Genomic DNA, 72,089 nt, shown 5'->3' with positions numbered 1-72,089 from the left:
AGGCGTGCACCCAGAGTCCTGCCGCAGCCATCCCTTTTTCGTTATCATTAGCATTGCTACACAGCGGATTAGGGCCTCGCCACGGCACATTCCAAATCCACTCACTTACATGCTCACTCACCCTCATGCAGAACAAGGGGAGTACATTCCAACTCCACTCACTCACACGCTCACTCACCCTCATGCAGAACAAGGGGAGTACATTCCAACTCCACTCACTGACACGCTCACTCACCCTTATGCAGAACAAGGGGAGTACATTCATACTCCACTCACTCATACGCTCACTCACCCTCATGCAGAACAAGGGGAGTACATTCCAACTCCACTCACTGACACGCTCACTCACCCTTATGCAGAACAAGGGGAGTACATTCATACTCCACTCACTCATACGCTCACTCACCCTCATGCAGAACAAGGGGAGTACATTCCAACTCCACTCACTCACACGCTCACTCACCCTCATGCAGAACAAGGGGAGTACATTCCAACTCCACTCACTCACATGCTCACTCACCCTCATGCAGAACAAGGGGAGTACATTCCAACTCCACTCACACACTCACTCACCCTCATGCAGAACAAGGGGAGTACATTCATACTCCACTCACTCATAAGCTCACTCACCCTCATGCAGAACAAGGGGAGTACATTCCAACTCCACTCACTCACACGCTCACTCACCCTCATGCAGAACAAGGGGAGTACATTCCAACTCCACTCACACGCTCACTCACCCTCATGCAGAACAAGGGGAGTACATGCCAACCCCACCCAAAAAAGCACACGAGTCTGGAATCGATCCCAGACCCATTCTGGTGCACCACTGCCCCCCAATAGAGCGTGATTCAATTATTTCTGTCAATATGTAGCGTTGACTTCGGATGCACCTCATGTAACTCCTGAACCCCGTTAAATCGGTTGCATTGGATTGTTGCAGCCAACTCTCTGGGAACCAGTTCCTTCAACAAAGTGCGGGCTTGCATGTGGCGGTCTGAGTGTCTGGAGACAACTGGAATTGGACTCTGCGATGCCTGTAATGTGAAGGTTTCTGGTCTTTTTCACAAATGTCCAGCAGGGGCGGATCAAGTTACAACAAGCAATACAATTTTGTTAGGAGTACAAAATAGAAAAAAGTAATGCAAGTCACTAAAAATGTACGAATATAAATATAGAATCTAAGTACAAATTAAATGAGTACATACATGCCTGCCGATGTATCAATACCGAACGCAAGCTAGGGCAAGGTATTAAAGCACCAACAAAACAGTCCCAGACCACACCAAGGCAACACGCAGTCATTTAATTAAATGTTCTGATCTGTGTTCTCACTTTACTGCTTCCTAACTTGTATTCTCCTGCAAGAGATGATGACATTCTAACCTGCAACTTTCATCAGCTAGCTGAGACCAGGCCACTGTGGCTTTGAATGGTGTCCTAGATGGACACCCACTACCGGAGTGGAAAATGTTACAAATGTCAAGCATATGGTCAGCGGGCAGATCACCTCAACGGTAGGTCCTGGTGTCAAGGACATGGGCTCGCATTCGGTGTTCTGTTACTATATAGTCCAGCAGATGTTCCTGCTTGGACCCAGTGTGCATCCATGATGCTGTGTGGATGCGCCGATGCCGGAACAGCGTGTTGGTAAGCCCAATGTGCTGCATAGAAGTTTAGCAGCCTCCTACCGTTGTTATTGAGCTGTTCTGACCGATGCCTTCCAATCACTCTGGCCCAGGTGCCAGTGTCATGACCTACTCAGGCATTAAAGTCACCCGACAGGATGACTCCATCCCAAGGGGCGACTTTAGCTAGTACTTGTGACAGGTCATAGAAGGCATCTGACTCACCGGCCTTGCCACCATCCCTCCACTGGTGTTAATACCATTACCATTCCTCGCATTTTGTTTATGGGAAGGCCAGACCATAGAAGCCTGGGTCTTACAGTTTCCTAAACCTCAGCGCCATGCTCCCACACCTGTTGTATATATGCCTCTTCCAAAAAAATGTTATTGTGTAATTTTGTCTATTTTTTACATCATGGCTCCTTGGAGACAAATATGCGTTCCCTGCATGCTGAAGCTTGGGAAAACCAGATGACGAAGCCAAAATAGCACTAAAATGAGAAACGGGTAAACAATACAAGAGACATTGATCAGATGGGCATGATGAGAATAACCAGAGCTGAGGAGGGCCTTAAAGTCGTCAAATATTTCGCTTCTCAGGAATACACCTAACTCATGTAGCAAAAGGTGAAACGTTAATGAAAGGCCATAAAGGAATAACTCTTCCATGGGCAAGGAGTGACTCAGGGAATTTCTGAGAGAGCAAGGGAGGACCCATGGCAAAACACCATAAACTCATTGCACCCGAGGGCAAACACAGGACAAAGAGACGAGAATGTCCCTTGCTGTTTCACTCTCTGAATTAACAAACCCGAGTGCCTGGAAAGTTGAAACGTAAAATTGCCAACTGCTGCAAATGCATATTGTTAAACGTCATGATTTTAAATGTTAACTTTTGTGAAAGGATATATTGTTACATGACAATACAGAAGGTTTTGAATACGACTAGTTGCATGTTTTATTAACATCCACTTATCAATATGTAATCAGCGTCTCCGACATGGGTTAAAACTTCAGTTGTATTTATTCTCAAGTTGCAGTACAGCAGGTGTCTCCCTTCGCGGCTGGCTTCTCTCTTGCTCTCGGGACGGCGGCGCACGCTTTGCCTCCCGCCGCCATGGCACTCGCTCTTTCTCCGCCTCGCCGCTGGCTGACGGCGTGTCGGAGAGAGGGGAGGCTCAGCTGGTGGAGCCCGCCACGTGGCCGATGGGTGGTAGCGCAGGTGGTGACGACGTTCAGACCCGGGCTCTTCACACCGACGACCCAGAGTCCTCTGCTGCTTCTGCTTATATCCCTCTCGGCGGTGCTAAGCTCCGCCTCTAGCCACGCCCCTCTCGGAACATTTTAGAGGGCTCTCGAGGCTTCCCGCTAGCTCTACCCATTTACCTTTCACCCAGATGGGATCCCCCTTACTGATTGGATGTGAGACAACATAGCACGTGTCTGCAATAACCCCCCGGTCGTCCTGTAGGTGGCGCACTCTCATTACAAATACATAAGTGCCATGATATCTGGGTTAAGCATATAAACTTGTTAACGACGTATGGAAGTTTTGTATTGAAGTATTCTACCAAAGGATCATCCCTAAGATAAACACGTACAAATTACATATATTCTCCACTCTCACTCACTCTTCTCCTCACCATCCTCCTGTCACTCACCCTTCTCCTCACGCTCACTCACCCTTCTCCTGTCACTCTTCTCCTGTCACTCACCCTTCTCCTCACTCTCACTCACCCTTCTCCTCACTCTCACCATTCTCAATCACCTTTCTCCTCACTCACTCTCACCCTTCTCCTCACTCTCACTCACCCTTCTCCTGTCACCTGTCTCCTCACCCATCTCCCTCAGGGCAGTAGCGGCCCGAGCACGGCTCTGCCTCAGGGCAGCATCGGGGGGCGTACATGTTTGGGAGGGGCTCATCTCTGCTTGGATGGTTGCTCGCGGTCACGTGACACACTTAAACCAATCCGGGGGCGTACATGTTTGGGGGGGCGCACCTCTGGTTGGCTGCTTGCTCGGGGTCACGTGACGCACTTAAACCAATCCGAGGGCGTTAATCACAGTCACAGAATGACAGGACAGATCTGTGATATTATATATGTAGATAAAGAATAGTAATAGCATTTTGCTGTATATGTTTAAAACTGGTTTGCAAGATTGATAATACGTGATAATGATGATTTCTGCTGAATAATCCATCGTGAAACTATCTAATGCAACAATTCAGCAATGTAAACTCCATGTATTGTTTAGGAATACATTAACATGGCTTTATAATTAAAAATGAGTTGTATGTATCAACAGCTGGTGTTGTTACATATTCAAATACACAACTATATACATTTGGATGTATAAATATATTCCTACTGAATCTATTATAATGTTTAATATGAGTCTTTACTAGCTCATTTGGCCCAAAACACACCTGTCATTCAAATTATCACTCAAATTAAAAGTTTAATATCGTATGTACATTTTTTTTATCACCACAGGATTTACTTTTTAAAATCCTGCCACCATCCTCTGGGATTTGACTATCCTCCGTGGACACGAGTCATGAAAACAATAAGCTCATTAGAGACTGGTAGAACATGCACACTGAACATTTATTTAAATCAATTTGTGCCACATTTTAAATGTTTTAACCTGAAAACATTTCGAGTGGTACTCCCAAAAGCAATAGAAATAATTAGGATTGGTTTAAAATAAACCAATGTTAACTTTCCTAGCTTCCATAAGACATACCAATACAACCCCTATTGTGCCCTGTTGGATTAAAATGCAGAAAAAAATGAAGATAACAAATTTTAACTGTAAACGCAATCATAAGATTAGCAAATAAATATGTCCCATACGTTGACCACATTCGCAAATGGAAAACTCACAAACACCGGTGTTTAACTTAAATTGCAAGACCGCAAAAAACGCATGACGACAATCAACGCCGCCGCCGCCACCGCCGCCCGTTGTGCCTACTCATTCCAGAAGACCCTGTTGAGGACCTTGTTGACATTTCTGATCAGAGTGGCATTGTATCTCCACAGCGTGAGGTCCACGACCAGCGAGTCGAGCGGCAGGTCGGGCTGCTTGGGCGATCGGTAGTGGTGCGTGATCGCGGTGTCTCCGGGCACCGTCTGCGAGATGCCCAGCGCGTTGAGCGTACTGTGCACCGACGTCTGCAGCACCGCGCGTGGGTTCAGGATCATCTTGGTCGGGTTGAAGACCTCCGGCAGGTTTGGCTCCCGTCTAATGTGGCGCATGATGTTGACGCCCGGGATGGCGTTCCACGCCTGGATCTTCGACCCAAACTCTTCCGATACCGTGTAGGGAAACACGTGGTTTTCGAATGTGTAAATGTCGGCGCCGTACTTGTCGTTCAAGTACCGCATGAGGTCCTTCCAGTTTGTGTGCTTCAAAGGGATGATGACTTCGTCGATGTCCGTGAGGACCAGGTAGCGCGTGCTGTACATGTGCCGATACATGCAGTCGTTCAGCGCCGCTATCTGGCCATAGTAGTGCAGCTCGCCTGGGTGCTCGGGGTAGTGCCACCCTCTGGACACCCACACGTAGTCCGTGATGGGCCACTGAACGACCTCGACGAGGCCGGTCTTGATGTAGTAGAGGAGCACTTTGTTCAGCTCAGAGCTGCAGCTTGTGTTGCATACCGTCACGCGGCCCGCACCCAAGATGCGGTACATTTCGATCGCCTGCACGAACTGCAGGACGTTGCCGTAGTTCCCGAAGAGCGTGGAGATGCAGACGCTGAATTCCTGTGTGATGGTGGGGGGCATGTAGAGCCGATTTCGCACGGGCATGAAGACCCACTCGGCCTCTTCCTCGTCCGGTATTGTGCGCATGCGCTGGACGGACACGTGTCCCGGCTCGCAGTCCAGCGGCTCCGTGCACAGGAAGTCGGCCGTGCCGTACGGGAAGTCAAAGTGATCCGAGTGGACGTAGGCGCTGGCGGTGACCGTCAGGATCTCCGAGTGCCCTCGGCAGCAGAAGTGGCAGGAGAGCACGTCCGGCTCATACCGGTTGGCGATGCCGATGATGCGTGTGCTCTGACCGGCCTCGCGCTGGTCGTGGTACGCCGACACCAAGAATATCTTGGTGTCGCGCACGCGCATCATCGACGTGTTCTGCAGCGCTCCCCGTTGCCCGCACAGCGTCACGTGGTTGATCTTATCGGAAGCAGACCCCGGCTTTGGCCTGAAGACGGACGAGTTGCCGAGTGCGTCGAGGTCGCGAACGAGGAAGCCCTTCCAGCTGTACATGTACCAGACGCTCAGCAGCAATGAGACGCTGAGCAGCAGCAGCGAGAGGAACAGGACCGGGAGGCGTAGCTTCATCATCCTTCGAGGCGTGCAAGGAGACAAGACGTCTGGATCAAATCTCTAGACCGCCGTCTCGGGACGAAAAGTCTGATATCGCTCGGCCTGTGATTACATTTACGTAAAAACACACACACAGAGAGCTTCGCGTTAAAAATGCACAACACTTTACACAATTCCATTTCAGGTAAACTTCACAGAAAAACAAAAGCTCTCCAAAAATCAAAAGACTGTATTGGCTTCAGGGCGAATATGTACAGGTACAACTCTCTGCAAGTGAATGCAATATTTGACGCTTGTGTTGCGCCCGAAACGTCATGATTTAATTTAGTTGTTTTTATTTTTGTTTTATTTTATTTTTACATACGTGACTTTACCGAAAGAACCAAAGAGTAACCATACGATAACCTGGATATAAGCATGCGTTAAATGTATTACTAAACAATACGCTCCCAGCAGCACTGAGCCTGCAGCTGTCAGAACGGTGAAATTGTTTTTTATTTCTCTCAATTTCAACAGATGATCTAAATAGTCGTGGCCAATAATAATTCGTTTTACGCAAACGTCAACATATTTCTTTGGTGTTATTTTAGTCTTAATACTGGCCAATACTAATTATAAAATCTATTGAAATTGAGAGAAATACAAAATATTGTCAACCAATTACACAGCCACCACCACAACCAGAGCCGCAACCACCACCACAGCCACCACCACCACAACCACCACAACCAGAGCCACCACCACCACAGCCACCACAACCACCACCACCACAGCCACCACAGCCACCACCACAACCACCACCACCACCACCACAGCCACCACCACAGCCACCACAGCCACCACCACAGACACCACAGCCACCACCACAACCACCACCACAGCCACCACCACAGCCACCACCACAACCACCACCACCGCCATAGCCACCACCACAGCCACCACAACCACAGCCACCACCACAACAACCACCACAGCCACCACCACAGCCACCACAACCACCACCACCACAGCCACCACCACAGCCACCACAACCACTACCACAGCCACCACCACAACCAGAGCCACAACCACCACCACAGCCACCACAACCACCACCACAACCACCACCACAACCACCACCACAGCCACCACAACCAGAGCCACAACCACCACCACCACAGCCACCACCACTACAACCACCACCACAACCACCACCATAGCCACCACAACCACCACCACAACCACCACCACAACCACCACCATAGCCACCACCACAGCCACCACAACCACCACCACCACCACAACCAGAGCCACAACCACCACCACCACCACAACCACCACCACCACCACCACAACCACCACCATAGCCACCACAACCACCACCATAGCCACCACAACCACTACAACCACCACTACCACTACCACCACCACAACCACCACAGCCACCACCACAACCACCACCATAGCAACCACAACTACCACCACCATAGCCAGCACTAACACGACCCCAGGCCGCCACCACCGCACCTGCCAGTCGAGGGCGCTGTGCTCCTCCTGCTGCTGTTCCTCTCCGTAGAAGCGCCGCTTCGCGTCGCCCTTCGGCTCGCACGCGAAGCTCAATGCAGCCCGCGGGCACCGGCGGCAGCAGCAGCACAGAGGGCAGCAGCAGCAGAGGGCAGCAGTAGCAGAGGGCAGCAGCAGCACAGAGGGCAGCAGCAGCAGAGGGCAGCAGTAGCAGAGGGCAGCAGTAGCAACAGAGGGCAGCAGCACAGAGGGCAGCAGCAGAGGGCAGCAGTAGCAGCAGCAGAGGGCAGCAGCAGCAGAGGGCAGCAGCAGTAGCAGCAGAGGGCAGCAGCAGCAGAGGGCGGCAGCAGCAGCAGAGGGCAGCAGCAGAGGGAAGGGCCGCACCCGATTCAAGAGCTGAATGGCTCACAGGGTTATACCAAATACATGGAACTGAACTGGGCCGCGTTGCCGCCAGCACCACGTGCTTCCTGCTAACCTCTGCCCCCGCCGCGCGCTTCCTGCTGACCTCTGACCCCGCCGCGCGCTTCCTGCCGACCTCTGACCCCGCGCTTGAACCACGACCCCGCCGATCTATGGCTGATTGTGTTACGTTATATAAAACATAAATATACCATATACACTTCGTATTCACAATGTACAGCTAAAGTTCACAGTGTAAATGTATTACAATATTCTTGGTTCTTTGCGGTAAAGTCAGGAAGATAGAAAATAAAAATAATAAAATAACATTTTCAAATAAAAATAATAAATTGAACATTAAAAATAATAAAATCATAAAAGCGATGGTTTCTGCCTGTACATTTTGCGTGCAAACAGTTGCTGAGTAGAGGCCCAACGCGCGAGGCGGCCAGGCACAAACAGCACTCTGATGGGAGCTGTGGTTGATGGGAGTGGAACGCGCTTCTTGATCTGAGCCAGAGTCATTTGTTGTACGTGCACGTGTGACATTCAAGGCAGGGGTAAGCCTGTGGTCACAATCCTGCCTTGTGCTCAAAATGTCAATGAGCCAGCAACAAACAGTGCACTAGAAGATTAAAAAGAGAAGCGTCAACACACTTCCTGCAATAAGCAAGGTAATAAGAACTTAAGAAAAGTGACGAGGGGTATTTTATGTTTATATTTGGTGTTTGCAGTTTCTCCCCGTGGTCCGGTTTTCCCTCCGCATTTTTGAAACATGCATTTGGAATATTTGGCTGCTATAAATGTCCACCACACACAACATAAGCACACTTCGCTGAGCTATAATGTGTGGCCAGGTTGCTCGCTTCTGACAAAAAAATATCTGCCTGTGTGTAGCTCAGTGGGGCCTTTCCTGGTGAAATGAAAAATAGTTCAGAGTTTCGTTTTTAGTTTATTTCAAAGTCGAGCAGTGGGAGGAAAGAAGGAGAGAAAGAGAGGACTGCAAAAATTGGCTGACTGTGATGACTTGTGGGGCTCAACATAAAAAATCGTGTTCTTGGTGACAGAATGCCTCGAGGGCGTGTGACCAATTTTCTCGGAATGCACCAGGTCATCAAAACACTCAGAAGCTAAGCAGGTTTGAGCCCGGCTAGTGCATGGATGAGTAACCACCGTGTACAAGAGGGCTGTGGTAGGAGAAGGCAGTACAGGAAAGTTAATTGTTGTAGCGTTCTTCTACGCTCCCAACTTCATACGCACCCCCATTCTCACCAACCCGCACTGACCGGCACGATGAAATGTGTTCAAATAACGCACACGGACCGCTCGGCATGGGGAGGCATTCATCCCGCAGTTGATCGACGTAAAAGAACAGCGGATTAACATGATGGGGGCAGAGAGAGAGGGAGAGAAGTTGGTGTTGGAAAAAAATTTTCAGAGTAAAGCCAGAAGTGAGCACCACAGTGTGTTGAGGAGCACACCACCTGCCACTGCTGACGTAAACATTCCATTTCTAACCACAGCGGGACCGCCAAGTCCATTGGAGAGCTTGCTGAGATTTGCTTTCATAGACGTTCTTCAGCTCCTCAAACGTGACTAAAACAACGGTCTCTTAGAGATGATGCACTGATTCATGTTGAATTATTAACCTCACGATGCATCATCGTGTGTACGTGCACATGTAAGAATAATATTTGTTCTGGTGAAATCGTATACGTATGTTGCATGTCATGGGATCGTGTAACCCTCGCAGCAGCCACTAGTGGCCGATACATTCACCGCAATTTTATATATAAAAGAAGAATGGATTATTTAATCAATTCGCGACCCTGAATTGTGACAATTCATTGAAATTGCCTGGTGAGTTGGGATGGGGGCAGAGGGGGGGGGGTTAATGTTTGCTTTCTAACCTTAGGCCTTCACCCAGCAGTGGATCGATCATAGCTGCTGATGACGGTGTAGTAAATGTGGCTTTGGGAAGTACGACAAGGACTCAACAGTACTGTAGTGCTTGTGCTGTGTAAGACATTACATTCCTAATCATTGTAAACATCCTGCATGTGTGTTCCGTGTATACATGGTACTGTGTTTGCGCACACACATCGCGCACGTGGCGACATGGACACCGTGGAATATTGAGGAGAGTTGTAAATAAAGCGGTGTTCGAACAAAGACAAAAGTTGTCCGAGTGAAATCGAACGCTACATATCTACCCGATCCAAATTCACATTGGTCCGGTGGTTCTTTGCACCGCTTACCATATATAAAGCTTTCGTGACAGCAATGATTCATCTTCTTTGGTTCTTTCGGTAAAGTCACAATCTCGTCCCTTCACCTGATGAAGGCCGCTTGTGTTGTGGCCGAAACGTCGTGAGAATATTATTGTGTTATTTTATTTTATCAATTTATTATTTTATTCTCATTCTACGTGGTAACTTTACCGAAAGAACCAAAGAAGATATACAAAGCATTTACGAAAAAATATTCAAGGTGCAATTCACGCATGCGTAAATATGCACGTGGAAATAAAACGGTCCGCACCTAGAGAATGAAATGTTTCTTGCCAAAAGAATCCCGCGGACCCACCCGAAGTGAGACCTGGGCTGGAGGGCCCACCGTGGGCTCCCTGGATGCGCCGAATGGAGCTCTCCTGCGCGTCTCACTTCCAATTGGATCAATTCTCGCTCCAAAGGTTTCATTGACTTGCGACGGACGCCTTTTAAGGGACGTACGAAAGGCGTGCCCGTTGTGTAGATCAGGAAGCCGATTCACTGGGGGAGCGGCGCTTGCCGTCACCTTGTGGGTGCCCCTTTCTCTGACGCGGGGCCACGCGGGGCCACGCGTTGCCGTGACGTCGATAACACAAACGGGGTGAAATAAGGGAAAGGAACAGCAAAGGTGGCAAACAAAATAAACGTTCTGATATTATTTTAACGTGACCATCACTTAGGGATTTGTGTACGACGGTGTTTCACCTTACTAGTTGGCTGTGTCGGGTGGTGGCGGGTTTAATGACACATTTAGATATTTATGCGATCTAACCCACACACCTCTGTTATGGATGAACTGCTTCGTTTTGCAAGTCGTCAGACTGGACGAAACGTTTGCGTTTCGTCCAGTCTGACAGGGTGACTGTAGCTGTGACACACAGCTACAGTAACCCTGTGTGACACACAGCTACAGTCACCCTGTGTGACACACAGCTACAGTCACCCTGTGTGACACACAGCTACAGTCACGTGACACACAGCTACAGTCACCCTGTGTGTCACACTGCTACAGTCACCCTGTGTGACACACAGCTACAGTCACCCTGTGTGACACACAGCTACAGTCACACTGTGTGTCACACAGCTACAGTCACGTGACACACAGCTACAGTCACCCTGTGTGACACACAGCTACAGTCACCCTGTGTGACACACAGCTACAGTCACCCTGTGTGTCACACAGCTACAGTCACGTGACACATAGCTACAGTCACCCTGTGTGTCACACTGCTACAGTCACCCTGTGTGACACAGCTACAGTCACCTTGTGTGTGACACACAGCTACAGTCACCCTGTGTGTCACACTGCTACAGTCACCCTGTGTGAATTGTCTTGCAATTAACGTCAAGCTGCAAACGTTTCGTCCACTCTGACGACTTGCAAAACGATGCAGTTCATCCATAACAGAGGTGTGTGGGTTAGATCGCGTAAATATTTAAATGTGTCGTTAAACCCACCACCGCCCGACACAGCCAACTAGTAAGGTAAAACACCGTCGTACACGAATCCCTTAGTGATGGTCACATTAAAATAATATCAGAACGTTTATTTTGTTTGCCACCTTTTGCTGTTGCTTTCCCTTATTTCACGCCGTTTGTTATCGACGTCACGGCAACGCGTGGCCCCGCGTGGCCCCGCGTCAGAGAAAGGGGCACCCGCAAGGCGGCGTCAAGCGCCGCTCCTCCAGTGAATCGGCTTCCTGATCTACACAATGGGGCACGCCTTTCGTACGTCCCTTAAAAGGCGTCCGTCGCAAGGCAATGAAACCTTTGGAGCGAGAATTTATCCAATTGGAAGTGAGACGCGCAGGAGAGCTCCATTCAGCGCGTCCAGGGAGCCCACGGTGGGCCCTCCAGCCCAGGTCTCACTTCGGGTGGGTCCGCAGGATTATTTTGGCAAGAAATATTTCATTCTCTAGGTGCGGACCATTTTATTTACATGTGTATATGTACGCGTGTAGGGTGCGAAAGAAGATTCAACGTAACATGGGGGACTCACAGACGACCCGTAGACTCATAGATTCACCCATAAACTCACAACAGACACCCACACACAACAGACACCCACACACAACAGACACCCACACACAACAGACACCCATGGGTGAGTCTATGAGTCTACGGGTCGTCTGTGAGTCCCCCATGTTACGTCGAAACTTCTTTCGCACCCTAAAGCCGAGTGTGCGGTGCAACATCGGGGAGGTGATGGGGATTCGCCTCCCCGTGGAGAGGCAACAGGCGGAGTCCACGCCTCGTTGCCATGTCGTCATCTCCTGGCGAGCCAGGGGGGGCTGCGTGGCTCCTCGTCGATTGACGCCCACGGTGAAGGGAGTTGGCACAGCATCGTTTGTGGGGGCGGACGCCCACCTCCCCACTCCCCGTGAGCAGGCAGGGCGCGACGTCCACCCCCTCAACTCCCCCCTCCTCGTTGGCCACCTCTCGTCGGGCCCCCGCCGATCGAGTGATCGCCCCCCCCCCCCCCGTACCAGCTCCGAGGGACATCTCTACACGGCCGGCTCACCGCCGCCGGCGTTCTCCCGCGCACGCCGAGCGCTAAACAAAGAAATCGGCTGCTGCTGTGTCAGTAACACGCGCGCACCTCCTGGGATTAAGGCCTAATCCGCGTGCCCGCAATGCTAACTGAAAATAACTGGCGGCTGTATGAATATGTAGTGGAGCAGGAAGGTGTGTAGTGCAAACAGCGTGATTACATGATAACACAGACAGTACGGGTTATGTTGGGTCAGCCTGTCGCGAAGGCAAATACAGTGCAGGTTATGTTAGGGCAATTAAGCTGGGAGAGCCAAGGACGGCTGTGATTGTCTGGAGCTGTGGCTAAGGCTAGAGTGGCGCCTAAAGGTCTGGGTGAGAAACAGGTGCGAACGACGCGGAGCGTCGTTGGGGCACGGACTAATTAATTGGGGAGTAATGAGAGCGGGGATAAATTGGGGAGTCGGGAATTGGAGCGAGGTTGTTGAAGTTGGAGAGCTTGGAGTCAGCAGCAGGGAATTGAAGGGTGGAGAACTTGGCGACAGAGTTGTAGGGACAGAGTTGGAGAGACAGAGTTGGAGCCGGAGCTTGGAAACAGCGTAGCGATAGCGGAGCTGAAGAAGAGGAGCAGCCAGCAGTGGCGACAGCGTAGCGATAGCAAAGCTGAAGAGAAGTATCCAGCAGTGGAGAGAGCGTAGCGTTAGCAGAGCTGAACAGAGACGAAGCAGTTAGCAGTGGAGAGAGCATCGTGATGGTGATAGCGGTGAATAGAGACGAAGCAGTTAGCAGTGGAGAGAGCATCGTGACGGTGATAGCGGAGAGCGGAGACGAAGAAGTTAGCGGTGGAGTAAGCGCAGTAATCGTGGGGAGCGGAGAGACAAAGGTGGCGAGCGAGTCGAGTGAAGCACGGCGAGCGAGCCGTGGCGACATGGATGCTGTGGAATATTGAGGACATGTGGAGAGTTGTAAATAAAGCGGTGTTCGAAAAAAGACAAAAGTTGTCCGAGTGAAATCGAACACTACAAATATGCACACCCCCCCCCCCCCACACCGTGGATAAGCCTTAATCCGCTGTGCACAGGTGCTAATGCAAGCGGGAAAGGAATGGCTGGGACCAGGCTATGGGGCACGCCTCACCGTTAACGCGAGCACAGCCGCTCCGTGTGCTGCAGTGCACGGAGTGCCTCACGCGCACCGCGCTCAAATCACTCGCACGGCGCTGCAGACGCGCGTCTCACACACCACGCCGAAACCCTCGCGTAAACCGTAGCGGGTCGTAGAGATGGCGATCTACGCACACGGCGGTGGAGTGGATTTAGCGCACCCCGAACCCCACCTTAATCACTCACGCTGCGCTGCAGACGCGCGTCTTCTACACACACACACCGCGCGATACCCCGTGTAACCAGTGGCGGTCGTATAGACGGTAATAGATGTGTAGTGATGGTAGCATCACTACTGCGTACACACGCACACGTGTGACGTCACTATGCGGGGGAGCGTCACTACCACGCCGGTCTACACACACACATGACGTCATCCCGGCTGGAGGCGGGAATGACGTCAGGGCCGGTTCTGGACTCGGGAGGCCACGAGGGTGGTGTGAGGTCGTAGCCCTCTCTGTGACCAAGGCTGGACACGTGACTGGACCCCAGTGGGGGCCGGGGGCCTAGGGGGCACCTCGGGGGGCATGTGGACAGCAGGGGGGGGGGGGGGGGGCTTCGAGAGGGTTCTTTGAAGGGAGGCATGGCCAGGACGGAGCCCGGGCACGCCGAGGCCCATATAAGCAGCCTCCTCACGAGATTCGAGGCTGCCCGTATCAAGAATGAAGATGCATCGTGAAGACGCCAAGAGATCCATGTGTAGGTCCCAGCCGGAGGACTCTAGGATAGCGGTAGACGTGTAAGTCCCGCCAAGACAGGAGGCTGTACCTCCCTAGGGTATCTGAGAAGTGTGTGTTAGCTAGAGTAAGTCGGTGGTCACCACCCTATGCGTAATGTAAGAGTTAACTGTTGTGTTCATTAATAAAAAGTGTTGCCTCCCAAGAAGTTGTGTGTGCACCTAATTCGAATTCACTACAGATGCGCACCTCACACACCAACCCCGTGCCAACACTCTGCAGCCCTGCGCTCGCTCTCTCACGCACCCCGCCCCCCGCACGCAGTCGCTCCACTCAAAAATCACAGACACCATGCCGAAATTCGCCCACACGCGCACACAGAAATCGCACCACACCGTTCTTCTGAACTGAAGTTTATTAATGACGCGTCTAAAGAAAACCCTGTGCGGCCCAGTAGTAAATATTCCACGAGCAGCACGTAGCCTATCCCTATTCAATCCCTGGGTGTACCCCCCACACTCTACTTCTCAACTCGCAGACACACTCACGGTGTCGCACGGAAGCTGCGGGAGTCGGAGGGACGATGATCCAAGAGGTCTCCGCCTGGGGTCGAGTCGTAGCGGTGCTCGCCAGCGTCCCTCGGACGCCGCGAGTGGCCGGGAGTCAGACTGGGGTGGCTGGACGGCTGGAGGAGAACCACCTGAACGTTTTTTCACCTCCCTCCCTTTGACGCCCTGGGAATCCGAAGATCCAGGGTCACGTGGTGTTATCCTGCGCAGACCAATCGAGCGCCTACCTATCGATTTTAAACCGATGTCCCCGCCCTTACCTGGAGCGTGACTTTCCATTGCGCCTTGACCCATTGTCTACGCACCCCTCCTCACAACCCCCTCCTCCCCACCCGGTCCTCCCCACCCGGTCCTCCCCACCCGGTCCTCCCAACCCCGCGCCAGCAGAGTGTTCTGCCCTCGACGCCCCATCTCCCGTGTTGCGTGCGCTTCATTGCGGCCAGCCTGTAAAACTCTATGCACCCCTGCGACTTTTTAAAGCTGATTTTAGGGGGGGCCGCCGTGTAATCCGGCCTGGGGGGGGGGGGAGGGGGGTCGGCCAATCTCCTGGCAACGGGAAACTGGGGGACATCCCTGCTAGGGGCCCTTCGGATGAAAGCCTGTGGGCCAGGCACCCCCCTTCGAGACCCTACGTGGGTGCGTGTGTGTGTGTGTTAAGTGGGAGTGTGCGTACGTTCGTGTGGAGGGGTGCGAGGGGATGGTGGCGCCGGCGGAGTTGCTCCGTTGCTGTGGCACCACAGTATCTATGGAATCGATAGTCATATCTATTGACTATAGTATTATCAGCTGACTATAGCAGTGTCCGCTTACTCTATAACAGTATTTAATTACTCTAAAGTAGCATCTACTCTGCAGCAGTATCTACCAACTCAACACTAGTATATACCCACTCTATTGCAGTTAACTTCTTACTCAGAGTACCGTGGTGAGGCCTAATCTCGTGCAGAGCCCCCGGCCTCGCCTAGATTGCCCAGCCGGCCGAGGTGGCATCTTGGCAGGCTGGGGCTGGGCTGCCACACCACGCTGCTTAACATACCAAGCACAGATTCATTTTTCAAAATCGGCCCTCAAGCTGGAACAGATGTCTCAATTTATTGAAATGCACTTTACTTTTTTTCAAATACAGCAAACCTCCCCCCCATCCCCGATCCTGTTAAAGCCATGCTTTGTACTACATTACAGCCAAAGTTTACAGGAATCTAAAGCAATGCAGTAAAAATTCAACGAAGCAATGTTGTAAAGCTACAGTTGGCCAACTTAATTATTTGCCGGCCATTTCACCACAGCGAATGCACCGATATAAATTCCGCAACATTTAATGCTGCCTTGTGAAATACAAACACAACTCAATTAAATTGTCATGTCCATGGTTATTACAGCTTAAGACCGGTCGCACAAAATAACCAATTTTAGGAGACAATTAAAGCTTTAAAGTTAAGTCCGACTTTACAGAAATGTTTTACCTCACCCATTAGACTAAGGTTAAAAACTATACTTACAATTATAAATGTGTAAAGTGTTCAACAAAACGAGGTGTGCATCTTATTTACACACCATAGACATTAAAAGAATCGCATATCAATTAACAAAACCCACATACAGTCCTCGGACTACCCCTCTACGTAACGTTTCTTCAGACCAAACAAATGTGTTTTTAAATCAAGCAAACCCCCAATATATGTGCACTCTGGGAGGAAGTGTGGTTCTCTGCAACCTGCAACAACAAAAGCAAGCATTATCGACATCAAGAAGGAAAACCAACAGATTGTCGTCGACCCCACAAAGGGCTCCATTCTCATTTGGAGAATTTGGTTTGCGTGGTCCCGATTTAGGCCAAGATTTGGTGACAAGGTGTCTCTCCAAGCTATCCAATGCCCTTCGTCAATCTCTAAAATTGGGCACGAGAGCGTTGCCAACCAACTCCATTTGAAAGAAACTACTCTACATTTGTATTTTACCAGGTACGGCCCACGGAGCTATGGAGCGCTCTTTCAGGAGAGACATGGCCACTGTTCTGCCCCACGGCAGATATGGAGCTGTGTTTACAGAAGAACTTCCTGATATGATGGTGCCGAGTTTGGTCACGTGACCAGGAAGTGACGCGTTAAGGGTCTCGAAGCGACGAGGCAAGGCAGGGGTGTCAGTCCTTACAAAGAGTACAACATGGAGGCACAATTACCATCTCAGTGAAGACGGGTGCATCTGCTCCTTGTGGGACTTTAATAATCATTGTCTGCAAGTTCGTTTATCGCCATATATATAAAAGGCAAAGTTGTAATGTGTGCCTGTTCAAAATGTTTAGCGTACTTCCCGACTTGCAACCAACTGGAAATTGGCCATGTGGGTACTTACCAGACTGTACACCACGCAAAAATTATAAAAATACACTTTTTTTTTTAGGGGGGGGGGAGCTCAATAATGCATATTTTTTTTGCACAGCAAGTGAGCTGTGGCGTCAAATCTGTCACGTGACCCTCGCATGTGGAAGCGTAACGCATTGTATTGTAGCAGTTAGCGTTGTCTGTGTGTGTGTGTATCTGTGTGTGTCTGTGTGTATGTGTCTGTGTCTGTGTGTGTCTGTGTGTGTGTGGAAGCATAACGCATTGTAGTGTAGTGGTTAACGCTACGCTGCGCTACGAACCCGGCGACCCGAGTTCGATTACCGCTCGCGGCCACCAAACGAGTAACTGCTTGGGTGTCAACATCGCCACTGGGGAGATAAAGGTGGCAGGGCATGCTGCTGGCCACCAAACCCCTTCGTGTTCTTATAATACTGGGACTCCTGTTATGTTAGGATTGCCGTTATAATGCTGTAAATGCCTTTATAATGCTGTTAAATTGTTACGATAAATATGGAGGCCTAGTTAACAACGAAGCCTGCCACTTGCATTATTGTGAATAGTTATTTGTAATTAGATAAGTCGAGCCAGACTTGTGCCCATGTAACTTTAATGTATTCTTGAGAGCAAGGATGAAACCATTTATTTCAATGGTATCAGGTACTGGGACCGTGATCTGATCCCATCCCATCCGTGAAGGTAGGATGTCATTCCTGACTTACAGTACCCCGGGGTTTACAAATTGAGTTGTACCTGCGGTGATTGCTATATCGGGGAGACAAAGCGACATGTCTCTGGCCGAATTCGCGAGCACAAATCAGATTTGAAACACGTCAAAACGAATTATTCTGCCGTGGCTGATCACTGTTACAGCGCTGTGGGTGATCACGATATAATTTTCTCCGATACCAAGGTTCTTTGCAAACCCACGGGTTTTATCAGAGATGTGTTCACGAGGCAATTCAGATCTACAAACACAGACACAATTTCAACCGAGAAGATGGTTTCAAATTAAGCAACCATTGGAAAGATGTTCTAAATCGAACTAAACATTAAACTAATTTTCAATGGTACAGTATATTTTTCAAGTAGTGGTACCCCAAACTTTCGCAGCTCTTAAAAATTCCCTTTTCACACCATCAATAGGTCCACCCGCACGTACACCACCTCTATGCTCAGTCGGTCAATCAAATGCTAATTTTTATGCTAATTCCTTTGTCAAGGCACCTTGTTTCCTCGCACACAGCTTAAAGGTCCGCGGTCTGAGCGTGGCTGTGTTTCACTCCAGCGCTGTCCTCGAGACAGCCTGATCCCTTCACCCGATGAAGGCCGCTTGTGTTGTGGCCGAAACGTCGTGATTTTTGTTGTTTTATTTTTTACCTACGTGACTTTACCGAATAGAACCAAAGAGTATGGATCCTTGCAGTCACGAAAGCTTTAAATCTAGAAGTGTACCCATGGCTACAACCATGAGAAGGCGAGTAGAGTCAAGGACGTAATGAATGGGAAGAGGAATAGAAAGGGGTAGAGGAGACAAATGGAAAAATGGGATCAGAGACAATGCTATAAAAGGGTCTCTCTATCATCCTCCACAGAGCAGGGTATTTTCACAGGGGGGGTTTTTGGGGGCAGAGGGTAAGGGACTCAGCAGGGATGGCCACACAAGTCACGTGACTTCCTCAGGGAGGCACGAGCAGATTCTCGATATTGTTTTGCAGCTTAACGGGAGTGCAGGAGCGGGAGCTGCCCTTACCTGCACGTGCTCCTCCTCCTCATCATCATCATCTGTCTAGTCCTGCACCTTGGCCGGCAGAGGAGACCGCACCCCTGCTTTGGGCATGCCCGGCCGCCCGTCCCCGCCCCACAGGGTCCAGCGGTTGAACCGGGACGCGTGGCCCCAGCTGTGCCAGAAGCGGCGAGCGCGCGCAGCCGGGAGGTTCACCCCGAACGTCTGCATGTTCAAGCGCTGCTCCTCCGCCAACGTCATGCGGCAGTTCCTTACAAGATGGAAGGAAGGGGGGGGCGGGGGTTGTGAGCACAGCTGGTGCATCTTGCCAGTCATCTCAGTCTATCCATGGCCACCTGGGGTCTGTCCCATGACCTCCTGTCAGCGAGCCTTCGACATTCCACGTGTACCTTCACCGAGCAGTGAATGGCGCGTGTTGGTATTGGAGGTGGAGGGAGGAGATAAAGACACAGCGCTACAACTTCTTGCCCGTGCCACTACTACTGGCAGAAGGGCCACAGTAAGTCACTCATTTTCATTTTGGCAAATATCGCAGTTTTTACACCGGCACACGAAAAATGCCTGCCACTTGTAAAACACGTCACGGGATTCTTTGAATGTTCCCTGCCAAGCAGCAGGCGTACATCCCTACGGTTAATGCGCCCGCAGTATTATAAATCAGAGCAGCCACTAGATTTGCACCGCGAATAGTTTTGTTGTTACGCGACAACGACTCTTTCTGACGCTCCGAGCAGTGGCTCACCCCACACCATGTTGAAGAGTGGCCTGTGGATGACGACAGATCACGGTACTACAGAATTGCTCGAGTGAACGCTAAACCCTACATTAGAGGTTCCCTGCACGGTTCCACACCATCCTGCGTTTTAGAGAAATGTTCGCCTCGTGCCCAGTCAAATAATTACACGGTTCTTCCTCTTATTTTCGAGCTAGGATTTTTTCCCGAATCAAGCGCAACACCGCAATTCACGCGGCGTGCATTTTCTGCGCAGAGTAATTAAAGTTAACGTCACACATTTGCAACGCCCCAAAGTTTCCAGATATTCAGGAGGCGTAGTCAACCGCATACGAGTGAGAAGGCAGCCAGCAACGGCACTAACAATTGCCCGAGATCTGTCATCCTATATTAGGATGGTTAGGCCAACTCCATTTGTGAGTTTTTATTACACGAGGGACGAAACCAAAGAAAACCCACACGTGCAAAGGTGGGAGAGTGAAGGGGGGGGAACAGAAACCCCATCTCCGTACAGATGGAGATGAATCAACTTGCTGTACTGCTACCTCCTGGCAAGTCGGTGCACATGGCAGAAGATTGTGAACCACCAACCCGTTGCCTCCTCCAGGCGCTGTATATAAAGGTGTGCCGCCACCACTGCCCGTCCGAGACCATCAACCCCGCGATGAGCAAGGAGACCCAATTAAAAATCACAAGTGGCAGAAATGCCATTACCTGCCGCCATCTTTGGAAATGTTGTCAAAGAAGCATCTTGTTTTGTCGTAGAAGCATTTGTCAGGAAACACGGCAGAGCTCCTGCTGGGACCCCTCTGCATGTCTGCAGCACAAAGGGAGACGTCAATGTCAGAAACTAATTAAGGGATGGCCTGGACAATTAAAGACAAAGATCCCCACCCTGTTTCGCTTCAGACTATCGGGGCAAGTGCTCTTAGTGAGTGGCACCCCGAGGCCGGCACGGCACACGAAGGCATGGGTGGGCCTAGCACCATGCCCGGCCACCTTCGTCTCCCTCATGGCGATGGCTGAGGTGAGCCACTAGAGGGGGGCGACGGTACAGATTTGTTGAACCAAACTTTTCAACAGAAGACGCCGTGGCAGCAGTGGCAACAGGCCACCGTGATGGACGCTCGTGGAGATTGCTCCTCGTGAACAAAAATTGTCAAAAGTGCATCATGGTCCTCAAGGCTACCAACATTTAGTACAGGGGATTCTCCAAAATTTTTTACCATTTGTTAAAATACAACCATTCACCAATGCGAGTCAGGGCTAAACCAATACGACCATAAACTTTGCATTATATTTCAGGCCCATCAAGCTATATGGCTCTTTTTCAGAAGAGACCTGGCCACAAATGATAGCTCAACGAAGTGGCTTATTACATGGAAATTTATAGCAGGTAAACTCCAATAAGTGCACGTTGATTCTAAAATGTGGAGGGAAAAACCGGATGACTCAGAGAAAACAGGTTTTTTTTGGGTTAGATCGTGATCCAACCCAAAAAAAAAATCTATCATGGATGATATTGGTCGCAAAAGCCTACATGTTAAACCGACCCAGAGAAAAATCCACACTACCACGGGGAGAGAGACGCATGCAAACTCCAAATATACAATGGTCAGGGTTTTGGTGAAACCCACGAGGCAAGGTAGCCCCCCCCCCCCCACAGCCGCCTAATAATTTGTTGGCACAAGAGAGGCGGTGTAAGACAAATCCACTGTTGCACTGCACATCCATGCTTTACATTGTCCAAGCTCCACTCTTTCTGCAACCCACACCTGACCAGAGTGATGCGAGGCCCTCACCCACAAGTGCAGTGACAGCCAAGCTTACTAAAGGCTGTCACATGCGGAAAGTTTCTCAAGTTATCATTCCTCACAATTACTCTAACTCGTATGAAAAAAAGGGCCTAATATAAATGTCCACATAAGCTACTTCATTGAGCTATCATTTGTGCCCAGGTCGCTTCTGAAAAAGCGAATATCTCAGTGATTTTTACCTGGTAAGACAAGATTAGTTGATTTTTATTTTTTCAAGCGATTTGTTCACTTGACCTATAGACTGTGCACTCCCATCGTGTTTTTGTATTGTATGTTGTTACATTCTGACCCGCCCCTACTGAACATCTGTGGACAAAAAAACCTTTGTAGCGCATCGAAATCCCCCAGTGGACAAATAAATATTCTGATTCTAAAAGGAGACATCCCACGGGAGTGGTGGTGGTGGTGTGAAACCGGGTCCCTCAAAGTGCTCCTTTAAAAAAAAAAAGGTCCACCACCTTCTCTTTGCTTGGCCTTGTTGTTCTGGAACTCCTTGTCCAGCTCCTCGCGGTCCAGCTGCGCGTTGCTGCTCTCAAAGTCAAACTCCGCCTGAAACTCATCGCCCAGGTTCAGGGCCTGTGCCTTCTGGGGGCGCCCATGGCGACTCGAGCCTGCGGGGAGAGAAAAATAAACGGCAGCTCGGTTTGTGGTCCACCAACGCCGCGGTGGTGGCGGTGGTGAGATGTTAACTACCTAGCCTGGTACGCAAGAGCTCGTGGGTTCTATCCCGACCCCCTGCTGTATACTTGGAAGTTTGCATGTTCTCCCCAAATGTGAAACATTTCCTGCAAACTTTCTCCATTGGAATAATGCATCAATGAGTACACCCTGCTGCAAAGAAAAAAAAACTTTTGCTGTACCCTCATGGACAAATGTGAGTCTCTTACTTTCGACCCAGGTTTCCTGGGTAAATATTCACGACCATAAAAAAATAGCGCACCGGCTGCCCGGTATTCAGGTCGGCACCAGCGGCCAAGAATCTGTTATTCTCTCCGCCCTCTGCACATGTTCAAAAGGCCATTGCCAAAGTCCAGGCTAATGCACCGCGTCGCCTTTGAGGCAACGTCAGTGATAAAAGCGGCAAGGGGTTTTTGCCTTCCCACCGCGATTTACAAAGCCCCACGACGAATGCGTCCACAGAAGCTGTGCACGGCGAGCCTTCAATACGCAAACGCATTAATTAGTCTCCGTCGGTACGAGACGCCGACTGTAAATTGGGACACGTTGCTTCAAAACGAACTTACAAATTTGATGAAAAGATGAATGACGGCATGGGGGGGTGGCGGGTGGGGAGGGCGAACACCACCCACACCACCCGTAGCCGTACCTGCAATCTGCTTCACGGGGGCCCTCCGCCACCGCCGCCGAGGCGCCGTCTGCACCCCCCGCTCCACCGTGCCGCTCTTCCTCGCCGGCTGCTGCGGCGTGGCGTTGACGCGCGCAGCGGCCGCGCCGGCCGTGCGCTCTGCCGCACCTGTGGGCGATGGGCACAGCCGGCGCGCACCCACCGGTCGTCTCGGTTCGTCAGCCCGTCGGGGGGGGGCCACGTGGGACCCTCCCGGTGCCTCCCGGCAACGACCGGCGACACTTCATCTGGCACGGGCGCCGTGGTGACGTCACCGTCACTTAGTGGCGAAAGGCGGCTGTTGGTATTATGGGGCGGGGGGGGGCGTTCTACAACAGCTGTGTGGGCAAGACACAAGTGCCATAGCCCTCCATCACCCATCGTGGTGTCAGTGTCATCATCATAATTACCACCACCACCCCTCCCCCCCTATCGTTCCTCACGACTGCAGGTCACACGTTTGTGTTGTCACCAGGCAGATGGGCTCACCGCACACAAATCCCAGCGTATCCGAGCGTGCCATTTTTACGTCGCTTCGAGCGAGGCCGTCAAAACCGCACAGATCACTCAGCGGCCAAGCGCAGCGTTTGCCGACCACCCCGTTTGCGTCTCCAACATTTTCGAAAAGGAAACTCCGCTTTCATTTGCTCTTGATGCAACCAATTGCCATAGCCACGTAGGTAAAAAATAAAATAACAAAAATCACGACGTTTCGGCCACAACACAAGCGGCCTTCCTCAGGTGAAGGGACGAGACTGTCTGGAAGACAGCGCTGTCCTCCAGACAGTCTCGTCCCTTCACCTGAGGAAGGCCGCTTGTGTTGTGGCCGAAACGTCGTGATTTTTGTTATTTTATTTTTTACCTACGTGACTTTACCCAATAGAACCAAAGAGTATGGATCCTAGCAGTCACGAAAGCTTTAAATCTAGAATTGCCATAGCACCACCATTCATATATTTTGTCAAAAATGATGATTTCGCACGGGTTTAAAATATAAAAATATTAGCACACGTTTGTCGTTAGGGGCGTTTGCGCGCAACTTTTATAGGTCGGGCAGCATTACATTGGGGGGGTGTTAACATTAATAAACGAGACGGTGGAACGAGGGTCACCGGGGCTCTTGTCCACAAGCCACGGCAGACTTCACGACTCGTCCTCCCGCCTGCAGAGGGAGGCCTCGGCTGCACCAACACGGGCGGCACGAGGATTCACGACGCTTCCGTTAAAGTCGGTGGCTGTTGTAACCTTTGCCGCAGCCTTGCAACCCCTTTGGTTCCCAATCGTTCACAAACAACGTGCAACGTCAACAGACGTAAGGGGTTTGATGAAACAAAGCGGTTGCACTCGGCCCGCGCGCCCACGCCCAATCTGTATTTCGATGATATACCTTCGAAAGAAATCCCCAGAAAGGGGATCTTGCAACCCCCAAGGGGTGCGTGCACCCCTGGGTTAAGAACCACTGGGCGAGACGATCGTGGGGTAACACAGTAATATAAATTTACAACTCACACCCCTTTCACGTCGTCGCTTTATTATGAACACCGCTAACACAATTTACGTCGGTGACAGCATCGATCCTTTCTCGTATCCCCATCGCCTCTTGCTTCACCTACCCTGTAAACTACCCTGCGGTGTCGCGCGCATGACGACATGTACTGTGCTTTCGATAACAAAATACATTATTGATGTACGGTATTTTGGGAAAAAATTGCTTAAATTTACATCGCACATTTCAGGAACGCATCACCAATGTAAATTGGGGTACTGCTCTACAATGCCCAATGTTCTGCTACACCATCTGCCACCCAACAAATCAAATTTGTCACCTGGAGCACCACACCAATTTATGTGGTTTCGGCAAACCAGAATGTTGAAAAAAACGCAAAAAAACAATCATATTTCCGTACGACGTCTCATTGGACATTACAAAATCGGGCATCAGGTGTTTGGTAAAAGATGCAGGTGGAGATCCGATCAGAAATCCTCTCTTCTCTCAATACCCAGCCAGTGAACAGGGTGGCCACAACCTCAGCACCACGATAGCACCTCGTTGAGATCAATATAGCAAGTTGCCTCTGGCAACCTCGTTTCTCACAAAACCACAGATTTAAAAAAAGAAAGTCTTCGTTCATCATCGCCATGGAGAAATGCATCGTGCAGGACCTTGAAGCCGCAATTAAATTTTGTTGGTGCAAATCTTAATTGGGTTAAGTTGTGGAAGAGGGGTAATTTTAAAACGTTTTTATTTTTTATCAGGCAAGACACCGAGCTATATTTGCACTTTTTCAGAAGCCACTTTACCACAAATGATCGTTGAATAAAGTGGCTTTCTTGATAAACGCCGTTATTGCAAACAACAAAACCCATTTAGCACCACATTTGTATTATCTCGTGGTAGAAGAGTGGCTCTCGCACAACTACGAACCCAACGACGCAAAAAATAACTCGATTCTCAGCCACATCACGAGCGAATTATATCCAAATCGGTGGCTGGCTCCCCACCTTCCCATTCACCACAACCGCACAAGTGAAGCGTGGCAGGTGAAATAACCACCCCACCCCGCATGACAAGACAGCGCGGCCTTCGCCGAGCAGTTCATTGACAGGGCACCAAATAATAACGCTTTAAATGACGGGTTATTTTGAAAAGGCGACAATTTAAAATGCAATCACTGGGTATCACCATCAAGCGCAAAGTAAAAACAAAAATGCTCGTCCGCATGCACTACGCATTATCATCATCATCGAGCTGTTATACACAGAGCCTTTTATTTTCCTGCATGCGCTTACGGAAATAATTCCATGAAGATAGCTGCAACTCAACTGCGTTCAATTAAGATCGCATTGAAATCACGCAGTTGCCTCTAAACGAGCAAAAGGCGAAAACGACCCGAGGCAAGGCCACTGGGCAACGGAAACCACGTGGCATTAAGAGGGCAAAGGTGCAGCCCTGCAGTGCCGATGTTTACCGCACACCGCACCCCCCCCCTCCCGTACCCGCAGCTCCTCCGTATGCAGGCTGCACAAAGGGATGGTGCCCGACCGCTGTGGCCCAGGCGTCGTGCCGCGCGTGGCCCGGGTGGCCGCCCGTGGCACCGCGGGGGGGTCCGGTCGGCGTGCCCGGCGCGGAGTGGCAGCTCGCCGCCGCTCCGATACTGCACGTGTGGCAGCGAGCGGCGGCCCCCCCCGGGGTGCCCGGCGAGGACTGGACGGGGGGTGAGGGTGGGTTAGGCAGCGATTAGAACAAATCACGACGGACGACGTACGCATGTCAAACTTCTTATGCACCTTCTTGGTTCTTTCGGTAAAGTCACCACCACGTAGAAGGGAAACAATAAAATAATAAAAATATAAAACTTTAAAATTCTCACGACGTTTCGACTGCAACACAAGCAATCATCATCAGGTGTAAAAACCACAGCAAGACATTTTTTTTTTAAAAGTGGCGGGTTTTTTTTTAACGTTAGCACCACGGAGAGCGATTTGGCAGTTATTCAGATGGACGAGTCCATCTATGTTCGGAAAAGAGGAGGGGGGAGACGAAAATGATGGATGCGGTCTGAAAGCCACCGTAAGCGTGAACAATCAATTAAGACCCGGAATGGTTTATCAAATCCTTCCAATGATTGCTAAGCCAGAATTCCTTCCTCTCGGTTGAAATTGTCTCTGTGTTTGTATATGTGGATAGCCTCATGAACGAATCTCTCATGGTAGCCAGATGGCTTACAGAGAACCTCTGTAAGCCATCTGGCTACCATGAGAGATTCTCCCGTTTCGGTCTTAGGAGGAGGGATAATTGCGATGTCATCACCCGAGAGCCAATCAGGTGCCAAGGGTTGCGCAATTCAGCCACTGGCACGCTGGCACCCGGGCTCGGATCTTGGTAGCCTCTTCCATCTCCTCCTCCTCAACCTGTAAAGACCCTCCACAGCTACCACTGTTAGCTAACTATTGTAACTCTCAAATGCAACTTTCATCAAGCCCCCCGAGTGTGAAGTGCAGTCTCCAACCTCGTATTCTCCACCATCTCTGGCTTCCTCGATTCCAGTGCCGTGAAGGGAAAATTTGCCCGAAATGCGGCCGATCAGCGTTGACTTTTTTTTCCACATTTTGTCAACATGTTGCCAAAGATGTCCCTTAAAGGCTTAACGGACGTTCGGGGCAAGTGCAGTGCGAGCAACTACGAGGCCGGCAAAGCACACGGAGGAGGTGGGGAAGCCAGCACCACGCCCGACCGCCTTCTCCCAAGTGGCGATGTTTATACATCGCACCAGGTGCTCATTGGATAGACCTGAGGAAAAGCCCGGGACCGTTTCAGATAATCGTCACCTGGCGTTGGCCGTAAGTGGGAATCAAACCCCGGTGGGTCGTAGGCGGGTTTGTGGTGCAGCGCATCAACCACTGTGCCACCGCTCCCCTAAACCATGGCACCGCTGCAGTGGCAAGATGTTAACTACCTCACCTGGAGTACAATAGGTCGTGGGGTTTGATCCAGACCCCCGACGCCTGCATATTTTTGGAGTTTTCAACGTCCTCCCCCGTGGTCACGTGGATTTCTCTGGGTCATCCAGTTTCTACCTCCACGTTTTAGAACCGACGTGCATTTGGAGTATTTGGCTGCTGGAAATGTCCACGCGATAAACCGCTTCGTTGAGCAAATCATTTGTGGCCGGGTCGCTTCTGAAAAGAGAGTTAAGTAGCTCGGTGGGCCTCACATGGTACAATAAATAAAGAGTTTAATGGTAAAGAGCGGCTGCACCTCTCACCTGCACCATGGCCACGTCGTGGTGCAGAGCAGACAGCATGTACTCGCACGGGGTCAAGTCCTTGATCTCGCTGATGCGAAAGACGATGTGTTCGAAGACCTCCTCGCGAGGGGCAATGAGACGGTCGGCGGGGCGCCCCTCCGTTCCGCGCAAGCGCACTGCGCGCGCACAAAGACGCCCGCCGCCGGTACAGACCTCCACGTATCCGTTTGGTCAAGCGTTGTTACGGTCGAGAGCACCTATGCAGGTCGGAGCAGGTGCGTGGTTGTGGGTTTTGGGCGCCACTGTGGTGAGACGTTAACTACCTCGCCTGGTATATATCGAAGGTCATGCGTTTCATCCCAACCCTGACAACACCTGCTGTATATTTGGAGTCAGCGAGGTTTTCTCTTCCCATGGGTCGAGCGGATCCCCCCCCCCCCCCTCCAGGTCCTTCGATAAGCCACTTCGTTGCGTTACCTACCATTTGTGGGCAGGTCGCTTCTGAAAGAGCGATATAGTAAGTGGGCCTTACCCGCAACATAAACAATTCTTTAAAATAGTTTCTAGCTGGTTCAGCTACCTTCATCCTCCCCAGTGCTGATTTAATCATCTTTTTTACTTACACACCACACCAGGTAACTTCACTTGAAGGCAGTCTACCTACGCGAAAACCAGAATGTGTTGGGATACAAGGCCACCACCGACGACGTTGTCTGTAGCCAGGAATCAAATCTAGCTCGCGGGGTTCCGAGCTGCACACATTTCTCAACTCTGCAAGCCAAAAATTGAGATTAATTTATTTCCTGCAACAAGCTGTATTAAATATTCTTCTTTCTTTCGGTAAAGTCACATAGAAGGGAAATAATAAAATAATAAAATAAAACAAAAACTAAAAATGAAATGTATTTTATTTTCATTTAAGTAAAATATAAATGTATTTTATTTTATTATGTCTTAGCTGTATTAAAACCAATAGCCCGTCATCCATAAGCCATATGCCTGCAGGTATTGAATGTTTATGGGTATCAACATAACAAATCGCTATCATCACCGTCGCAAAGAAGAAGTTCTCCATTGTGCCAATTTAATCCCGACAGGTGCCGTTGGCCCAAATCTGTGAATGAAGGCAAAAATGAATCTGGAACATTTCCAAATTAACTGTTTTGGGGCCGTCCAGAAATGACGTCACGCACCTGGGGGGGGGGGGGGTCAGACATTTGTGACGATGTGTGACGACTGGGGGGGGGGGAGTTTGATAAATGTGACGTCACATCAAAATGCGCAACTTTAAATATAAAAACACGTTCTACTTAATTAAATAGACGGGGGGGTCAAGAAAATCGTTCAAAATCGCGTGACGTCATTTATGGATGGCCCCTTATGCGGCACCGCCGGGCTTTTTGGCCGGGTCACGCGCCGTCTATGACCAGCCGCGTCTCATTGCCCTGTGACTACCGACCCGGCTTCAACACTTGATTTTGGCACACAGCGTTTTAATACGTTTTTTTTGTGTGGAATATTTGCTGGTTTATTCCAGAATGTTTCTGTTACGCGTCGTCGCTTTAAGATGTCCCGTCGCAAGGGAGAAACGCAAACAGACGGACGAAACAATGTGTGCCCGTATTGAAACGGCTGTGCACCCAATAACCTTCATTGAAAAATACTTGAAACCACTGCGACCCAGAATCAGCAAGAACAACAACCTCAGAACATTCGTGATTAAGCGGGTGACGAGTTGAAGAACTTTGCCCCAGTACAGCTAGAGGCGCCGGCCATAAATGACGTCGCGCGATTTTGGACGATTTTCGCCACCCACCCCCCCCCAAAAAAATATATAAAACACACTTCAAATCTCTTTAAACTATTATCATTGTAGTGCGTATTTAATGTGGCGCTGCACTCCGATGTTGAAGGTGAAAACATTTATTAACAAGTCTATTTGATTAAGTAGAACGTTTCGATTTAAAGCTTTCGTGACTGCAGGGATTCATCTTATTGGCTCTTTCGGTAAAGTCACGTAGAATGGAAATAAAATAATAAAAATAAAACATAATAAAATAACATTTTATTTTATAAAAAATAATAATAATAAAACATTATACAATTTTATTAAAAATAAAATGTTATTGCTTTATTTTTATTATTTTATTTCCATTCTACGTGACTTTACCGAAAGAACCAAGAAGATAAGTAGAACGTGTTGTCTATATTTAAAGTTGCGAATTTTGATGTGACGTCACATTTCTCAACGCCCCACCGCCCCTCGTCACACATCGTCACAAATGTCTGACCCCCACGTGACGCATCAATGGCTGTCATTTTAAACATTTCTGGGCAATTCCCACTGAGATTAAGGACTCTCTTACAAATCCAGGTTAATTGAAAACACAAAAGTACATACAGCAATCCAATACAATCATGATTTCATTGATTTCTTTTCATTTACTTTATTGATTTTTTTCACCTACGTGACTTTACCGAAAAAAACCAAAGACTATCTTATTTGTCGTTTGAGCATCTTAACACCTCCTGTTTGATTGCCCTGAAAAGGGTCAAACCACCCCTCTTTAATACCCCCCCACACATTGACCCCACGACACCCACACCAATCTGTCCAGAAGGCGGCAACGTCGCCGACACGTTCACCTCCTCCTGGCAAACTTTCCCCAGCCCCAAGGCCTCCTCCTCCTGCTGCTGCTGCTGCTGCCGCTGCCCGAGCGAGTCGCCTGTTAGGACGACTCAAGCGGCTTCATTAAACCCCTAACCCGCAGCTTCGGGGTGTCCACAGTCGCCCCGTGAACCACCCCCCACCCCCCAGTGCGTAACCTTTCGCCAAGACGACGGTGGAGTCGTCCGTGTTGATGTCACAGAGGATGCCCTCGTAGCGGATGCCCGCCATGGAGAGCAAGCTCATCCTGACGCCCATGCAGGCCGCCCAAGTGGCCATGGTCGCCGGCTCTGGCTACGGGCGACGAGAGGGGCTGGTGGGGCCGCCTTGGTGGGGCCGCCTTGGTGGGGCCGGGCAGGAGGAGGGGGGGGGAGGGGGGAACTTGGCCCGGATCGCGAGACGACGACGATGATGATGATGGTGGTGGTGTTGATGTTGGTGATGATGGTGGTGTTGTTTATGGTGATGGTGGTGTTGATGGTGGTGGTGTTGATGGTGGTGTTGTTGATGGTGGTGGTGTTGATGATGTTGGTGGTGTTGATGATGATGGTCTTGTTGATGGTGGTGGTGTTGATGGTGGTGGTGTTGTTGATGTTGATGGTGTTGATGATGATGGTGTTGTTGATGGTGGTGGTGTTGATGGTGGTGTTGATGATGGTGTTGATGATGATGGTGGTGGTGTTAATGATGATGTTGATGATGGTGGTGTTGTTGATGATGGTGTTGATGAAGGTGGTGTTGATGATGGTGATGTTGATGATGGTGGTGTTGATGATGGTGGTGTTGATGATGATGGTGGTGTTGATGATGGTGGTGTTTATGAACGTGATGGTGATGTTGATGGTGTTGATGATGATGGTGATGATGATGGTGTTGTTGTTGATGGTGGTGTTGATGATGATGGTGATGATGATGGCAACAACCCACCGCGTGTCCCCCACGTGTTCACGGACACGCCACTGGCACTGCAATGCACTCTGGGTAGCGCCAAGTGGGCGGGATTGTGGGGGGAGGGGGATTTGTTTCTCTTCCGCTCAACGTCGTGGGTTTTTTGCTTTGTGTTTCATTTTAGTTATTTTTTATTTAATTTTTATTTTCTATCAACGTGACTTTACCGAAAGAACCAGGAATGTGAACTGCACGAAATATAAAGCGGGTCACGTGCACGCCTCTCGACCAATCGAAATACGCGGCGTTTTTTTAAACCGAGGGGCGTTTCCCCACCCCGCCCACCCTGCCCCCCGTCCACCCCGCCCCCTTACACCCCGCCCCCTTGCACCGCCCCGCCCTCTTCCACCCCGCCCCGCCTCCTTCCACCACGCCCCCTTCAAACCCCGCCCCTCCTCCACCCGCGTCTCTCCGTGAAGGTTTGAAGGCCCAGTTCAGTTTTCAGTTTATTTTGGTTATAGCCCTGTGAGCCATTCGGCTCTTGAATCGGGGTGCAACCACAACAAACACAAAAAAACAAAAACACGAACAAGAAAAACATCTTAAAGTGACTATGTGTGACTGTGCAAACAGAAAATCCATGAAAAAAACCAGCAAAATATTCCTGAAAAAAGAAGCCGTACACCAACGCTGTGTGCAAAAAATCCCAGTGGGATGCAAGTCAAACAACAACAACCACAATAACTTAGATTAAGGCCATCAGTCTAACTCCGTACTACAACAAAACAAACATGTCCAAACCTAAAAACGTTTTCCAAATCACCCATAAATAAAGCCATAATTGCAACGTAACAGCGATCACAGGGACTGTGACCGAATTTTTACAATAAACTACATAAATAACATGTAACACCAAATCCTAGAGCCATAGTTGGCTGCATGAGTTACTCCACAACAACAGAAGCATCCTTCTGAGTATCAAATTATTCAATGTACCTTTAAGATCAGCACGCTAAATCAAAATACAGATAATACTTTGCAGCGTCATCCGGAGCGAAACATTTTATTTTATGTTACGCCAATGAATAGCAGTGGCAGCTAGGGGTGTACAACTACTCTAGAGCAGTTTTGAGAGAAGATCTCATTGGTAGCGATTCAAGTTGCAGTTTATTGGCAATAGCATTCCAGACTCTGGGGGCATCAATAGCAAAGGCCCTTCCTACGGCAATAGGGAATGTGAAGCTGGTAAATGAGCGAAGACCTGAGGTCAAATTTGTTATTTGAAACAGAGTGGAGATCCAGCAGGTAGTCTGCGGATTTTTTTGTAAGTACATCGTGAATAAATAAGATCTGGTGCACAAGCCGTCGAACATTAAGAGACATTAAGTTTGACCCAATGTAGAGATCACAGTGGTGAGTCCTATATGTGCAGTTCAATGTAAATCTTAAGGCCGAGTGATAAATGGAATCAAGCTTCTTCAGTACAGTACTTGGGGCTGATTTATACACGATGTCACAGTAGTCAAGTAGAGGCAGTATGGTAGCTTTTATCAATTCCAAACGGAACATTGGGGGGAAGCAGTGCTTGTGTCGATACAGAAAACCAATTTTTATTTTTGTCTTTTTACCAATATAATCAATGTGATCTTCAAAATTCAGTTTTGAATCCAGGATGACCCCAAGATACTTATAGATCTTGACTTGCTCTATTTTATAATTATTTAAGGAATGTAATTGGCGAAACATAACTTCCTGCTTTAGTCCTGGTGAGAAGCATAGCACCTTGATTTTGTAGGTATTCAGGACTAGTTTAAGAGCAACTAGCGGATGTTGTAGTTTGTTGAAATCACCCTGTAGCTTAGCAATCACGTCATCCAGAGAGCGGCCAGCAGTAATCAGTATTGTGTCATCTGCAAAAAGATTTACCCTGGAATGATCCAGGTCAGTGCCCAAGTCATTGACATAAAGAGAGAACAAAAGGGGGCCGAGGATGGAACCCTGTGGAACCCCTTTTGTTATCTTCACACTGTTTGACCTCCAACCATCTGTGAATACAGTTTAGGTGCGAGAAAAGAGGTAATTTTGTAACCATTTTACTGTGTTTTCGGAAAAACCGAGGCAACTTAATTTACTAAGCAGGGTGTTGTGGTCTACTGTATCAAAACCTTTGGACAGGTCTAGAAAAAGACAGGTACAGTACTGCTTCTTATCAAGGCTAGTGTAAATGTGATTCAGAGAGTCTAACGCAGCAGATGTGGTGCTGTATTTTTTCCCGAACCCAGATTGTTTTAGATGTAGTAGATTGTTGGTGGACAGGAAACTGCTAATTTGGTAGGTCAATAATTTTTCAAAAAATTTCATCAACGGGGACAAAATTGAGATAGGTCAGTAGTTATTTGGATCATCTTTAGGGCCCCCTTTGTGAAGTGGACGGACATAGGAATGTTTCCATTCTAGAGGAACTGATGCTTCTTTGATGGACAGGTTGAAAATATGGGCTATAGGTTTGTATATTAGGTGACCAACAGTTAGTAGAGCAAAGACGGGAATACTATCTGCTCCAGTAGAGAAAGACCCTTTGAGGAAAGACAGTTGTTTCAGAACATTACTTTTGTGGATTGTCTGGAAACTAAATTCGTTTAATGTTTGGACAGGGGTGTAGGAATTTGCATGAGCAGAGGTGACTCCCAATACATTATAAAAAAGATTACCAGCTTCAGAAAAATGAAGGTTAAAATTGTCAACTATTTTTTTGGGATCTGAAAAATATTTCCCCATTTCGGTTAAGCTCAATGGGCAGATTGTCTGTTTTGGATGCCTTTTCGATATATTTGTTTTCCAGAAAATCCTGGCATTTCCATGTGATTCCAGGAGAGTGGAGGAAAAGTAGGCATTTTTTGCATGCCGTATTTTTTTGACGCATCTATACCTTAAAATCCTGTATTCTAGCCAGTCATTGACCAAATTACTTTTCTGAGCACATGCCCAAGCCTTGTCCCTAGTTTTCATTAGCTTTGTAATCAAGGATCAAACCATGGTGGGCGGTTGCATTTAGTTTTAAATCTAACCAACGGAGCATGTTTGTTAAGAATTTGGAGAAACGTGTACCTGAAGGTCTCCCAAGCCGTAATCTAGTTGGGGATATCACAGACCTTGTCAATATCCGAGTGAAGCACATCATTAGCAAATGCCTGAGTGCTGAAGTGTTTCATAGAGTGCTTCTCAACCAATTTAGGGGGGGCATTGGGTCTGGCTGATGATCTCACTCCAAAAATGAAGGAGTGATCTTTAAGGTTATTACCCAGAACACCAGTCAGTGTGAAATTGTGAGGGGCATTTGTCAATAGGACGTCAAGCAGAGTTGATTGTCCCGAATGTTTTAGGTTGGGTCTTGTGGGGACATTTATTAATTGAAACAGATTAAATTCATCTGCAAAATTTGTGGCCACGGCCGGCGGGTTTAGCCAATTCCAATGTAGATCACCCACTAAAACTATTTCACCTTTAGGGAGGCCCCCAAAAAGCTCTCTAAGTGCAGACGCAGCTTCAACATCCTTCCCACTAGGCGGTCGATAGCAGCACACTACCAATATCTGTTGATTATTTGGGAGAGTTATTTTGAGAGCGAAACCTTCAAAGCAACATTTTTTAAACAAGGAGTGAGCTAGTGAACAAGCTCCTCAGCCGCTACCATTTCAGTCTCCGACCGCCAGCGCTTCCTCTGCGTCTTCGCCATCAACAACTCCAAGTCCTTCGAGGACATCCACCAGTACAGGTGGGTCGGTGTGTGTGTGTGTCGGACTTAACGCATCCACAAGTACAGGTGGATGTGTGTCGGACTTAGTGCATCCACAAGTACAGGTGGGTCGGTGTGTGAGTGTGTCGGACTTAGTGCATCCACCAGTACAGGTGGGTGTGTGTGTGTTGGACTTAGTGCATCCACAAGTACAGGTGTGTGTGTGTCGGACTTAGTGCATCCACAAGTACAGGTGTGTGTGTGTCGGACTTAGTGCATTCACAAGTACAGGTGTGTGTGTGTCGGACTTAGTGCATCCACCAGTACAGGTGGGTCGGTGTGTGTGTGTGTCGGACTAAGTGCATCCACAAGTACAGGTGTGGGTGTGTGTCGGACTTAGTGCATCCACAAGTACAGGTGTGTGTGTGTGTGTCGGACTTAGTGCATCCACCAGTACAGGGGGGTCGGTGTGTGTGTGTGTCGGACTTAGTGCATCCACAAGTACAGGTGTGTGTGTGTGTCGGACTTAGTGCATCCACAAGTACAGGTGTGTGTGTGTGTCGGATTTAGTGCATCCACCAGTACAGATGGGTCGGTGTGTGTGTGTCGGACTTAGTGCATCCACAAGTACAGGTGTGTTTGTGTGTCGGACTTAGTGCATCCACAAGTACAGGTGTGTGTGTGTGTGTGTCGGACTTAGTGCATCCACAAGTACAGGTGTGTGTGTGTCGGACTTAGTGCATCCACAAGTACAGGTGGGTGTGTGTGTGTCGGATTTAGTGCATCCACCAGTACAGATGGGTCGGTGTGTGTGTGTCGGACTTAGTGCATCCACAAGTACAGGTGTGTGTTTGTGTGTCGGACTTAGTGCATCCACAAGTACAGGTGTGTGTGTGTCGGACTTAGTGCATCCACAAATACACGTGGGTGTGTGTGTGTCGGTGGTGGGTGGCTTACTGCAGCTACCATATCATGTGTCTTCTGCTGGAAGAAATAAAGCCTCCAGTTAAATTTGTGACTTGTTACACTGGTCTACAGCCAAAATGCTTTCGAGAAATAAACATGTAGCCCAACTTTACTAATTCTGTGTCACTGAGCTGTCCACTTGACACTGATGTTCTGCTGTGTCTGTTCCACCTGAAGAAGGAGAGTTGTGTTGCCTCCGAAACGTCGTGATTTAATTGTTTTCTTTTGTTTTATTTTATTTTACCTCCGTGACTCCACCGTACAAATTGATTCTCATTGTTTCGTGAGGAGTCGACTCCTTTTTAATCGCATCAAGAATCGACTCCCATTGACGTGCACGGGGAATCGGATTGTAGAGTTGTATTAGAAATCGATTGCTCATTGAATTGCATGAGGAATCGACTTAGAGTCTGAATCAATTCCTTGTCGACTTGTGTTTGGAACCGGTTCGTCGTGTGGAGTTGGATCCGGGTCCGGGGGGTTCAGCATCGCCTGGTGAGATTACACTCAACACTCACCACTACTCACCACTAGTACACTCACCACTACTCATCACTAGTACACTCACCACTACTCACCACTAGTACACTCACCACTACTCACCACTAGTACACTCACCACTAGTACACTCACCACTCACCACTAGTACACTCACCACTACTCACCACTCACCACTACTCACCACTAGTACACTCACCACTAGTACACTCACCACTAGTACACTCAACACTCACCACTACTCACCACTACTCACCACTAGTACACTCACCACTAGTACACTCACCACTAGTACACTCACCACTCACCACTAGTACACTCACCACTCCCCACTAGTACACTCACCACTAGTACACTCACCACTAGTACACTCACCACTCCCCACTAGTACACTCACCACTAGTACACTCACCACTACTCACCACTACTCACCACTAGTACACTCACCACTAGTACACTCACGACTAGTACACTCACCACTAGTACACCCACCACTCACCACTAGTACACTCACCACTCACCACTAGTACACTCACCACTCACCACTAGTACACTCACCACTAGTACACTCACCACTACTCACCACTCACCACTACTCACCACTCACCACTAGTACACTCACCACTAGTACACTCACCACTACTCACCACTACTCACCACTCACCACTAGTACACTCACCACTAGTACACTCACCACTACTCAACACTCATCACTACTCACCACTACTCACCACTCACCACTAGTACACTCACCACTACTCACCACTCACCACTACTCACCACTAGTACACTCACCACAAGTACACCTACCACTCACCACTACTCACCACTAGTACACTCACCGCTAGTACACTCACCACTAGTACACCCACCACTCACCACTAGTACACCCACCACTCACCACTACTCACCACTCACCACTAGTACACTCACCACTCACCACTACTCCCCACTAGTACACTCACCACTAGTACACTCACCACTAGTACACTCACCACTCACCACTAGTACACTCACCACTAGTACACTCACCACTACTCACCACTACTCACCACTAGTACACTCACCACTAGTACACTCACCACTAGTACACCCACCACTCACCACTAGTACACTCACCACTCACCACTAGTACACTCACCACTAGTACACTCACCACTCACCACTACTCACCATTCACCACTACTCACCATTCACCACTACTCACTAGTACACTCACCACTAGTACACTCACCACTAGTACACTCACCACTCGCACTCACCACTAACCACTAGTACACTCACCACTAGTACACTCACCACTACTCACCACTCACCACTAGTACACTCACCACTAGTACACTCACCACTACTCACCACTCACCACTAGTACACTCACCACTAGTACACTCACCACTACTCACCACTAGTACACTCACCACTAGTACACTCACCACTCACCACTAGTACACTCACCACTAGTACACTCACCACTACTCAACACTCATCACTACTCACCACTCACCACTACTCACCACTCACCACTAGTACACTCACCACTACTCACCACTACTCACCACTAGTACACTCACCGCTAGTACACTCACCACTAGTACACCCACCACTCACCACTAGTACACCCACCACTCACCACTACTCACCACTCACCACTAGTACACTCACCACTCACCACTAGTACACCCACCACTAGTACACTCACCACTAGTACACTCACCACTCACCACTAGTACACTCACCACTAGTACACTCACCACTACTCACCACTACTCACCACTAGTACACTCACCACTAGTACACTCACCACTCACCACTAGTACACTCACCACTAGTACACTCACCACTACTCAACACTCATCACTACTCACCACTCACCACTACTCACCACTCACCACTAGTATACTCACCACTACTCACCACTCACCACTACTCACCACTAGTACACTCACCACAAGTACACCTACCACTCACCACTACTCACCACTAGTACACTCACCGCTAGTACACTCACCACTAGTACACCCACCACTCACCACTAGTACACCCACCACTCACCACTACTCACCACTCACCACTAGTACACCCACCACTCACCACTAGTACACTCACCACTACTCACCACTCACCACTAGTACACTCACCACTCACCACTACTCCCCACTAGTACACTCACCACTAGTACACTCACCACTAGTACACTCACCACTCACCACTAGTACACTCACCACTAGTACACTCACCACTCACCACTACTCACCATTCACCAATACTCACCATTCACCACTACTCACCACTAGTACACTCACCACTAGTACACTCACCACTCACCACTAGTACACTCACCACTAGTACACTCACCACTAGTACACTCACCACTCACCACTAGCACTCACCACTAGTACACTCACCACTAGTACACTCACCACTACTCACCACTCACCACTACTCACCACTCACCACTAGTACACTCACCACTAGTACACTCACCACTACTCACCACTACTCACCACTAGTACACTCACTACTAGTACACTCACCACTACTCACCACTAGTACACTCACCACTAGTACACTCACCACTCACCACTAGTACACTCACCACTAGTACACTCACCACTACTCAACACCCATCACTACTCACCACTCACCACTACTCACCACTCACCACTAGTACACTCACCACTACTCACCACTACTCACCACTAGTACACTCACCACAAGTACACCTACCACTCACCACTACTCACCACTAGTACACTCACCGCTAGTACACTCACCACTAGTACACCCACCACTCACCACTAGTACACCCACCACTCACCACTACTCACCACTCACCACTAGTACACTCACCACTAGTACACTCACCACTACTCACCACTCACCACTAGTACACTCACCACTAGTACACTCACCACTACTCACCACTAGTACACTCACCACTAGTACACTCACCACTCACCACTAGTACACTCACCACTAGTACACTCACCACTACTCAACACTCATCACTACTCACCACTCACCACTACTCACCACTCACCACTAGTACACTCACCACTACTCACCACTACTCACCACTAGTACACTCACCGCTAGTACACTCACCACTAGTACACCCACCACTCACCACTAGTACACCCACCACTCACCACTACTCACCACTCACCACTAGTACACTCACCACTCACCACTAGTACACCCACCACTAGTACACTCACCACTAGTACACTCACCACTCACCACTAGTACACTCACCACTAGTACACTCACCACTACTCACCACTACTCACCACTAGTACACTCACCACTAGTACACTCACCACTCACCACTAGTACACTCACCACTAGTACACTCACCACTACTCAACACTCATCACTACTCACCACTCACCACTACTCACCACTCACCACTAGTATACTCACCACTACTCACCACTCACCACTACTCACCACTAGTACACTCACCACAAGTACACCTACCACTCACCACTACTCACCACTAGTACACTCACCGCTAGTACACTCACCACTAGTACACCCACCACTCACCACTAGTACACCCACCACTCACCACTACTCACCACTCACCACTAGTACACCCACCACTCACCACTAGTACACTCACCACTACTCACCACTCACCACTAGTACACTCACCACTCACCACTACTCCCCACTAGTACACTCACCACTAGTACACTCACCACTAGTACACTCACCACTCACCACTAGTACACTCACCACTAGTACACTCACCACTCACCACTACTCACCATTCACCAATACTCACCATTCACCACTACTCACCACTAGTACACTCACCACTAGTACACTCACCACTCACCACTAGTACACTCACCACTAGTACACTCACCACTAGTACACTCACCACTCACCACTAGCACTCACCACTAGTACACTCACCACTAGTACACTCACCACTACTCACCACTCACCACTACTCACCACTCACCACTAGTACACTCACCACTAGTACACTCACCACTACTCACCACTACTCACCACTAGTACACTCACTACTAGTACACTCACCACTACTCACCACTAGTACACTCACCACTAGTACACTCACCACTCACCACTAGTACACTCACCACTAGTACACTCACCACTACTCAACACCCATCACTACTCACCACTCACCACTACTCACCACTCACCACTAGTACACTCACCACTACTCACCACTACTCACCACTAGTACACTCACCACAAGTACACCTACCACTCACCACTACTCACCACTAGTACACTCACCGCTAGTACACTCACCACTAGTACACCCACCACTCACCACTAGTACACCCACCACTCACCACTACTCACCACTCACCACTAGTACACTCACCACTCACCACTACTCACCACTAGTACACTCACCACTCACCACTACTCACCACTAATACACTCACGACTCACCACTACTCACCACTACTCACCACTAGTACACTCACCACAAGTACACTCACCACTCACCACTAGTACATTCACCACTAGTACACTCACCACTCACCACTAGTACACTCACCACTAGTACACTCACCACTCACCACTAGTACACTCACCACTAGTACACTCACCACTAGTACACTCACCACTCACCACTAGTACACTCACCACTAGTACACTCACCACTACTCACCATTCACCACTACTCAACACTCACCACTACTCACCACTAGTACACTCACCACTAGTACACTCACCACTAGTACACTCACCACTCACCACTAGTACACTCACCACTAGTACACTCACCACTAGTACACTCACCACTACTCACCACTAGTACACTCACCACTAGTACATTCACCACTCGTACACTCACCACTAGTACACTCACCACTAGTACACTCACCACTACTCACCACTAGTACACTCACCACTAGTACACTCACCACTACTCACCACTCACCACTACTCACCACTAGTACACTCACCACTAGTACACTCACCACTACTCACCACTCACCACCACTCACCACTACTACACTCACCACTACTCACCACTCAACACTCACCACTACTCACCACCACTCACCACTACTACAGTCACCACTACTCACCACTCACCACTAGTACACCGCTGTGTCTGTTCCACCTGACGCAGGAGACTTGTGTTGCCTCCGAAACGTCGTGATTTAATTGTTTTATTTTGTTTTATTTTATTTTTCCTCCGTGACTCCACCGTACAAATTGATTCTCAACATTGTTTCGTGAGGAGTCGACTCCTTTTTAATCGCATTAAGAATCGACTCCCATTGACTTGCACGGGGAATCGGATTGTAGAGTTGTATTAGAAATCGATTGCTCATTGAATTGCATGAGGAATCGACTTAGAGTCTGAATCAATTCCTTGTCGACTTGTGTTTGGAACCGGTTCGTCGTGTGGAGTTGGATCCGGGTCCGGGGGGTTCAGCATCGCCTGGTGAGTTTACACTCACCACTACTCACCACTACTCACCACTAGTACACTCACCACTACTCATCACTAGTACACTCACCACTACTCACCACTAGTACACTCACCACTCACCACTAGTACACTCACCACTAGTACACTCACCACTCACCACTAGTACACTCACCACTAGTACACTCACCACTACTCACCACTAGTACACTCACCACTAGTACACTCACCACTAGTACACTCACCACTACTCACCACTAGTACACTCACCACTAGTACACTCACCACTACTCACCACTAATACACTCACCACTAGTACACTCACCACTACTCACCACTCACCACTACTCACCCCTATTACACTCACCACTACTCACCACTAGTACACTCACCACTCACCACTAGTACACTCACCACTAGTACACTCACCACTAGTACACTCACCACTCACCACTACTCACCATTCACCACTACTCACCATTCACCACTACTCACCACTAGTACACTCACCACTAGTACACTCACCACTCACCACTAGTACACTCACCACTACTCACCACTAGTACACTCACCACTACTCACCACTCACCACTAGTACACTCACCACTAGTACACTCACCACTACTCACCACTAGTACACTCACCACTAGTACACTCACGACTAGTACACTCACCACTAGTACACCCACCACTCACCACTAGTACACTCACCACTCACCACTAGTACACTCACCACTAGTACACTCACCACTCACCACTACTCACCATTCACCACTACTCACCATTCACCACTACTCACCACTAGTACACTCACCACTAGTACACTCACCACTCACCACTAGTACACTCACCACTACTCACCACTAGTACACTCACCACTACTCACCACTCACCACTAATACACTCACCACTACTCACCACTCACCACCAGTCACCACTAGTACACTCACCACTAGTACACTCACCACTACTCACCACTCACCACTACTCACCACTAGTACACTCACCACTAGTACACTCACCACTCACCACTAGTACACTCACCACTAGTACACTCACCACTACTCACCACTAGTACACGCACCACTTCTCACCACAAGTACACTCACCACTCCCCCACTCCCCCTCCCTCCCCCCCAGGACGAGGGACTTTGTCACCACCATGGCCAACGCGGCCTTCCTGTCTCACGCTCCGCACCCTGTCCCTGATGCTGCCCCTGCTGCTGCTGCCCCTGCTGTCCCTGCTGCTGCTGTCCCTGCTGCTGCTGTCCCTGCTGCTGCCGCACTGCCGCTTGGCTCCCCGCTGTGCCGCTGGTGGCTCGGCTTCCTGGGCGCTCTCAGACGCTGCTGCTGCTGCTGCACCACCACCAACACCACCGCCGCTGGCTGTGGTGTTGGTGGTGTTGGTGGTGGTGGGGGTGGTGTTGGTGGTGTTGGTGGGGGTGGTGGTGGTGTTGGTGGTGGTGGTGTTGTCGGTGGTGGTGGAGGTGGTGGTGTTGGTGGTGGTGGTTGGTGGTGGTGGGGGTAGTGGTGGTGTTAGTGGTGGTGGCGTTGGTGGGGGTGGTGGCCGTAGTGTTGGTGGTGGTGGGGGTGGTGTTGGTGGTGGTGGCGGTGGTGGTGGTTGTGGTGGCGGTGGTGTTGGTGGTGGTGGTGTTGGTGGTGGTGGTGGTGTTGGTGGTGGTGGGGGTGGTGTTGGTGGTGGTGGTGTTGGTGGTGGTGTTGGTGGTGGTGGGGGTGGTGTTGGTGGTGGTGGTGTTGGTGGTGGTGGTTGCGGTGGTGGCGGTGGTGGTGGTGGCGTTGGTGGGGGTGGTGGCCGTGGTGTTGGTGGTGGTGTTGGTGGGGGTGGTGTTGGTGGTGTTGGTGGTGGTGGTTGCGGTGGTGGCGGTGGTGGTGGTGGTGGCGTTGGTGGGGGTGGTGGCCGTGGTGTTGGTGGTGGTGCTGGTGGTGTTGGTGGTGGTTGCGAGCAACCCGAGAAGTGGGCGGTGGGGGTGGTGAGGGCGGCTGGGACGCTGCGCTCACTCCTCACGCTGCTCACTGACCGTGAGGACGACGACCAGGTGAGACCACGCACAAGGATATGTGTCTGTGTGTGTGTAGGTCGACTCAGCCTCAAATGAGTACCTGGAGCGATGTGTAAACATCGCCGCTAGGGAGACAAAGGCGGCCGGGCATGGTGCTGGCCACCCACCCCCTCGTGTGCCGTGCTGGCCTTTAAAGGCGCTCGCTAACAGCACTTGCCCCTACAGTCTGTTAAGGCTATACGGGGTATCTTTGTCTGTGCGCGGCACGGGCTAGAGAAGAGATGGAGTGATGTGGTACAGGAGGACGTGGAGCTGAGTGGACTTGCCGATGACTGGTACCAGCGGTGTCAAGATCGGCCTCTGTGGAGGAGGCTCGTGAAGGACGCTGCTACTGGGCAGTTGGAGGCAGTCACCCTCCAACAACAACGGAGGGCGGAGGAGCGACGCTCACAACAACGAGCGGAACGCCGGGTGGCTAAAGCACAGCAGGTTGGCACAGGAGGGGGCACAGGTGGTGCATCAGCCAGTCATCTCAGTCAGTCGACCCGTGGCACCTGGGTCTGTCCCTTGACCTTCTGCCAGCGGGCGTTCGTATTATGAAATAAAAGGCATAATTTTTGTATGTAAATATCTTATCTATAAACGTCTCCGCGCGCGTGCGCTTGCGAGGGATTTGCCTCTCGAACCGTGGGGTTGACATCGAAAAAAATGTGCCAGCCAGCACGCCCTAAGCCCCACGGTGGGAATAGGCTCTTCCTTTTTCATGTCCGTCACCTTTAAATTAGTCACATTAGCGATTTCGTGGGATTTCGCTATATGAATTTATTTACTGCGCGACATTAACCGTACCAACTCACGCCAATTGCTTGGGGGGGGGAAGGGGGCGGTGGACCGCGCCAAGTGTTGTGCGTTCAGTGGAGCTCACACCGGACATTTTATTTCACGTGTTTAACAGAACACCCGGCAGCCGCCTCCCCCCAGGAGGGACCCCGGCGGATCCCAGGACACCCAACAGCCCCCTCCTGCTACGGGGCAAGGGATATTGCGACTGCCCCTACTGGACTATGTCAGCCCTTACAGGTAAGTTGTACACAGACCGTCGCTACACATAGCCCATACACGCCCCTCCCTACACTATTATCAAACAAATAAGTTGCCAAATATTACAATGATAATGTTCGTGCGCAGATAATAACTCGGGTTCATTGTTTACTATTCCCAAACAAATAAGTTGTCTGATATTACAATAATAATAATGTTTGTGTGCAGATAATAACTCGGGTTCATTGTTTACTATTATGAAACAAAGAAGGTGGCAGATATTACAATCACTTTCTTTGTGTGCAGAAAAATACTTTTTTAATTCTTAGGTTGCTACATGTTTCCTTTTTGAGCTGTGTTTTTATGACGCTGAGACCGTGCACTGCTAGTCTGTGATGTGGCTTGTTGCCTGTTGATTAATTCACGCCAGTGCACCGCCGCTATTATACACACTGCTAATTTTGCTTTTGCCCATTATGAGTGTATGCCAGTCTATAATCTGTTGCCTGCTTCTTTACCTCACTCATTGTACTGCCAGCCTTTCATGTCGACTGTATCCTGCTTTTTCAGCTGCTGCCCATATTGCCAGCTTTTTATGTCGACTGTAGCTATGCTTATGTCATTGAGTCGACGTACTGCCACTCTATAATCTAGACTGTAGCCTGCTTCTCAACTTACCTGTGCATACTGATGCTCATTCATGTACACTTATTTCAGCTGATTTCTTCTATGCATTTCTACTATTTCGATTGCTCACGTCACACTATTTGCTGATACGTAGTACTGCGATGCTCATAGCTGTGCCATCATCGGGGATTGCTGTGCACGTCGATGTGTGTGTGTGATTTGATGTGGGGAGCGATAGTGTAGCGGTTAGCGCACTGCGCTATGAACCTGGCGACCTGGGTTCGATTCCCGCTCACAGCCAACACCAGTGACGATTATCTGAACCGGTCCCGGGCCTCCCCTAGGTCGACTCAGCCTCTAAATGAGTACCTGGTGCGGTGTGTAAACATCGGCACTAGGGAGACAAAGGCGGTCGGGCGTGGTGCTGGCCACTCACCCCCTGGTGTACCGTTCTGGCCTTCATAGGTGCTCGCTAACAGCACTTGCCCCTACAGTCTGTTAAGGCTATATGGGGGATCTTTGTTTGTGATTTGATGTGTGTGTTTGAGTCCATACGTGTGTGCGTGTAGGACCATGCATGTGTCTGTCTTTTTCTAACGGACAACCCCCGATGTGTGTGTGTGTAGGTCGATGTGTGTGTGTGTCAGTCCAAGGGTGCGTGTCAGTCCATGTGTGTGTATCAGTCGATGTGTGTGTGTGTAGGTCGATGTGTGTGTGTGTGTCAGTCCAAGGGTGCGTGTCAGTCCATGTGTGTGCATCAGTCGCTGTGTGTGTGTGTAGGTCGATGTGTTTGTGTGTGTGTGTCAGTCCAAGGTTGCGTGTCAGTCCATGTGTGTATCAGTCGCTGTGTGTATGTGTAGGTCGATGTGTTTGTGTGTGTGTCAGTCCAAGGGTGCGTGTCAGTCCATGTGTGCGTGTCAGTCGCTGTGTGTGTGTTAGTCGATGTGTTTGTGTGTGTGTTAGTCAATGTGTGTGCATGGCTCCATGTCAGTGTGTAAGTCAATGTGCGTTTGTGTGTCTATGTGTGTCAGTTGATGTGTGTGTGTACGTCCATGTGTATGTGTGTCAGGCAAAACAACCCCCTACCTCCTCGCGGTGCCGGATGGGCAACTCTGTCGTGGACAGCGCTGTGGGGGGAGTTCCAATTTTGATTGGCTCCTCCCCTCATGGCATATGTGTCCACCACAGGGGCTAAACAGGGGCTCTGGACGGGTGCGAGGGGCTGGTAACCCCTCCACCTTCAATTAATTACCACAAAACCACGAATTAAACTGAAATATGTAACAACTAAGCTTGTGCCGGAGGCCCCGGGGGGCCAGGCGTCTATGACGTCTCCTGGCCAAACCCCAATTGGCGGAGCCAGGAGATTGAATACCTACCCTCGGGGCTACTCCAGAAACAACGAAAAGCCACTACGGGTGGCCACGTGGAATGTTCGAACGCTCACTGCAGAGGAGAGGCTGCCACTCCTCTGTCGGGAGCTGGACCGGTACCGCCTGGATCTATGCGGCATTCAGGAGGTCCGGTGGACCGGCTCTGGCTCCTGCCACCATGAGGGGTGGACAGTCCTCTACTCGGGGCAGCAGACTGCCAAACAACAGGGTGTGGGTCTTCTTTTGAACAAAAGAATGAAGGGGGCGTGGGAGCGTGGCGGTGAGGTGTGGGAAGCTGTAAGCCCCAGGCTACTTTGGGCTCGCCTTCCCATCAACCGGAGGCGAGGAATGGTGGTCGTGGTTACTTATGCCCCCACCGAAGATGAACATCCGTGGAGGGATGCAGGCAAAGCCGATGAGTCAGATGCCTTCTATGACCTCCTGTCACAGGTGCTGGCTAAAGTGGCCCCTCGGGATAGAGTCATCATGTTGGGTGACTTCAATGCCCGAGTTGGTCATGATACTGGCACCTGGTCTGGAGTGATTGGAGGGCATGGGCCAGATCAGCTCAATAACAACGGTAGGAGGCTGCTAGATTTTTGTGCAGCCCATGGGCTTGTAATTACCAACACGCTGTTCCGGCATCGGCGCATCCACACAACATCATGGATGCATGCCGGGTCCAAGCAAGAACATCTGCTGGACTACATAGTGACGGACCAGCGAATGTGAGCCCATGTCCTTGACACCAGGACCTACCGTGGAGCTGATCTGCCCTCTGACCATCGACTAGTCATCTGTAAGATGCGCCTGCCATTCTTCCACTCCGGTGGTGGGTGTACACCCAGGACCCCATTCCAACCTAAAGTGGCCTGGTCTCAGTTATCTGATGAAAGTTGCAAGCGAGAATTTCATCATCGCTTGCGGCTGGGATTGGCATCGTCCCCGACTCCTCCTGATGTCGAGGGTAAATGGGCGAGGTTTAGGACTGTGACTCATGCAGCTGCAATGGCTGCTTTGGGTACGCGGTCCAGACCTCCCCAGACACCCTGGATGACAGAGGAGTTGTTCAGGATGGTTGAGAAAAAACGACAGGCCCACTGTCATCGGCTACAGAATCCCCCGTCAGAGAATGAGGAGGCTTACCGCAGCCTTCGCTCGGAGGTTCGGAGAGCCGTGAGGCGCTGCAAGGATGGGTGGTGGTCGCGGGTTGCTGAGGAGATGGAGTCTGCCTCAGTGGCCCGTGATCACAAATCTCTATTTAACTCCATCAAAAAAGTAACCTGCAGCGCCACACCTATTACCATCATTAGGGGAAAAAACGGTGATCCAATTTCCGACCCCCAGGAACAGGTTCGCAGATTTGCTGAGCATTTCTGTGAGGTCCTGGGGGAGGGAAAATCCCTCAGCCAGGAAAACATCGTGGCACAAAGTGAGGATGACCCTGCTGAGGCTGCGGTGCCTCAAATATTGGATGAAGTCACCCCCTGTGAGTGGCTGGCTGAGGTGCCATCTGCTGAGGAAGTATTGAAGGCGATCCGGAGTCTGAGACCAGGAAAAGCAGCGGGCAGAGATGATCTCCCAAGCGAAATGCTGAGGGAGGGTGGCGTTTGTGCACAGACTGCCCTATATGATATCATAACAACAGTCTGGACCACTGGACGGGTTCCGCAGGATTGGAAGGATGCCCTGGTGGTCCCCCTTTTTAAGAAGGGGGACCGCACAGACTGTAACAACTACAGGGGCATCTCACTCCTCAGTGTGCCGGGAAAGGTCCTGGCAAGGATTATTCAGCATCGCCTTGCCAGGCACGCTGAGGAGAGGCTTGCGGAGCCCCAATGCGGTTTCAGGAAAGGGCGGTCCTGCACAGATGCCATATTTTCTGTCCGTCTGCTACAGCAGAGGTGTAGGGAATTCCAACAAGACCTACATCTCTGCTTTATTGACCTGGTCAAGGCCTATGATACCATCAGTAGGCCTGGGCTCTGGGTCGTTCTTCGTGCTTTTGGAGTACCTGACCCTCTGCTCACGATCATTAAGGACCTTCATGATGGTGAGCGGGCCCGGGTAAAACTACGTGGCCGGGAGTCAGAGCCATTCCCTGTACACCTTGGGGTGGGACAGGGATGTCCTCTGGCTCCCACATTATTTAACATCTATTTTGACCACGTAGTTCGTGAAGCCTTCAATAGCTGTACCGGGGGAATCTCCATATGGTACAGATATAATGGGAGGCTGATCGATGCCCGGGTGCGGTCAAGGGATGGCTCCCTATTGCTCAACCACGTTATGTATGCTGATGACTTGGTAATAGCTGCTCAGTCAGAGGAGGAGTTGGAGACGCTGCATTTGAGACTGGAGCGTGCCACTAAGAGGTGGGGCCTTACCATCAGCCCCACCAAAACTAAGCACCTGCCTGGGTATTTTGTACCATCGGACACTCCACCCCCACAACTCCCAATCGGTGATGGGGCAGTTGTGGAGAGAGTGGAGAGTTTCCCATACCTGGGCAGTGTGCTTATGACTGGCTCCAGTTTAACAGCAGAGGTCTCACTCCGAATCAGTCGAGCGGCAATTTCTTTTCATCCGTTGCGTAACGCTGTGTGGAAGCTACCTGGTCTGTCGCTCCGCACTAAGCTTCAGGTCTTCTCGGCCATGGTCATTCCCTCCCTTCTCTACGCTTGCGAAACGTGGACCCCCCTAATGGAACATCTTCGCCGGTTAGAAACATTTAGGCTGGCCTGCCTACGATCCATCCTGGGTTTAACCAGACTGGATTGTGTGAGGAGCTCACAAATCCTTGAAAGATCTGGGCAGGGTCCCATCGGTGAGCTCCTCCGGCAGGCAAGGCTGCGATGGCTGGGTCATGTAGGCCGCATGCCCAGCCACCGCATGCCGAAACAGCTTTTGTTTGGCCGGATTGAGGGGGCTAAGCGGGCGCGGCACGGGCTAGAGAAGAGATGGAGTGATGTGGTACGGGAGGACGTGGAGCTGAGTGGACTTGCCAATGACTGGTACCAGCGGTGTCAAGATCGGCCTCTGTGGAGGAGGCTCGTGAAGGATGCTACTGGGCAGTTGGAGGCAGTCGCCCTCCAACAACAACGGAGGGCGGAGGAGCGACGCTCACAACAACGAGCGGAGCGCCGGGTGGCTAAAGCACAGCAGGTTGGCACAGTAGGGGGCACAGGTGGTGCATCAGCCAGTCATCTCAGTCAGTCGACCCGTGGCACCTGGGTCTGCCCAGTGACCTCCTGCCAGTGGGCGTACGACACTTCACGTGGCCTCACGGTGCACATAGCCTGGCACAAGCGTCGTGGTGACGTCACCGCCACTTAGTGGCGAATGGCGGTTGTTGTTGTCTGTGTGTGTGTCTGTGTGTGTCTGTGTGTGTGTCTGTCTCTGTGTGTGTCTGTGTGTGTCTGTGTGTGTGTGTCTGTGTGTGTGTCTGTGTGTGTGTCTGTGTGTGTGTCCGGTGGACCGGTTCTGGCTCCTGCCACCATGAGGGGTGGACAGTCCTCTACTCGGGGCAGCAGACTGCCAAACAACAGGGTGTGGCTCTTCTTTTGAACAACAGAATGAAGGGGCGTGGGAGCGTGGCGGTGAGGTGTGGGAAGCTGTACGCCCCAGGCTACTTTGGGCTCACCTTCCCATCAACCGGAGGCGAGGAATGGTGGTCGTGGTTACTTATGCCCCCACCGAAGATGAACATCCATGGAGGGATGCAGGCAAAGCCGATGAGTCAGATGCCTTCTATGACCTCCTGTCACAGGTGCTGGCTAAATTGGCCCCTCGGAAAAGAGTCATCATGTTGGGTGACTTCAATGCCCGAGTTGGTCATGATGCTGGCACCTGGTCTGGAGTGATTGGAGGGCATGGGCCAGATCAGCTCAATAACAACGGTAGGAGGCTGCTAGATTTTGTGCAGCCCATGGGCTTGTAATTACCAACACGCTGTTCTGGCATCGGCACATCCACACAACATCATGGATGCATGCCGGGTCCACGCAAGAACATCTGCTGGACTACATAGTGACGGACCAGCGGATGCGAGCCCATGTCCTTGACACCAGGACCTACCGTGGAGCTGATCTGCCCTCTGACCAGCGACTTGTCATCTGTAAGATGCGCCTGCCATTCTTCCACTCCGGTGGTGGGTGTACACCCAGGACCCCATTCCAACCTAAAGTTTCCTGGTCTCAGTTATCTGATGAAAGTTGCAAGCGAGAATTTCATCATCGCTTGCGGCTAGGATTGGCATCGTCCCCGACTCCTCCTGATGTCGAGGGTAAATGGGCGAGGTTTAGGACTGTGACTCATGCAGCTGCAATGGCTGCTTTGGGTATGCGGTCCAGACCTCCCCAGAGACCCTGGCTGACAGAGGAGGTGTTCAGGATGGTTGAGAAAAAGCGACAGGCCCACTGTCATCGGCTACAGAATCCCACGTCAGAGAATGAGGAGGCTTACCGCAGCCTTCGCTCGGAGGTTCGGAGGGCCGTGAGGCGCTGCAAGGATGGGTGGTGGTCGCGGGTTGCTGAGGAGATAGATGCTGCCTCAGTGGCCCGTGATCACAAATCTCTATTTAACTCCATCAAAAAGTAACCTGCAGCGCCACACCTATTACAATCATTAGGGGAAAAAACGGTGATCCAATCTCCGACCCCCAGGAACAGGTTTGCAGATTTGCTGAGCATTTCTGTGAGGTCCTGGGGGAGGGAAAATCCCTCAGCCAGGAAAACATCGTGGCACAAAGTGAGGATGACCCTGCTGAGGCTGCGGTGCCTCAAATATTGGAAGAAGTCACCCCCTGTGAGTGGCTGGCTGAGGTGCCATCTGTTGAGGAAGTATTGAAGGCGATCAGGAGTCTGAGACCAGGAAAGGCAGCGGGCAGAGATGATCTCCCAAGCGAAATGCTGAGGGAGGGTGGCGTTTGTGCACAGACTGCCCTATATGACATCATAACAACAGTCTGGACCACTGGACGGGTTCCGCAGGATTGGAAGGATGCCCTGGTGGTGTTACAGTCTGTGCGGTCCCCCTTTTTATGAAGGGGGACCGCACAGACTGTAACAACTACAGGGGCATCTCACTCCTCAGTGTGCCGGGAAAGGTCCTGGCAAGGATTATTCAGCATCGCCTTGCCAGGCACGCTGAGGAGAGGCTTGCGGAGCCCCAATGCGGTTTCAGGAAATGGCGGTCCTGCACAGATGCCATATTTTCTGTCCGTCTGCTACAGCAGAGGTGTAGGGAATTCCAACAAGACCTACATCTCTGCTTTATTGACCTGGTCAAGGCATATGATACCATCAATAGGCCAGGGCTCTGGGTTGTTCTTCGTGCTTTTGGAGTACCTGACCCTCTGCTCACGATCATTAAGGACCTTCATGATGGTGAGCGGGCCCAGGTAAAACTATGTGGTCGGGAGTCAGAGCCATTCCCTGTACACCTTGGGGTGCGACAGGGATGTCCTCTGGCTCCCACATTATTTAACATCTATTTTGACCACGTAGTTCGTGAAGCCTTCAATAGCTGTACCGGGGGAATCTCCATATGGTACAGATATAATGGGAGGCTGATCGATGCCCGGGTGCGGTCAAGGGATGGCTCCCTATTGCTCAACCACGTTATGTATGCTGATGATTTGGTAATAGCTGCTCATTCAGAGGAGGAGTTGTCGACGCTGCTGCTGAGACTGGAGCGTGCCACTAAAAGGTGGGGCCTTACCATCAGCCCCACCAAAACTAAGCACCTGCCTGGGTATTTTGTACCATCGGACACTACACCCCCACAACTCCCAATCGGTGATGGGGCAGTTGTGGAGCGAGTGGAGAGTTTCCCATGCCTGGGCAGTGTGCTTATGACCAGCTCCAGTTTAACAGCAGAGGTCTCACTCCGAATCAGTCGAGCGGCAATATCTTTTCATCGGTTGCGTAACGCTGTGTGGAAGCTACCTGGTCTGTGGCTCCGCACTAAGCTTCAGGTCTTCTCGACCACAGTCATTCCCTCACTTCTCTACGCTTGCGAAACGTGGACCCCCCTAATGGAACATCTTCACCGGTTAGAAACATTTAGGCTGGCCTGCCTACGATCCATCCTGGGTTTAACCAGACTGGATTGTGTGAGGAGCTCACAAATCCTTGAAAGATCTGGGCAAGGTCCCATCGGTGAGCTCCTCCGGCAGGCACGGCTGCGTTGGCTGGGTCATGTAGCCCGCATGCCCAGCCACCGCATGCCGAAACAGCTTTTGTTCGGCCGGATTGAGGGGGCTAAACGGGCGCGGCACGGGCTAGAGAAGAGATGGAGTGATGTGGTACAGGAGGACGTGGAGCTGAGTGGACTTGCCGATGACTGGTACCAGCGGTGTCAAGATCGGCCTCTGTGGAGGAGGCTCGTGAAGGACGCTACTGGGCAGTTGGAGGCAGTCGCCCTCCAACAACAACGGAGGGCGGAGGAGCGACGCTCACAACAACGAGCGGAGCGCCGGGTGGCTAAAGCACAGCAGGTTGGCACAGTAGGGGGCACAGGTGGTGCATCAGCCAGTCATCTCAGTCAGTCGACCCGTGGCACCTGGGTCTGCCCCGTGACCTCCTGCTAGCGGGCGTTCTACACTTCACGTGGCCTCAGGGTGCACATAGCCTGGTACAAGCGTCGTGGTGACATCACCGCCACTTAGTGGCGAATGGCGGTTGTTGTTGTGTGCAAGCGGATGCCTAAACAGCTAGAGAAGAGATGGAGTACACAGCAGGCGTCAGGTTCGGGATCGAATCCACGACCTCCTGTATACCAGGCGAGGGAGTCAACATTTTATTGATTGGCTGTGTCGGGTGGAGGAGGGCCCGAACGCACACACACGCGCGCGTCCACAAGAGATCTTGATCCCAAAAAAAACAAATTACGAATCGTCTTCTCGGGCGGCATCTTTGCTCCCTTATACACCGCAATCGATTAGGGCGGCATCTTTGCTCCCTTATACACCGCAATTGATGATGCTATCCAGGAGGGCACGGGACGGATGCGCGTTTGTTTTTTCTCGAGTGCCACCGAGAACTCGTCTCTCGGCAGCGCGCGAGGAACCAACGCAACTGCCGTGGCCTTCTTAGGAAATGCGTCCTCATGGACATGACCTCCGAACAAGTGACCGATTGACATTTTACAACGAAAATAGATGAACGCTGTTCGAACAGAGGGCAGTAGTGATAATAACGATGTGATTCAGTTCACCCGGGGGGGAATTCCTCGCCGAGTCTCAAGGCTCTTATTCAAGAAGGGGTTTGTGAGATTTTTGCACACAGAGTTGTAATAAGTTTTTTTCTTTTCTGGAAGATTTGCTGTTTTATCACAGGATGTTTCCGTTACGCGTCGTCGCTTTAAGATGTTTCTCTGTTCATATTTTGTTTGTTGCGGTTGCACCCGAACTCAAGAGCCGCATGACTCACAGGGCTATACACCTAATAAATGAAACTTGAAACTTGATTGGACTTGCCGATGGCCGCTACCAGTGCTGTAGATGTAGATGCCACTGGTTCTTCACGTTCTGCAGATGCAGATGCCATTGGTTCTTCACGTTCTGTAGACGTAGATGCCACTGGTTCTTCACGTTCTGTAGATGTAGATGCCACTGGTTCTTCACGTTCTGTCGATGTAGATGCCACAGGTTCTTCACTTTCTGTAGATGTAGATGCCACTGGTTCTTCACGTTCTGGAGATGTAGATGCCATTGGTTCTTCACGTTCTGTAGACGTAGATGCCACTCGTTCTTCACGTTCTGTAGATGTAGATGCCACTGGTTCTTCACGTTCTGTCGATGTAGATGCCACTGGTTCTTCACTTTCTGTAGATGTAGATGCCACTGGTTCTTCACGTTCTGCAGATGTAGATGCCATTGGTTCTTCACGTTCTGTCGATGTAGATGCCACTGGTTCTTCACGTTCTGCAGATGTAGATGCCACTGGTTCTTCACGTTCTGTCGATGTAGATGCCACTGGTTCTTCACGTTCTGCAGATGTAGATGCCACTGGTTCTTCACGTTCTGTAGATGTAGATGCCACTGGTTCTTCACGTTCTGCAGATGTAGATGCCACTGGTTCTTCACGTTCTACAGATGTAGATGCCACTGGTTCTTCACATTCTGCAGATGTAGATGCCACTGGTTCTTCACGTTCTGCAGATGTAGATGCCACCGGTTCTTCATGTTCTGCAGATGTAGATGCCACTGGTTCTTCACATTCTGCCAATGTAGATGCCACCACTGCCATTTATTGTGCGTGGAGGTTGAACTTACGACTCTCATTCCAAACGGGCAACTGGACAAATGGGATAGGTTTTTTTTATTATCTCTAAAAGTCCTGAAGTTGAATATTTGTAAGTAGAGTAGTGCCTGTACAAACACGGGTGAACGTTTCCCCGCAGCGGCGTCGCTGAATTAGACCGGCGGCCACGATGAGCTGGGGCTACCTCACACATCTGCTGGAGGAGGTTCATCGGCACTCCACCTTCCTGAGCAAGCTGTGGATCACCACCTTCGTCATCTTTCGCGTCGTTCTCACGACGGTCGCCGGCGAGTCCATCTACTACGACGAGCAGGGCCGCTTCTCGTGCAACACGGCGCAGTCCGGTTGCGAGAACGTCTGCTACGACAGCTTCGCCCCGCTCTCCCACGTCCGCTTCTGGGTGTTCCAGATCATCGCGGTCGCCACGCCCACCATCCTGTACCTCGGCTTCGCAGTGCATCGCATCACCAGGTACCGAGGTTCTCGGAGGGAGTTTTCACAGTGGGGGGGGGGGGGGGGGGGGCTACGGTGGAAATTTGAATGGCTGCCCGCAGTTGGAAATGTTTTAATTTGTTTTTTAATTAGGTTGCGCCGTCGATTTGGTCACGAGTTTGAACGGTGAAAGTGCCGGCAAGGTTTCCCCTTGACTTAGGAACGGAGTTCCGTTCCCGAGCCCCCCCGTCGGTACGTCCGAACGGCTAGTTCAGTTCGGGAGGGCGAATGTGCGCTGTGTTTAAACACGCACACGGTCAGCGTCGTAAAATATTCTGCGATTCAACAGCAAAAAGGGAAGCATTGTTAAACTCTTCAACAATAAGAAATATAATACATTTGCATGCGATATTATAATTGCACATGTATAAAAGGCAAAGTTGTGAGTATGTGTCTGTTCAAAATGTTTAGCGTACTTCCCGACATGCAACAAACTTGAAATTTGCCATGTGGGTACTTTCCATACTGTACACCATGCAAACATAAAAATACACTTGTTTTTTTTGGGGGGGGGGGTGGGGAAATGACGATGAAGTGTGGCGAGAATCGATATCTGGTGAGCTTTGTGGTATCGATTAAACAGGAATAGGCTGATTCTAAAGAAATCTACAACCTTCGATTCCTTTGCGCGATCTAAAGAATCGAATCTTGGCGCACGAGCGTACGTTTTTTTACGCCGCGCGTTGGGTTTCATTTTAGTTTTTACGAATGAGGCAATGATCAAAGTTTTTTTTTTCCATTTGTATATGTTATGTTTTTAAGTTTTGAGAAGTTTTTCAATATATGTTTTCCCCCGGGCAACGCCGGGTGCTTCCCGCTTAGTAGTAAATAAAGCGTCAAATTTTAAAGGAAGGTAAATATTTTCACTTACCTCGAGTCCCGACGGTGGCTCGCTCGTAGCGAGGGGTGAAACTTCGACGCCGCCGCCGCTCTCTGTCGTGGTAGGATCGAGTACAAGCGAGACGAACAAACTAAGCGAGCCAAGCGAACCGGCGGCCCCGACCGCGTGATTGAAGGCACGGAGAAAGAGGAGGAGGTGGAGGTGGAAGAGGAGGTGGAGGAGGAGGGTGAAGAAGACGGCGAGGGGAAGCAGCACAACGAGCGGTGGAGGATCAAGACGGACGGCCTGATGGTGGCCTACACCCTCCAGCTGCTGGCCCGCACGCTGGCCGAGGTTGGCTTCCTGGTGGGGCAGTACCTGATGTATGGCTTGGAGGTGGCCCCGCGCTTCGAGTGCGTCCGTCACCCCTGCCCGCACCGGGTCGATTGCTTTGTGTCGCGCCCCACGGAGAAGACCGTCTTCCTTCTGGTCATGTACGCGGTCGCCGGTCTCAGCCTCCTGCTCGAACTGTCCGAGATTGCCTACCTGGGGCTGGGCACCATCCACGACTCGCTGAGCGGGTGGTGCCCGCGCCGGCTACGGAGCAGGTGGGGGGCCTCGACGGCGCGGTTGGCCACGGTCGGCTATGCGGGGGGAGGGGTGGGGGGCGGAAAAAGTTCGGCGCGCGGACGGAGGTTGTCGGCTTCGGCGTTGGATCGCGAGAAACGAAAGCGTCGTCTCGTCAAAGCCGCCAACTTGTAGTAGCGGCGTTGCGTCACGGAAACGAAACGTGCCGGGTCGCTACCGGCTCGACACTCGCCGGCTGCGTGTCAGAGAGTGACCCCCAACTACGCCTACAATTCGAGTTTCCGTGACGTTTCGCCGATGATGACAACAGCAAAAAAACATCATGGGACCTCCCTTGCCAGTAACAAGATATAAGAATTTGTTTTACCCTTTTTTAGCAGTAAAACAGCTGTGTGAACGTGATAACACCAAACGTAAACCTCTTGCAAGGAATCATCTCACTGCATTGGCCACACACACGGTACTTGTAATGAACATGCAAACAGAAACACGCTCTGGTAGTCTATGATGATGCATTGTCTTTGAAACTGATTGTTCCACACCAGAGACAGCTTTCTTTAGAGCCTCGTGTGTCTCACCCCGAGCTGTCAATGTCTTCGTAGTGGCATTGTCCTCTCATCTAACACTGTTTGAGACTAGGCTCTAAACAAAGCTGTCTCTTATTTTTGGTTCTTTCGCTAAAGTCACGTGGAAGGGAAATAATATTGGTTCCGTCAGCTCCCCAACCGCTATATATATAGATGATGTGTGTAGTTTATAGTGTAGTGTATAGTGTAGTGTATGTGTTGATAGCTATGTATATAGATGTTGTGTGTAGTTTATAGTGTAGTGTATGTGTTGATAGCTATGTATATAGATGTTGTGTATAGTTTATAGTGTAGTGTATGTGTTGATATCTATGTATATAGATGTTGTGTATAGTTTATAGTGTAGTGTATAGTGTAGTGTATGTGTTGATAGCTATGTATATAGATGTGTGTAGTTTATAGTGTAGTGTATAATGTAGTGTATGTGTTGATAGCTATGTATATAGATGTGTATAGTTTATAGTGTATAGTGTAGTGTATGTGTTGATAGCTATGGATATAGATGTTGTGTGTAGTGTATAGTGTAGTGTATGTGTTGATAGCTATGTATATATGTTGTGTGTAGTTTATAGTGTAGTGTATAGTGTAGTGTATGTGTTGATAGCTATATATATAGATGTTGTGTGTAGTGTATAGTGTAGTGTATAATGTAGTATATGTGTTGATAGCTATGTATATAGATGTTGTGTATAGTTTATAGTGTAGTGTTTAGTGTAGTGTATGTGTTGATAGCTATGTATATAGATGTTGTGTGTGTAGTGTATAGTGTAGTGTATAGTGTAGTGTATGTGTTGATAGCTATGTGTATATATGTTGTGTATAGTTTATAGTGTAGTGTATAGTGTAGTGTATGTGTTGATAGCTATGTATATAGATGTGTGTAGTTTATAGTGTAGTGTATAATGTAGTGTATGTGTTGATAGCTATGTATATAGATGTGTATAGTTTATAGTGTAGTGTATAGTGTAGTGTATGTGTTGATAGCTATGTATATAGATGTTGTGTGTAGTGTATAGTGTAGTGTATAATGTAGTGTATGTGTTGATAGCTATGTATATATATGTTGTGTGTAGTTTATAGTGTAGTGTATAGTGTAGTGTATGTGTTGATAGCTATGTATATAGATGTTGTGTGTATAGTGTATAGTGTAGTGTATGTGTTGATAGCTATGTATATAGATATTGTGTGTATAGTGTATAGTGTAGTGTATGTGTTGATAGCTATGTATATAGATGTTGTGTGTGTAGTGCATAGTGAAGTGTATAGTGTAGTGTATGTGTTGATAGCTATGTATATAGATGTTTTGTGTGTAGTTTATAGTGTAGTGTATAGTGTAGTGTATGTGTTGATAGCTATGTATATAGATGTTTTGTGTGTAATTTATAGTGTAGTGTATGTGTTGATAGCTATATATATAGATGTTGTGTGTAGTGTATAGTGTAGTGTATAGTGTATGTGTTGATAGATATGTATATAGATGTTTTCTGTGTAGTTTATAGTGTAGTGTATAGTGTAGTGTATGTGTTGATAGCTATGTATATAGATGTTTTGTGTGTACTTTATAGTGTAGTGTATAGTGTAGTGTATGTGTTGATAGCTATGTATATAGATGTTGTGTGTGTAGTGTATAGTGTAGTGTATAATGTAGTGTATGTGTTGATAGCTATGCATATATGTTGTGTGTAGTTTATAGTGTAGTGTATAGTGTAGTGTATGTGTTGATAGCTATGTATATAGATGTTGTGTGTGTAGTGTATAGTGTAGTGTATGTGTTGATAGCTATGGATATAGATGTTGTGTGTAGTGTATAGTGTAGTGTATGTGTTGATAGCTATGTATATATGTTGTGTGTAGTTTATAGTGTAGTGTATGTGTTGATAGCTATATATATATATAGATGTTGTGTGTAGTGTATAGTGTAGTGTATAATGTAGTATATGTGTTGATAGCTATGTATATAGATGTTGTGTATAGTTTATAGTGTAGTGTTTAGTGTAGTGTATGTGTTGATAGCTATGTATATAGATGTTGTTTGTGTAGTGTATAGTGTAGTGTATAGTGTAGTGTATGTGTTGATAGCTATGTGTATATATGTTGTGTATAGTTTATAGTGTAGTGTATAGTGTAGTGTATGTGTTGATAGCTATGTATATAGATGTGTGTAGTTTATAGTGTAGTGTATAATGTAGTGTATGTGTTGATAGCTATGTATATAGATGTGTATAGTTTATAGTGTAGTGTATAGTGTAGTGTATGTGTTGATAGCTATGTATATGGATGTTGTGTGTAGTGTATAGTGTAGTGTATAATGTAGTGTATGTGTTGATAGCTATGTGTATATATATGTTGTGTGTAGTTTATAGTGTAGTGTATAGTGTAGTGTATGTGTTGATAGCTATGTATATAGATGTTGTGTGTGTAGTGTATAGTGTAGTGTATGTGTTGATAGCTATGTATATAGATATTGTGTGTATAGTGTAGTGTATGTGTTGATAGCTATGTATATAGATGTTGTGTGTGTAGTGCATAGTGAAGTGTATAGTGTAGTGTATGTGTTGATAGCTATGTATATAGATGTTTTGTGTGTAGTTTATAGTGTAGTGTATAGTGTAGTGTATGTGTTGATAGCTATGTATATAGATGTTTTGTGTGTAATTTATAGTGTAGTGTATGTGTTCATAGCTATATATATAGATGTTGTGTGTAGTGTATAGTGTAGTGTATAGTGTAGTGTATGTGTTGATAGCTATGTATATAGATGTTTTGTGTGTAGTTTATAGTGTAGTGTATAGTGTAGTGTATGTGTTGATAGCTATGTATATAGATGTTTTGTGTGTACTTTATAGTGTAGTGTATAGTGTAGTGTATGTGTTGATAGCTATGTATATAGATGTTGTGTGTAGTGTATAGTGTAGTGTATAATGTAGTGTATGTGTTGATAGCTATGCATATATGTTGTGTGTAGTTTATAGTGTAGTGTATAGTGTAGTGTATGTGTTGATAGCTATGTATATAGATGTTGTGTGTGTAGTGTATAGTGTAGTGTATGTGTTGATAGCTATGGATATAGATGTTGTGTGTAGTGTATAGTGTAGTGTATGTGTTGATAGCTATGTATATATGTTGTGTGTAGTTTATAGTGTAGTGTATAGTGTAGTGTATGTGTTGATAGCTATATATATAGATGTTGTGTGTAGTGTATAGTGTAGTGTATAATGTAGTATATGTGTTGATAGCTATGTATATAGATGTTGTGTATAGTTTATAGTGTAGTGTTTAGTGTAGTGTATGTGTTGATAGCTATGTATATAGATGTTGTGTGTGTAGTGTATAGTGTAGTGTATAGTGTAGTGTATGTGTTGATAGCTATGTGTATATATGTTGTGTATAGTTTATAGTGTAGTGTATAGTGTAGTGTATGTGTTGATAGCTATGTATATAGATGTGTGTAGTTTATAGTGTAGTGTATAATGTAGTGTATGTGTTGATAGCTATGTATATAGATGTGTATAGTTTATAGTGTAGTGTATAGTGTAGTGTATGTGTTGATAGCTATGTATATAGATGTTGTGTGTAGTGTATAGTGTAGTGTATAATGTAGTGTATGTGTTGATAGCTATGTATATATATGTTGTGTGTAGTTTATAGTGTAGTGTATAGTGTAGTGTATGTGTTGATAGCTATGTATATAGATGTTGTGTGTGTAGTGTATAGTGTAGTGTATGTGTTGATAGCTATGTATATAGATGTTGTGTGTGTAGTGCATAGTGAAGTGTATAGTGTAGTGTATGTGTTGATAGCTATGTATATAGATGTTTTGTGTGTAGTTTATAGTGTAGTGTATAGTGTAGTGTATGTGTTGATAGCTATGTATATAGATGTTTTGTGTGTAATTTATAGTGTAGTGTATGTGTTGATAGCTATATATATAGATGTTGTGTGTAGTGTATAGTGTAGTGTATAGTGTAGTGTATGTGTTGATAGCTATGTATATAGATGTTTTGTGTGTAGTTTATAGTGTAGTGTATAGTGTAGTGTATGTGTTGATAGCTATGTATATAGATGTTTTGTGTGTACTTTATAGTGTAGTGTATAGTGTAGTGTATGTGTTGATAGCTATGTATATAGATGTTGTGTGTAGTGTATAGTGTAGTGTATAATGTAGTGTATGTGTTGATAGCTATGCATATATGTTGTGTGTAGTTTATAGTGTAGTGTATAGTGTAGTGTATGTGTTGATAGCTATGTATATAGATGTTGTGTGTGTAGTGTATAGTGTAGTGTATGTGTTGACAGCTATGTATATAGATGTTGTGTGTATAGTGTAGTGTATAGTGTAGTGTATGTTTGATAGCTATGTATATAGATGTTGTGTGTGTAGTGTATAGCTACCATTCGGTTGTGGGGGCCTCCTCTGACGGGAACCGCACCGGGTGACTTTCGTGAGCGCTCGCAACGTTCATACATTACGGCGTTAACAATTATTCATAATCAAGGTTTTTGGGTTTAGATTGCACTATCTATCTAATGCACTATACACTACACTATACACTACACTATACACTGCACTATACACTACTATACACTACACCAGGGGTCGGGAACCTTTTTGACTAAGAGAGCCATGAAAGCAAAAAATTTGGAAATTTATTTCAGTGAGAGCCATATAATATATTTTAAAAGTGAATTCAACTAAATGTCAGTATAATAAGCCTCTGAATTTATTCTTTTAAATAATGTTGTTATAACACTCACCATTAATGCGACTTCTGGTGCTGCATGGATTTGCTGATGTCTTTGTAGTCGGGTTGGTACTTGGTGAGGTTAAGCTTCATGCAAGCGTTGAGGCTTTCATCCGTTAAACGTGATCGTAGGTTGGACTTGATGTTTTTAAGATGTGAGAATGACTGCTCACATGCATACGTAGATCCAAACATGGTCAATACAGCAATACTCACACGCTGCAGTGTGTGGTATGTGACAGGAAGCGCGTTCCAAGTTTTGAGAATCAGCTGGTCTTCGGGTTGGAGTTTTTTCATTTCTGTCCACATGTGCTTGCTCGCCAACTCCGCTTTCTGTCGTGTGATTCTTTCCAAATCTTCATTCAGTGACTTGAACTTATTCACTCACATGTCTGAGGCCTTCAGGTCAGCCACTTCTGCTTCAAAATCTCTGACGGAGACACCAGGGATGTAATTCAGGTCGGCTGTGTTCAGTGAACACTCGTTTGGATGGGTGATGAACTTAAAAAGACGAGTGTGCTCACGAAATTCTCCAAAGCGTGCTTTGAAGGACTGTAGGAGACTGGATGTGCAGCCAGCTAGCTGGTGGAGATCAAGGTTTTGAATGGGCTCACTTGCTGTGCATGCATCTTTAAATTGGCTCAGTTTTTCAAAATGTAGTAAACGACCTGTTTCAAGATCCGTGATGAAAAGCTCCAGCTTGTTTTCAAAAGCAAATACAGCTTGTTGAAGGGATAACACTGTATTTCCAATGCCTTGCATTTTCACGTTGAGCTGGTTCAGATGTTCAGTCAGATCTACGAGATAGTAAAACTTGAGGAGCCACTCGGTGTCGGCTAGCTCAGGATGCCCGACGCCTTTCATTTCAAGGAAAGTCCGGATTTCGTTCAGGCAAGCCGCAAAACGGCTAAGCACCTTCCCTCTTGACAACCAACGCACATTGCTGTGCAAAAGCAGACCAGGATAGTTATTTACAACTTCATCCAGCAGTGTTTTAAACTGGCGATCATTTAAGGCTCGGGCAACAATAAAGTTGATCACACGAATGACCAGCGACATCACTTCGCCAAACTGCCTGTCACACATCTGAGCACAAAGTGCCTCCTGGTGTATAATGCAATGGAAACTTAGGATGGGTCTATTTTCATGTTCACGGAGAAGCGCCACAAATCCTTTGTTTTTCCCCACCATACACGGAGCACCATCAGTACACACTGAGAGAAGTTTATCCATAGGTAGACTTTTTTCTTGAGCAAACTCCATGAAAGACTTGAATAAATCCTCACCTCTTGTGGACCCTTTTAATGGCAGAACAGCAAGACTTTCTTCGCGCAGTGTGTTACCAACAGCATATCTTGCAATCACGCTGAACTGCGACAAATGGCTCACGTCTGTTGACTCATCCAAAGCCAGAGAAAAGAACGGCGCTGCATTTATGTCCTTCACTTGCGTTTCCTCCACTTTGTTTGCCATCACGATGGTACGATCATGAACAGTTCTTGCCGACAGAGGCATGTCTTGTATCCGTTTGATTATCTTGTCTTTGTTCGGAAGATCATCAAAAAGTTCATTGGCTACATCCAGCATGAACGTTTTAGCATACTCGCCATCTGTGAATGGTTTTCCGTTCCTCACTATTGCTAAAGAACCAGCAAAGCTAGCCGAATTATAGTCACCTTGCCGGGTCCATACGCGGAGTTGCTGCTGGCTAGCTTGCACCCTGCTCAGAAGCTCTTGGCACGCTTTCTTTCTGCTGTCTCCCGCAGGGTATTTTGATGCAAAGGTAGCGTGGCGCGTGTCGAAGTGCCGCTTTACATTCGACCGTTTCAACGATGTAATTTTGTCATTGCAAATTAGACACACCGCAGAACCCGCTCTCTCCACAAAGGCGAATTCTTCGGTCCATTCGTCCTGAAATGTACGATACTCGTCGTCTTTTTATCTTTTCGCCATCTTCTTCGTCGAAGGGTTAGCTTTGAGCTAATGACCGAGCAGACGCAGTCTCAGACTGATTCAAAAGGGGGCGTTTACCTGTTTTACCCAGCAACGGCAAACGTAGGCCAGTATCATCCAATTAAAATAATGGACAATTGCTCCTGCAGCCCTGAACAGGACATGCGCAGTGAAAAATCGATGGATGGATTAAAACAAGTGAGAATATTTTGTTTTATCTGCGAGCCATATGCAATCATCAAAAGAGCCACATCTGGCTCGCGAGCCATAGGTTCCCGACCCCTGCACTACACTATACACTGCACTATACACTACACTATACACTGCACTATACACTATATACACTACACTATATACTACACTATCCACTACACTACACTATACACTACACTACTATACACTATACACTGCTATACACTACACTATACACTACACTACTATACACTATACACTACACTACTATACACTACACTACTATACACTACACTATACACTACACTACTATACACTACACTATACTATACACTACACTACTATACACTACACTACTATACACTACACTATCCACTGCACCATACACTATACTATACACTACACTATACATGCAATATAACCCAAAAAAACCCCTCTATCATGGACAGTGTATATATATTTTTTTGTTAATGAAAATACTCTTCTTGAAATTTGACTCGTTTCTAGGGTGGCAGATGCCGTCGAGCCGGAATCGACGGCGGGTCCCAGAGCGATGTCACCGTCAGAATTGTGGCAGCTCCTTGACGAGGTGCAGAAACTTCAGACGGAGCTGGGGGTGACGCCGAGACCCCACCAGGAGCCCCCCGAGCAAGACGCTGGCGACGCCTCCCGCAAGTCTTGGGTTTAGCGTGCTAGTATTACTCTCGGGCGTCGTTATCGCTCAATCGCTTTTCGCCATCCCACGTTCCATTTACTCGGCCCCCCCAACGCGCCGCCGCCGTTTGGATCGTCTCAACTTTGAAGGTCTTCGTGACATTCTTCCGTCAAGATTCAATCGGAGGCGACCGTCTGCGCTTTTAAGATTCGAGCGGCAGAGCGCGGGCACCCCGCTAACCCGCTCGCGATGGCACGGGGGGTACGCCAGCACCCAGCCTCGTGGCTCGGGGGATTCGGCGCTGGGTTTGTAACCCAGAGCGTTGAGAGTTCAAATCTCCTTAGAACGCGTTTTGTGTGGCATTGTGGCTTTCGCATTCGGCCAACGTATAAATGCACGAGTCGGGGGGGGGGAATGTTTGCGTGAGTGTTTAATCAATATGGAGGTGTGTTTTGATTAAAGCAACCCAAATATTTTTGTTACTTTAGCTTACTTCTTAATTTGTGTGAGTTTCTGTTTTCGTTGTTTTGTTAAACTTCCTCGTTCATCGGTGGATAAGAGGGCCTGAGTTTAGCGGGCACGTCGTTATTATACCGTAACAGCCTGCTCCGATTTATATTTTGTCAGACCAAAAGGCGTTTAAGATGCTGGCTATGCGGTTTGTGAACAGCTGTGGCCAAATCTGAACGGCAGGTGACACAGTGTTGTATGTATTGTTTTTCAGAAAAATATTCAATAAAATTGGGAAATGTAAATTATTATTGTGTATTTCATGTTAATTGATGCTAATTGAGTACGTTTAATATGATCAATCGCACACACCCACTAAACACACGCACACCCCCACTAAACACAGACACGTAGGTAAAATAAAATAAATGAAAACGAAATTAAATCACGACGTTTTGGAGGCAACACAAGCTTCCGTCTTCAGATGGAAACCGTCAGCAAAATTGCTTTGATAGCAGGCTACAGTCTACATTAGTGGTTTATTATTTTATGATAGACAACAACAACCGCCATTGGTCACTAAGTGGTGGTGACGTCACCACGACGCTTGTGCCAGGCTATGTGCACCTTGAGGCCAAGTGAAGTGTCGAACGCCCGCTGGCATGTCACGGGGCAGACCCAGGTGCCACTGGTCGACTAAGATGACTGAAATGACTGGCTGATGCACCACCTGTGCCCCCTACTGTGCCAACTTGCTGTGCTTTAGACAGACACACAGACAGACAGGACAGGCGGACAGACACAGACAAGAGGAACACAGAGACAGAGAAAGATAGACAGACAGAGAGACACAGGCAGAGAGAGACATAGAGGCAAACAGAGATACAGACGTACAGAGAGATGTTGAATCGAACACCCTTAACTCGCTCCATTGAAAGAGATTCCTCGATCTTTGCCCATCCCCGAAAGTCGTTCTAGTTTCTATTTATTTCATTGTGTGTGGTGTGTACGTGTAAGCAATGTGGGATATCGATGTACACGGATATGAACAATATCAGCAGACAAGACGTCTTTCATACTCTTTGGTTCTTTCAGTAAAGTCACGTAGGTAGAAAAAATAAAATAATAATAAAAGAAATCACGATGTTTCGATCACAACACGAGCAGTCATCCTCAGGCGAAACATCCAGACATTGTTGCGGCAGAAGTCACGTGAGTTACAGAACGTGACAAAGGTGCTCCCCCCCCCCCCCCCCCCCGTGGCTCGCCCCGCTCAGCTGAGCATTATTTTAATGCGGTGGGCTCACGTGAAATGTATTTCTGTAAAAGGAAGGTACTTTGAAAACCCACTGGCTTTACTCTTTTACAGTGAGGGAAAAAAAGTATTTCATCCCCTGCTCATTTTGTACGTTTGCCCACTGACAAAGAAATGATCAGTATATGATTTTAATGGTAGGTTTATTTGAACAGTGAGAGACAGAATAACAACAACAAAATCTGGAAAAAGGCATGTCAAAAATGTTATAATTTGATTTGCATTTTAATGAGGGAAATAAGTATTTGACCCCTCTGCAAAACATGACTTAGTACTTGGTGGCAAAACCGTTGTTGGCAATTACAGAGGTCAGACGTTTATTGTAGTTGGCCACCAGGTTTACACACATCTCAGGAGGGATTTTGTCCCACTCCTCTTTGCAGATCTCCAAGTCCTTAAGGTTTCGAGGCTGACGTTTGGCAACTCAATCTTCAGCTCCCTCCACAGATTTTCTATGGGATGAAGGTCTGGAGACTGGCTAGGCCACTCCAGAACCTTAATGTGCTTCTTCTTGAGCCACTCCTTTGTTGCCTTGGCCGTGTGTTTTGGGTCATTGTCATGCTGGAATACCCATCCACAACCCATTTTAAATGCCCTGGCTGAGGGAAGGAGGCTCTCACCCAAGATTTGACGGTACATGGCCCCGTCCATCGTCCCTTTGATGTGAAGTTGTCCTGTCCCCTTAGCAGAAAAACACTCCCAAAGCATAATGTTTCCACCTCCATGTTTGACGGTGGGGATGGTGTTCTTCTTGGGGTCATAGCATTCCTCCTGCTCCAGACACGGCGAGTTGAGTTGATGCCAAAGAGCTCCATTTTGGTCTCATCTGACCACAACACTTTCACCCAGTTGTCCTCTGAATCATTGAGATGTTCATTGGCAAACTTCAGACGGGCATGTATATGTGCTTTCTTGAGCAGGGGGACCTTGCGGGCGCTGCAGGATTTCAGTCCTTCACGGCATAGTGTGTTACCAATTGTTTTCTTGGTGAATATGGTCCCAGCTGCTTTGAGATCATTGACAAGATCCTCCCGTGTAGTTCTGGGCTGATTCCTCAGCGTTATAATGATCATTGCAACTCCACGAGGTGAGATCTTGCATGGAGCCCCAGGCCGAGGGAGATTGACAGTTCTTTTGTGTTTCTTCCAATTGCGAATAATCGCACCAACTGTTGTCACCTTCTCACCAAGCTGCTTGGCAATGGTCTTGTAGCCCATTCCAGCCTTGTGTAGGTCTATAATCTTGTCCCTGACATCCTTGGAGAGCTCTTTGGTCTTGGCTATGGTGGAGAGTTTGGAATCTGATTGATTGATTTCTTCTGTGGAAAGATGTATTTTATGTCTACAGGTAACAAGCTGAGATTAGGAGCACCCCCTTTAAGAGTGTGCTCCTAATCTCAGCTCGTTACCTGTATAAAAGACACCTGGGAGCCAGAAATCTTTCTGATTGAGAGGGGGTCAAATACTTATTTCCCTCATTAAAATGCAAATCAATTTATAACATTTTTGACATGTGTTTTTCTGGATTTTGTTGTTGTTATTCTGTCTCTCACTGTTCAAATAAACCTACCATTAAAATTATAGACTGATCATTTATTTGTCAGTGGGCAAACGTACAAAATCAGCAGGTGATCAAATTCTTTTTTCCCTCACTGTATATAAGTGTTGTGTCCTTAACTAACCACACGGAGACATCTGGTTGAGGCAACGCAATTATTATAACTCTTTCGAACTCGGCTCTACACACTACTGAAACACGAAGGGGTACGTCCCCTTCCACCCGATCGCCTACGGGAGTGACAGCCTCCCTTCTATCGCAGCCTGCACAATCCGGGCTCTGCTACCCACGGGTCCCTTAGCCCGGCGTTAAGGGAAGACTGGACGACCCGTTCTAGCCAGGGTACGGGAGCTCACCTCTGGTCTGCTACAACCCGGCTCTGGCTAGAGTCTGGGGAGGGTCCCAGGGTGTCCGAGCCACCTCTGGTCCGCTACAACCCGGCTCTAACAAGAGCCTCGGTTGAGGGTCCCCGGGTGCCGGTCCAGTCTTCAGGTCTTCGGATGTCTTCAGGCTTGAGTTAGTGAACACTGCCTCGGCCCGTCCAGAGGGCCGGCCTTTTATCCTCAGGTCGGGGTCACCCCTCCCCTCCTGACCCCCCCCCTCCCAGAACCTTCTGAAAGGTTTTAAGGGGCCTTAGGGACGGGTGGGGGGTCAGGGGTATCAGTCTCCGATCACGGGGGGGTGGGGCGGGGGTTTAACCTTTGGTCGACCCCTACGCACCGCGCTCTCTCTCGGCTGCCCCGTTGACCTGTGAATGTGGTGGCAGGTCAGCTTACAGTGCCTTGTTATGGCGCTTATGCACAACTTCGTGACGAACACTGCACGTTCCGTCATTTTCATGCATGGGGTGCTGCAAACCTACGCGCCCCCTGCATGAACGACAGAGGCGCAGGGACAGACGTTCGATCGTGTTGAAATCGATCTGCAGACGACAGTCTTCTCGCACGGCAAGCTTTGTGTCGCCTCATCTCGATCCGGCGATCCCAACCAGGTGAAAGTCCGCATCGAACGGAACCCCTGGCAAAGCCATCTACTTAACGACGAGAGAAAATTCACACGAAATATCGTTTTCAATGAATAAGCTGTTAATGAAGAAATACAATTATTTAATTCAAAACATAATACAATTCAAAGTTGTTTCATTTTCAAACTTCAAAACGGAGCATTGGGAGCTTGCGTGGATGCGTCGTTCTTGTGCAATTTTTTTCGTGACTTTCCTGGCCCAAGGCCACAAATGGTTGTGAGGGGCGCCGCAGGCGGTCAGCCTTGCTTCAACCCTTGGTTGTGAACATCCAGACGTTAATCAGCAAGGAGCATTTCTAGTCCTAGTTCGACAAAATCTACGTCAACACGTAATACAAAACTACAATTTGTGTTGTAGAGAATGAATCTCCTCTACGTGTAACCTTTGAGAGGTATGCCATGTAACTGATTAATGATCCGAGTGTGCTCCCTATTTCAAAGACAATGAGTTGCTCCAGAGGGAGAAGCTTCCTGAAAACACAAAATACCCTTTGACCTGTATGACAAGAACAATGAGTCTCACCTGAGTTATCTGTACAGGTTACTTCCAAAACACACACTTTGTCCTAACATCACTTATTCAATGTTTAACCCTTATAGACAAAATGGTACATGTATGCACACAATCAGACAAGTATTATTGACAGGCATATTAACAAAATTCAATTACTGCACTGAAACATACTGCATCAGGTTACATCGCATTAACAAGAAGCTATTTTAGTATGTACAACATACTATTGCGCCATTCAAAACGAGTAGGCCATTGCATACTGGCGTCTGGGTCAAAATTTATCAAATTCTAAACATTACCTACAAACTCCACAACTAAGATGCCACATCAACCATCGCCTCCTACTGACAGGCTCTTGTGCACATGCAGGCCGGAGCAGGGCCACCACCTTGTGCCACACAGGGGCAGCTGCTACTTGGGGATGCTCTTCGAGTGTTTGAGACGAGATACGACACAAAACTCCGAATTGCCGAGGCGATTAAGCAAGCACCATATAAATGGAATTATTAGAACCTAGTGAATGCTTGGGAGCTTATTCGACTCTCGCTCCTGGTTAGAGATCTACCCAACCCACAGGTCCACAAAGACTGGCCGCTCTTACCCTGCAGGTTGAACCTAGGAATTGAGTGTTCAACTTCATTCTTGTCATTAAAGGCCTGTGATGAAGGTGCATCTATTGGAGCGACATCGTTTCAAGCTTACACATCTACCGGGTCTCCATTTGAGTTGTATTGTCTCGGAGGAAGTCCACCCACACCTCCACTTCCACAAACTGCTGGGAGTTGCCTCGCTCTGCCTCACAGTCAGAATTCACCTCCTGCTTCACGTTGCCTCCATCGATGTGAAGGTCCCATTTTGGAGCTGAATCTTCATCTTCACATTTTACCCTCACTTCTTCGCTCTTCACTTCTTCACATTTCACCTTGACCTCTTCAGATTTCACCTTGATACCTTTAAAAGTGTCCAAGCTGGGATTTTCTTCCGGTTGTTTCATGAGGGATGGGCTCATTGCGTCACTTTGACTTTCACAAGCTGATTTCAGACTCCACTCCTTGTGGATCTTCTGATGCTTTTGTGTTCTCTGGTGTACTTTAAGATTTGATGAACGTGCAAACGCCTTCCCACACACACTGCACTTGAAGGGTTTCTCTCCCGTGTGTGTTCTCTGGTGTTCTACAAGAAGAGATGAACGTGCAAACGCCTTCCCACACACACTGCACTTGAAGGGTTTCTCTCCCGTGTGTGTTCTCTGGTGTGCTACAAGAGTAGATAACTGTGCAAACGCCTTCCCACACACACTGCACTTGAAGGGTTTCTCTCCCGTGTGTGTTCTCTGGTGTTCTACAAGAACAGATGAACGTGCATATGCCTTCCCACACACACTCCACTTGAAGGGTTTCTCTCCCGTGTGTGTTCTCTGGTGTATTACAAGAACAGATAACTGTGCAAACGCCTTCCCACACACACTGCACTTGAAGGGTTTCTCTCCCGTGTGTGTTCTCTGGTGTTCTACAAGAGTAGATGAACGTGCAAACGCCTTCCCACACACATTGCACTTGAAGGGTTTCTCTCCTGTGTGAGTTATCTCGTGTCGTGTCAAATTTCCAGTACGATCCGTGCTGTATGCACACCAGTCACAATGTTGCCTTGTAGTAACGAGCTGCGCCGAGCGCCTTTGCTCCATCAGACCAATTCTGCAGAGGAAGCGTCAGAGGAAGCGTCAGCTGCAGACATAAAAATATAATATCTACACCATCTACACGTCAGTATCGATACACAGAGGAAAGCATATATACACAGTAAAACGTGACTTACACGTCTATACTTATTCATATATTCATGATATAGTGGAAAAGTGTCCCAAATTCAACACACGGGCTGTTATGGCACACAATGAGAGGGAAAATGGTTACA

The 72,089-nt window shown here is 48.6% G+C and overlaps 3 protein-coding genes and 1 long non-coding RNA gene across 5 annotated transcripts; 2 read left to right on the top strand and 2 right to left on the bottom strand.

Annotated features, from left to right (window-relative positions):
* Nucleotides 1–4,218: 4,218 nt before the first annotated feature.
* Nucleotides 4,219–7,947, bottom strand: LOC142908575 (uncharacterized). Its single transcript, XM_076059334.1, has 2 exons — nucleotides 7,472–7,947; nucleotides 4,219–6,067 (listed from the first exon to the last, which is right to left on the bottom strand). Exon 2 carries the CDS (start codon nucleotides 5,981–5,983, stop codon nucleotides 4,604–4,606), a length of 1,380 nt encoding a protein of 459 aa, XP_075915449.1. The 5' UTR covers nucleotides 5,984–6,067; nucleotides 7,472–7,947; the 3' UTR covers nucleotides 4,219–4,603.
* An 8,165-nt stretch (nucleotides 7,948–16,112) lies between these two features.
* Nucleotides 16,113–31,473, bottom strand: LOC142908574 (protein LSM14 homolog A-like). 2 transcript variants are annotated; one of them, XM_076059333.1, is made up of 9 exons: nucleotides 31,364–31,473; nucleotides 30,595–30,762; nucleotides 27,787–27,944; nucleotides 26,018–26,225; nucleotides 23,003–23,149; nucleotides 22,134–22,286; nucleotides 20,573–20,675; nucleotides 19,132–19,375; nucleotides 16,113–16,753 (listed from the first exon to the last, which is right to left on the bottom strand). In XM_076059333.1, exons 2-8 carry the CDS (start codon nucleotides 30,713–30,715, stop codon nucleotides 19,168–19,170), a joined length of 1,098 nt encoding a protein of 365 aa, XP_075915448.1. In that variant the 5' UTR covers nucleotides 30,716–30,762; nucleotides 31,364–31,473; the 3' UTR covers nucleotides 16,113–16,753; nucleotides 19,132–19,167. The 2 variants fall into 2 exon arrangements, with proteins under 2 accessions (XP_075915448.1, XP_075915447.1); XM_076059332.1 differs by lacking the exon at nucleotides 31,364–31,473 and having other exon boundaries at nucleotides 30,595–31,353.
* A 12,402-nt stretch (nucleotides 31,474–43,875) lies between these two features.
* On the top strand, nucleotides 43,876–45,352 carry LOC142908635 (uncharacterized). Its single transcript, XR_012931887.1, has 3 exons — nucleotides 43,876–44,015; nucleotides 44,322–44,468; nucleotides 44,935–45,352. It is a non-coding gene; the product is annotated as an uncharacterized LOC142908635 (long non-coding RNA).
* Nucleotides 45,353–55,430: 10,078 nt separating this feature from the next.
* On the top strand, nucleotides 55,431–57,361 carry LOC116937935 (gap junction gamma-1 protein-like). The gene is made up of 2 exons (XM_032945089.2): nucleotides 55,431–55,758; nucleotides 56,725–57,361. The coding sequence occupies exons 1-2, from the start codon at nucleotides 55,457–55,459 to the stop codon at nucleotides 57,359–57,361; spliced, it is 939 nt and encodes a 312-aa protein (XP_032800980.2). The 5' UTR covers nucleotides 55,431–55,456.
* Nucleotides 57,362–72,089: the final 14,728 nt, after the last annotated feature.

Source organism: Petromyzon marinus, unplaced genomic scaffold (assembly GCF_048934315.1).
Source record: "Petromyzon marinus isolate PM22_M1 ecotype Great Lakes invasive population unplaced genomic scaffold, UKy_Petmar_22M1.pri1.0 PM_G_Scaffold_10, whole genome shotgun sequence".
Classification (NCBI taxonomy): Eukaryota; Metazoa; Chordata; class Hyperoartia; order Petromyzontiformes; family Petromyzontidae; genus Petromyzon; species Petromyzon marinus.
Note: the sequence above shows the minus strand (reverse complement) of the source record. Positions and strands in the feature narration are given on the sequence as shown.

Bases quoted from the DNA above. Each gene is read 5' to 3' on its own strand.
- LOC142908574 (XM_076059333.1), bottom strand. From the start codon at position 30,715: ATGGCCACTTGGGCGGCCTGCATGGGCGTCAGGATGAGCTTGCTCTCC. The intron at 27,945-30,594 runs GTTACGCACTGG...GTGCGCGCGCAG, and splicing joins CACCGTCGTCTTGGCGAAAG to TGCGCTTGCGCGGAACGGAG. The intron at 19,376-20,572 runs GTAATGGCATTT...CCATCTTGTAAG, and splicing joins ATTTCCAAAGATGGCGGCAG to GAACTGCCGCATGACGTTGG.
- LOC116937935 (XM_032945089.2), top strand. From the start codon at position 55,457: ATGAGCTGGGGCTACCTCACACATCTGCTGGAGGAGGTTCATCGGCAC. The intron at 55,759-56,724 runs GTACCGAGGTTC...CTGTCGTGGTAG, and splicing joins GCAGTGCATCGCATCACCAG to GATCGAGTACAAGCGAGACG.
- LOC142908575 (XM_076059334.1), bottom strand. From the start codon at position 5,983: ATGATGAAGCTACGCCTCCCGGTCCTGTTCCTCTCGCTGCTGCTGCTC.